The following is a 68,250-nucleotide window of genomic DNA, read 5'->3' as shown; positions in this document are numbered from 1 at the left end:
TTTTCGGTACAACCCTTTTATTCAGCGGGAAAAATTCTACAAAAGTAAAAAAACTATTGCTAAGGAACGAACAAAAAGTTAAATCAAACTTGCCGCAACTTGAATTGAACAGACAATACGAACAGTTAAGGCCGCGAGAAAATACGTTGCCAGAAATATCTTTCAGTTCCGCAAACTTTTAGTAGTTGGGAAAGTTTACGCAAACCGAGCTCGGACTCACAACTAAACGCAGTCTGACAACTAAACTTTCTGGTATGTTAATATAATGGTCAGCGAGGCTACATGGACAAAGAACGGGCGTATCGGCGGCTCCGGTCATTCCATGTAAGGTGCTTCTTCCCGGAAACTAAAATTTACTCCCGACAGGAAATGTGTCCCAAATGAAACTTTAAACATAAATAATGCATCGCATATTTAAATGACCCATATTCCCCATTTACATCTGAAAGGTAACCGACACGGCACTAAACATAATTATATGAATTTTGATATGGTCTAATATGCTTTTGCCATGAAGAATTTGCAAAATGGAGTTTTATTGAGAATGAAGCAAGGCTTTCAAAAATGGTAACTATACCGGTAGTAGAAAATGTTATCGATCAACAAATACGTGCGGCGTGCGATGTAGGATTCCATCCGTTTGTGTCCGTTGACATTGAAATTGATTATAGTAATACGTCTTATCTCTACGGACAGAAAATTTTACAGAATTACGTCCACTTCGCAGATGTAACTTGTTTGGACAAAAATATTTAAAAGATCACATCTACTAGCTCAATATTTCGGCACCAGAATTAAGTCATATTAAGGATTTATATGTTTATTGATTGATTTATGAGTAGTACCAATCACAAAAATATTACTCACCATCTAATTTTGAAACATAAGCCCTGAAGTTGGTTTAGTTCTAGGTGCGAAACGTTGACTTAGTTGGTTTGATTATTTAAATATATTTGTTCAAACAAGCTACTTCTTATTATATTATATAGTACAATTAGGTATGAAGAGGCCATGAGTGATAAACAAATGTTTTAAACTTGTTGCTTAAATTGAATTTGTATTGTCCGACACGCCATAAAGATCCTTGCAATAAAAGGGACGAAAAAAAGGCCACCCCGATTACGCAAATAATTTTAGTAATAATAACCCTAATCTTTAGCCGTATAGGTGAAAAGTTTCAGTCTTTCCTTTATGGTAAAATTTAAGGAAGGTTTTTTCGGTTAGATTTGATTATAGCAGCCATTTCTGAAATATCTTCATCGAAATTTTTACTGGAATATATCGTATTACATGGTCATAAAAATAAAAACGAAAATCCCAACTTATTTTTTTTTTAATCCGGATATTTCTTTTTAAAGTTGGAGAATAAGAATTTTTCTCCAAAAGTTAACACAAGTCTAGCACCGTTTTTTTAGATATATTTATATCAATGGCAATGGTTAAGTTACAAAATAATTATATAAACTATCTCTAAACCTAAGCATTTGTTCCGACTGGTGTCAGGTGTGGGGGTTTCACCAGTTCCGGCAACGACTGAGAAATGGAGAGCGAAAATTTGATTTTAGAAATGTAAATTTTTAGATTTTAGATTGTAGACATCCGCTTTCGGTATGAATTAATCTCAAGACTTTATCGAAATATTAGGAAAGCAGTGACATTTTGAAATCCAATGATGTGCAGCTAAGGTGTAACTAGGACTGTTGGATATTTTTACAACACATTGCATTTATTTTGAATGGTGTCAGGTGTGGGGTAATGGGGGTCTTTAAATGTTTTCATTATCGTTTGTATAAAATTAAGTACCCAATTTTAATTTAAATTTTTTGCATTAAATAGCATGGATCGTTGCTTCTCGCGAGAGTGGCTTATTCGCCAAAATAGTTCTTACACAATATAGCAGTGTATTGAAATTTTTCGACTCAACCTTTATATTAATCACAAACTGGACGTAAGCCTCGAAGTTGGTTCGGTTCTAGGTACGAAACGTTGGCTCAATTGGTGTGATTATTTAACAAGCTATTTTTTCCTATTGCTTTTAACTATATTATAATATTCTGAGGCCAAAATATTGTGACGGCATAAGCTGACTTACCCTAGTCCAAAGCATTTCGGAGATACCGAGTGAGAAAATTTCAATTTTCTTTTAATTTTCACAATTATCGCAAGTATATGCTTAATCTTTAACTATATTTTTAATCTTTCCATCATTGTGAAATTTGGGAAATGATTTGAATGTACCAAGGTATAGTAAGTAAGATTTTTACAGCCATTTTTAAAATAACTTCTTGGAAATTTTTAATTTCTGACGTCACAAAGATAAAACGAGAATCTTGGCTTCAAATATTTTAAATCCAGATAGGCTGAAAACGGCTGCTATCAAGTTACTATTTCAAAAAGTTGTTATTTGATATATTTGTATATGAAGTCATGTATTCATTTTATTAATTTTGTTGCATGAGAAATGATTGTTTGCATGCTCCCAGGACTTTGCGTCTACAATAAGCGGAAGTATGAAATCTGTGTGTATCTCATCTTGAAATGAATTTCCTTTTTGACATAATATCTATATTTTGGTTAGTTTTGGTTACTAGGCTAATGTTTAAGTAAATAATATAATTATATAAACCATCTCAATAAGTATTTGTTGACCTAGTTTGTACGGTCATACAATAGGAACGTCCCGACTGGTGTCAGGTGTCGGGGTTTCGTTAGTTCCGGCAACGACTAGAATCGAAAAACGAAAATTTAATTCCAGGCCGGTCTGTAGAAATACGTTTCCGGTATAAATTAACTTCCAGGCCTTATGGGGATTTAGGGAAGCACTCACCCTTTCAAATCGAATGATGTGCCACTAGGATGTAACAATATAACTAAGAGTCTTGGAATTTATTTTGTTGAAAGTATGTTAGTGTTTTCTTGTTTAATTACATACTAGATTTAATTTCGCAATCTCAAATTTGAGCATAAAATTACTAATTGGTGTCAGGTAACGGGGGTGTTTAAATGTCTTCAATCTTATGATTTGTATATAATAAATTTGTATATAAAAATAAACTGGGCTCTTTTAATTAATTAAATTCGATAGAATGTATGTTTCTCTCCCGCCCGATCAACCCGAAAAATTCTTAGAAAACCTTTAGGTGTCTGCTAATCACATATTTTCCCCAGCAATTATTCTGAAAATAAATATTAATCACAAACTGGAGGTAATAAATTTTCCAAAGAGCTGACTTGTCAGTCCGGTATTCTGTGAAGTTTCTGGCTTCGCTCCCGCCGATTCCACAACTTTCTTCCACGTAAGCGAGTTGTTTTTACTACCGCACGTGGCCCAAATTTTATGCTTTTTGTGCGCCCCAGTTATTCGTGGCTGCAATGTAAAGTATGCCCTTGTTTACTTTCAAGCTAAATTGCTGTTCTGCACCGGCAAATATCAGGAAAACAATTTAATGACGGAAATTTTGTTTTTCTGGGTTTTCTGGATTTGACAATAGGTGCGCGCCCAACATGAAACAAATAATATGGTTATCAGGTTAAAAGGGGAATACGAGCTTAAAAAATGGCTATATAATATGCGTACGACCCTGAGATAATTTTTTTAAAGCTTATGAGACTACCATGAGAAAAACGACTTTTTCTCAAAAAATTAATAGTGATAACAATTTTTTTTTACACTGCAATAAGTACCGTAATATTTTTGAAAACGTATTTCGTATATGCTAAATATCATCTAAAATAGAATTCAAAAGAAAGATTGGTAAACTAGTTTAGATAGTAAATACATCAGTTACTAGACGGCTTCAGTTTGAAATAGGGTGCGAGCGATTGTTGAACAATTTTCAATTTCAATATTGAATTGTTTACTTGTTAAATAAAACGCTAAAGCATGGAATTATTTTTCATTTTATTTTATTTATATTGTATGTTAAAAAAACTCCAACAAAATAGTTTTAGTCCAAACCGTTGTTAATTTAAGTAAATTGAAGCAATCAAAATTTTGAATAGAATTAGTGGAAAATTGAACTTGTGTATTGGTATTGTATTGGATATATTTTTATGATCGAACGCCTTCTGATAAGGGTGGTGAAGTTACCGAATATTTAATTATTTAAATCACTGTATTTTCGCAACTACTTATCCGTTGCCAGCAAACGCAGTCTTGTTGTGTTTTTAAATATCATATCCACTGGTACGTTAATTTCTAATAACATTACTGGATGGCGCATTTCGTTTTAACAGTTTTTTAATATCGTTATCGAAAACTGGTTTTAAATTTACATTTGCATTTTCTTTCTCTGTATATTATTGAAATACGAAACGTTCAAATCTACAATATGAAAAAAACTAAGTATAACTGGTTTCAAAATAAAAATACAGAACCTATTAAAATTTTTAATAAGTCATATTGTTAAGGAAAGTTGTATGCTTGCCCTTACCCTTTTTAAAGCGTAGCTCGACCTAAACCCTACAAGGCTGTCTTTCAAAACCAGAACGAATTCTCTACCGAAAAATAAACAGAAGGGATAAACGAAAAGCAAACATTTTCCGGAGGTAGATTGATATACAACGAATCGACAGAAACCATTTACGATATAGGAATATAAAATCTCTAGCGCATCTTCATAATTTCAGTTCTTGACTGTATATTTATATATGCTATTTTAGCATTAATCTGATTTTTTTTTTCATTGGCATTAAGAATATGAAAAAGTATTAATTTATTGTATATTACACTAAACCTGTCCTATCTAAGGCAATAAATGTTTTAACACGTAATTAATCGAAAAATTCCAGGCCTATTTTATGGCGAATTTTTGATAAATCTATCCAATTGTTGCCAAACACGTATTACGTTTTAATAAAATTTTAAAAATTAAATAAATGAAAGATGGCAGTATTGAGAAAGGATTGACATACCTCTTAGATATTTTCTATATTACTAAAAAACACTGAAAAATGCTTTGTTCTTACCTTTTAATTAATTTTGTTTAATACTCATGTCGTTACTTAATTAGGTAAAAAAAAATAATTAAATTAAATAAAAAAAATAATTAAGTTTATTCAAAGTAATGTGTTATTATTATTATTTTGGGAATTATTATTTTTACATAAATTTATGCTTTAAGTGTAATATAATGTTTATACACTATTCTATAAAATAAATAAATAAAAAACAATTAAAAATCTCTTTTGAACCCAACGAAAATATTTCCTCATCTCTTTAATTTAAATTTTATAATTTATTTGTACCTCTCATAACCTATATGTAATAAACAATATAGGAACTTTAGTAAACTTTAAACAAACGAAACTAGAAGATTCTATTAAGATCACCGTAAACAACTTCTATTATGGCAAAATCTTAATTTCCAAAATTATTACGAATTAAAATAATTAAAATAACATTCTGTTTATTACTTTAGTTATGTGGGTTCTCTATACCCTATTCCAGAAGAGATTGTTTGCTATTTCTGAACACTAGCACCGAAATTTTGTGATAAGCCTGCGTTTTTTATTTAAATAAATTATGTCAGTTTGAAATTAAGTTACCGTATGGACTCGTCTCGATAAAATCCTGTATCAAATTTGAATCATTTTATTAACCGAATTAAAAAGAACGAAAATTTTGTATAAGCAGTCGGCTAAGAAGTTCCACTCAAAAAGCTTTTCCTAAGGCATCGAACAAACTACTTTAGAGGATCAAAGGAATCCATGAATTTAAGCTTCAAAGTTGAATCTCGTGCGATGAAAGCCCAAATGTCTAATAAGCTTTCGAGAACGGGAACCAGAGGGCCGTCAAACTTTTAGAAATTGACATTTTTCCTGATATAGTGTATTATTTCGAAAATAAATATCCTTTGTTTTTAACTTCTTGAAAAACCTCCGAAAAAAACACGCAAAATTTTTGATTTTTTGAAAAAGGTAAAAAATATAAAATTTTCTTTTTAAATTTTTGTGATAACTAAAGGATGCCAAAAAACTGATCCATTTTGTATTTCTCAATAAGTTTTCGTTATTGCAATTGCTACTTTCTGTAGCCATATGCAACATATGCCATATTCACACGAACTAGTCTATCGAACATCGAAGTCGAAAATAATCAAAATATTAGATTGGAATAACTTGATTGACAAATGTCATTCATATATTTGATTGATTGATTTGCATTAACGATATTAGAGTTTACTGCTCATTGAACATGCCTGGATTTTGGATTTGGTTGTTACATTTTTGTCCTATCTGGCGTAGTTACGTTACCAACTGACATTCCGAAAAGTTTGTGAACTCACGTAATTTTGAGAAAACTTGTTTAATATTTGTGGCGATGGAACATCAAACGCAATTTAGAAATGCGATAGGGTCGACGTTTCATTTTATTTTTATGTCCCGAATGCGTTGTGTGTTTTATCTTCATTTTGTTGAAGTAATATTTTGCAGGGTCATATTCTCGTAGCGACTGTTGCTTTTTTTATTACTGTGGCAGATTATTGGTTATGGTTTTATTGGACGAAACACTATTGCGGTAGCAGCTGACTCCAACAGTTCGGTTTCCAGTAGATTTTTTAAATTTAAATTTTAAATTTTATGCAAAAAAAAATTCAACAAGAGATGAATCTTGATGTCACTGATAATATCTTAACGTGGCCGCTTAGTTTCATTGGGATAATCATTTAGGATTTCGACGAATGGTCCAAATTATCATAAATGAACCAACTAGGTTGATAGTAAAACAAACTATTCATTCATTCATTCATTGGGATTGATGCATTGCCTATTAATTTTAGACAAAATATTCTTTCTCGTGTCAATTTTTATAGAATTGGTAGATCTAGTCTGAAAACATTTTATTAATTTAACGAATTTGACAGTACCATTTTGGTTCTTCACCTTTACTATTTTTATTTTAATGGATTCATGATGTTGAATGTTTTAATGTTTTATGGTTCTTGTCAATAACGTTTGGTTAGCTTAGTAAAAGTTATGGAGTCGAGCAGTTTTCGTCATACATTTCATTTTTTTTTTGCTTTCTCAGATTTCATTTATCGATCCGTGTAGATTTGTTAACAAACGAAGTAAAAAGCATTTTTAACTGTTTCCTCATTTTTATTGTGAAATCAATCAATTTTGTTTGCTTACTTCAGATTGAACCAATTGGTAAACAAATGAACAGCCGAGGCTTTTAACTTGGAAACCATTAAAAAACTTTATATATTTTGTTCGATTCCGGAAAGTGGGCAGGGGTTATTTTATGATAAACCCGATGCAATCGAAAGTATTAGCGTTCCTGCAAAATCTCTGTTTGCGAATTTCCATACGAAAAATTGTTGCCTATTTCCAATTTTTACCCTCTAAAAACTCGAACATTCTGAAACCGCATGAATATTTATATTCACTAGTTAGGCAATTTAAAATCAGTCAATAATAGTGGAAAATTTGAAACACATCCTTAATGAATGTCGGTTAATGAGTTTAATAAATGACAGTGGTTCTTTATGGAAATTCTTAGGAGCGATACGAAACAAAACGGAACCAAAGGTAATAATTTAATGAATTGGCAGATAAAAGGGGTTGAATAAGAAATTCTAATGACGAATCATCTAATAATTTTCCTCACTTCTAGGTGATATTTATGTCATTTATATATATTTCATAATAATTTTTTTTCCAACCAGACCACAGTAAAGTTATTTTTTCATACTTTGCCTACTGTTGCAGAATTGGTTCCGATTTTCGAAACAGGTTCTTTTCAAAAATTATGATTTTTGGGTGCTTATTTTATTAAAATTATTGAATAATCAAAAAATCGGCAGAATACACAATAATGATAAATAACACTCAGTTATTTGAAAAAAAAAAAACACGATTTCAGTCTGGTTTTACTGATTATAATTAACATGAACAAATCACCTAATAAATATCTTAAAACAGGGCCATGGAAATTTTACTAGTATCTGTCTATTAGGATTTAATTTTTGCAAAACTACTATGTTGAAATGAATTAAGCATTAAGATGAAAAATAGATAAATTTGTTAAAACTTGTAAAAGTGACAAGTGACAAGCAAGAACAGTCGCAGTGATAAGCGTATAAAATGGATGTTCACATACAGGGGGTCCTGCTCAAATAACTTTTTTAGTTTTCGAAATGTAGACGTTTCAAAACAATTATTGCTATTTCGAATATCTATCAAATTATATCAATAAATAAGCATATAGGTAAATATAGGATACATTATACAAGACTAATAATGAAATTATTGGTTTCACCCGAGTATGCTGCTGAAAAATAAGTATTTTTTCTGTAAATATATATATAAAGGATTTTTCAAAACCGTATTGTGGAATGGACCCAAAAAGTTCGTTTTGTCGTTCGTTTACTACAGTGTCGCTTAGTTTTCGTGTGATGTAATAAAGCGTCGGTCGATAGAAAAGTTTGTGGATTTTTATATATGAATGAAGTGGAAATCAATCAAATGCTATGCTCCGCACATTTACCAGCTGCTTCTGTTGGTCGTCGAAGACTCAAAAGGATGACGACACTGATAATCCCGAGAAAGACGACGTTCGAAACGGTGACGACATATTCAGGATCGAGGACAACATCGCTGAACGTGAATATAGAGGTGGTGAGTATCCTATTTTACCTTTTTTAAGACAAAAGCTGTTTAAATTCACTTATGGTTTTAAAATATTGTATTGTGTATACAAAGTCACTGTGTTTTGTTGTGCTAAATATGATAAAAATATAAAAATTGGTCATTTAGTTATTTATTTTAGAAAATAATATAATAATAAATATTCACACTACAAGGAAATTAACCCCAAGTATATAACAAAGGCAGGGAAATCGATAATAATATTATATGACTTAAAAAGTTTACCAAACGTGTTGCATACTATACTTTTTCTACCACGGTTAGTTTTGGATACACTTTTGCAAAACAACAAGAATTCTGACACTGACCTCCTGACTCACCTTATAAAGTGACGCTTTTCGCACGCTAGATCGGTGTATAATTAGGTATTTTACAGAAGAGGTAGAAAAAATATGGTTTTCTACTCCCTTCTGCCAAATGCCTAATTACACAGCGGTCTAACGTGCGGGAAACGCTAATTAACAATTTTAGTTTCGTTTCCCACGGATCTGAGCCACTTCGGACATTTCTGGGATTTTACCGCACGGGTTTGAGAGCAATCGAATGTTTTCAAAGATATTTCCTACGGCTTGAATTGTGACGTTTGTCAATTCTGACGGTCATGTCAGTGAATGTATTAGTGTTGTTTTGCGAACAATATAGTATGCAACAAGTTCGATACACTTTTTAATTCGCTCGTCTGTTAAACACTCGCTCCGCTTGTGTCAAATAAACTCGTGAGTCAGATGTCGTTTACCGCACTTGTTGCATGATATACTATTTCTTCACTAAAATACCCAATTATGTACTGATCAAGGCTGCCTTTAAGCTTTATATAAGCTTTATACTTCAATGTCTCTAGCCACTTTGAACGTTTATGGTTCTTTAGCCACGGGCCGCGGGTATTTTGACGTTTTTAAATTTCGTTGATCACGTTACGCGTCATTCGGTGAATGTATTCATGCTGTTTTGCAAAAATTATGTAGTATTTTGATCAAATTCTTAAATCACTCCTGCGCTCCCCACCTGCAAAATTAAACTCTAAAATCAAACTAATTGCATACTATTTTGTTGCCTGAAAATTTTTCTTTGCAATTGCAATTTTTCTTTCTTTCTTTGCAAGCATGTGTGTTTCTTCTCGGTTATAATATATGAACATAGTATAAATTAGTAGTAGATAGTCAAGACGCGCTAATGTGAACTCCGCTCTCGTTAAAACTATGAATTGAAAACCGTTCGCCTCACAAAAGGATAGAGCGTATTATACAATGCGCAGAGGATAAACTCAATATTACTAAAAACATTATTATACACTTTTCCGGGATATTACTGTGCGGATTTGATAACAGTCAGATATTTTCGGAGATTTTACCGCACGGCTTGAATTTGACTGACGGTTTTAGAAAAAATATAGTACGCAACACGTTTGGTGATAATATTTTTAAGTCACTCGCTTATTAAACACTCGCTCCGCTTGTGCCAAATAAACTTGTGACTGAAATGCCGTTTGCCACAATGGCTGCATAATATACCATAAATTTAAGAACATATCTGTCAAGGATAATTATAATTTTGTGTGGTATAAAACTAGGCTAGTCTTACTAGCAATCTCTTCGAGTCGGAAAAAATAATATGTCATATTTATCATTTTTTTATATACATCAGAACAGTTTTTTAATCATTGTCAAATACTTCTAAATAAAATGTTTTAAGGAAGTTTAGAAGAATTTTTTCGTTTTTCCGAACCATGTTTTCGGGTATAAACGGGTAGTTTGTAATACGAACCACAAGAATAAAGCTGTATTGTTGGGGTTCAAAAGCAACTAAAACCTTTTCATCATGTTGCAATTCGAATACGTTCAACATATAGGATGCAATTTAAAGCATAGCATTGCGCTCTGTATACGCACATACAGATTGTGCCAGCATATACAGGGCGGTTTAAATTTTGCTAGAAGTATAGCCTGGTGCTTGAGTGCTTTTGGTTTGTTTGTACATAAAATCCAAGATAACTTCAATGTTTCAAGGGAACGCTGGATAGATAAGTGATACAATTCTCTTAATTAAGCCATCAAATTGATATTTCTCTCCTTTTCTGAGTTCCGAGCCTCATCCGAAATAATAATGGAGTTTTTATTTTTGTAATATTAAAATATTGGTAAAAACTTTGTTTATTTTGTACAATATGTTTATATCTTTACTTACTACAAGGAGAACTTGCGTAATTATCATCTTCTCATAACTGGGTATCGACTATTTTGATGTTCTAAAACTAACCAATCACATTCGGATGATAGTTGCCAAAATGCATTGCCCACGCGTTCTATAAAGGCTTCGTTGAATAAATTATAATCATCCCGGCCGTAATTATTTTATACGTGCTCTCGTACGTGATATTCGCTGACCCGATTAAAATTTAAACAATGGCTTCAAATCACAAAGACAATATCTCCGGCCCGAAATAGAATAATCGTTTGGTGGTGTAGAATAATCGAGTTGCGAAAATCTGTTAGCAGGTGGAACGTACGACATGTATTTTCGAAGATTAATTTGATCACCGCTATATAAAATTCGTTGTTTATGGATCAACGAAATAAATCAAAAACCAAATTCTTTGTAGGAAATACCGGGCGCTACGACTATACGCATCATTCGAAATTGGCTTTGTTCGATTTGAAATTACATCGTTCAATCGAAAGTGCTCGGACCCAACGAATTTCCGAATTTTCGCGGACCACATTTTTTGTCAGAAGAGCTTTGATCAGACAATTTCACTTGAGTATTTAATGCTGCGAACATGCCGGTATTTTGTTCACAAAATGCAATTTTAATATCTTTTAGTTTAACAACGAGTACACCTTGTGGGAGTGGTTAGATTTAAAATGTTAAAAAGTTCAGGAAGGCGAAATAAAAAATGAAAAATTTTGAAATGCAAAAGTGTGAATTGTTTGGATAATATATCACTATAATATTTCAAGAAGATTTTTAGTTTTTTCACTCACATATAATTTTTTCAGATTCTCGGACGGAATAATTCCATATTCGGTTTCTAAATTAGTCTATTCTTTGTATTAGTTTCAGCTTTGTCAAAAATAAATATGCAAAAGGATTTTAAAAGAATTTAAAATAAAAAAAAGCAACAAATGTAATCTTAATAAAATAAAGTTAAATGGATATTTGACAGATGTTGTGCTAAAAGAAAATGCAGAAAAACTTGTTTGGTATTGGTTATTAATAATTATAACTTATTATAATACTTAATTGTTTTTGTTTTTGATTTTAAATCTCGTAGGTAATTATTTTTTGCGCGGATTTTGCTTTTGTTCTTCTTCCATAGCTATACTTGCTCGCATATAACATAATATCTAATAAACCTATAATTATTACTGACTTTTTCACAAAAATTAATATTTCTCGTAAACAACAATCCACGTTATGTTAATTTTCAAAAATTTCATCTGAAAAATCTGCCACCACTCGTTACGTCCGAAAATCGATGAAATCGAATTCTTCGAAAGTATCTGTCCTCGTATAGAAATTTTATATCTCGGTAACAGTAGGCCCTATGGGATCGCTGTTGGTACAGGAATGATCACCGTCGAAAAAAATTTTTTTTTTATTGTTGTCCGTTCTGTTTTCTGTTCTCCGTTCTCGTCTTTTGGTTTTTGCTAAATAACTTTCAAACCGTTGGAGCTACAAAGCTATAAGAAATGGCCCTGATCTGACTCCGGTATCTATCATTTCTTCGCGATTTTCGACTGTTTCTTCGACTGGTTTTTTGCTATGAAACACGATAAGTGTTCGATATTTGAAGCAATCGACTTCATATTTGGCACATATATGCAGCTTTGCCCCGTCACGGAACCTATTGAAAATAGGGGGGCTGGGTGTCGGAAAGTATTCTAAAAAAATAAAAAAACGAACGTGTAAGAGTAAGAGTACAAAAAACATCATTTTTCAAAAACTGTTTACGAGACCAAAAAAATTCTTGAACCAGAAGAAGCAGAAGATACGGCTCTATAAACTTTTGATCGTAACGATTTTTCAAAAATATACAGGGTGCGCCGCAAATTTAGAAAAACTGAAAAATGGATCCCCCTATTACTGAAAATTGGTTATAACTGAAAGACTATGATTCAGATCTCAGTTTCTTTTATATTGCGATATAGCCCGCATAGACAGCAAAAACTTTTGTATTTAAGGTTTTCACCTATTGTACAGTATGTACAGTATTGAAATGTATTTAGTGTCCTAAATTTGCAGATATCAACTTCAAGTTTTGCAGGGAAGTAAAAGTCCATGTCCATATTTAAACGGTAGAAATTGGGTGCAGTCAAATTTTACCAAGTATTTTTTAAATATGCTTGAAAAAATTTTTTTTCCTCCAAGACCCTTCATCCGATCGGCAAAATTCTTTAACCGGCAGATGCAGAAGATCCAATACAATAACATTTATTCCGGACATTTATTCGATTTTATACAGGGTTTTCAAATTATAGGCAAAAATCTAAAAGACCTAGAAAATTGTTCTTTTACAGAGTAAATTATTAGCCGCAAACCAAAAGTCGTAAAAAAAATATGGCTAGTTGGTTCAAACGGTGTCATAGGCCGCATCAAGAGCTACAATTTTTGTATTTGCGGTTTTCGTCTATCACATACGCTGCTCCGGATATTCGAAAAAATCCATATTGAAATCGTTATTTCGGGGGCTGTCAAGACGCGATGAGGTCATCGATTATTACGGCGCACTGCATGGTTTCAGAAAAAAATTATTTTCTCGAAAACCAATTACTATTTTCAAAAAATTCTTGAACCAGGACGCGTGAAAAATCCAGGGCTATAACCTCTACTTCGAACAATGTTTGAATCATATACAGGGTGTGTCGTTTATGGGCAAAAAATCTAAAATATCCTAAAAATTTCCGTTTTTGTGGGTAAATTATTGGCGATAAATGAAAAACCGTTAAAGGTGAGATAATTTTTTTGAACAGTATCGTAAGCCGTGTCGTGAGAGAGTTTCAGGACAACGCTATTTTTGGTGCAAATTTTAATATTTGAATAAATTTGATGTTCGACGACATGTGAAGGACATTTTATGCAGGGTGCATGCACAATTAAATTACATCTATTTTGCGAAAGTTCCATAGTGGTCCGCAGGAGCACGATAGAAAAGCAATGCGTCTTTTTACCACACGGAACCGCGAAGTTCTTTCCTTTTATAATAAAAAGCTGCTTCGCGCTACGCGCTACGAATTTGCCCCGCCCAGTGACGATTTTTCGAAAGCAATCTTGTTATACCTGCAAGTTGAATATTTTTTATTGCAATGTTGATATTCAGCACAAAATTAATCAAGGTTTTTAATATTCGCCTGACCATCTAATTGACCTTTTTAAATGTGTTTTAAATCAAAGTTCAACATGTCTGTCCGAAGATTCAAGATTTTATTTCCTATAAAATAACTGTGGGAAGTTTTAGTAAGTAGCAAGAAACTTCACATTTACAAAAATTATTATATTATAGTCAAATTATATTTGCAATAAGTACAATCAGAACCAATTTCAAGAAATGTAATACTGAAAGAACGACACCAGAGCCTATCATTGAAATCCACTCAGGACCGGAAATCCTCCCAGTCGAAGTTCCTTCAACCATTCAACAAATGCAAAACGGGAAAGCATCAGGTCTAGATAAAGAGCTGCTTATGCTATATGAGAAGGATGAAATCAAAGCAGTTACAAGAATTTTTAACTCCATTTATTCAACAGGAGTAATACCGGTGGAATGGATAAAATCTGAACTTCTAACTTTCCCAAAGAAGCTCGGCGGCGCGAAGATCTGTGGCAACTACTGTACTATTAGCTTATGAGTCATTCATAATAGCATGTAAAGCATATGCGAAGAATAAATGGCACCAAATCAGTTTGGATTTGTGAACGCCGGAGGCACAAGCGAGGCCTTATTCAGTGTGCAAGTTTCAATATTATATATATATATATATATATATATATATATATATATATATATATATATATATATATATATATATATATATATATATATATATATATATATATATATATATATATATATATATATATATATATATATATATATATATATATATATATATATATATATATATATATATATATATATATATATATATATATATATATAATATATATATATATATTATATATATATATATATAATATATATATATATATATATATATATATATATATATATATATATATATATATATATATATATATATATATATATATATATATATATATATATATATATATATATATATATATATATATATATATATATATATATATATATATATATATATATATATATATATATATATATATATATATATATATATATATATATATATATATATATATATATATATATATATATATATATATATATATATATATATATAATTCTAAAGCTATCTGCCCTAAAGTATCAGGCTAACTTTCAATATTAAGAGACTATAAAAATACGTTTGACCGTGTTAAACATGACCAGATGGTAGATATATGGACGGAAAAGATCTGAAAAACATAGCTAGTCTCTACTGGAACCAGTCCGCAGTCCTCAGTGTCCTGGTGAGCATAGTGACCAGGTCGACATTTTGCGAGGTGTTAGACAGGGATGTATCATTTCGTATCCGTTTTCTGAGCGTACCTTTACAGAAGCACTAAAAGATATGGATGAAGGTGTCTCCATAAATGATCGCAAACTTATCAATCTGCGATGCGCAGATGATACAAGAGTGTTCGCGGATATAATAGAAGTCTTGCAAAAGCTAATAGACAAAGTTAATAATAAGTAAACAAGTAAATAATATGGACTTGGTATAAACACCAGTAAACACCATCAATGGAGCAGATCTGAACATAAACCAAACAATAATCCAAAGAGTCTCACAATTTAATTACCTGGAATCCGATGCAGAATTGGAAATACTAAAAGTGCTTTCTTAGCATCAAGCTTTCAAACGCAACAACCTCTCATTATAAAAAAAGAAAAGACTCCTAAAGTGTCACGTGTACTCGGTTCTTCTTTATGGTGTGAAGACATGGATCTTAAAACAGGAAACCGTGTCCAAACTCCAGGCCTGTGAATGCTGGCTGCACAGGAGGATCTTGAAGATACCATGGACCGAAATGCTGCAACAAAGGAGGATATGCATTACTCCAGTGTATCCTTCAGAGAAAAATTCCATTAAGAGGAGCGCCGGGACGCAGGAGACTCTTTTGGCTAGCCAATGTTCCAGCATGGTTCCACACAACTGTTCCGGATTGCAACCAACAAAATTATCACAGCCAGAATGATCGCCAGCGTTCATAGCAGACAGGCACCTTGAGAGGAAGATAGTCAGTATAAAAATGAACCTACATTGAAAAGACAAATAACATAGAAACACAAATCTGTGTTTCAAGAAAAAAGCAATTTTTTATTCACCTCATGAGTAACCTTGGAAAAATCGATGATATTTTCCTGGTTTACTTCATTTGCTTTCGTTCAAAACATTCTTGAAATTGATTATCAACCACCTATTTCAATATCCATTAGTTATCGATCAGTGTCATCCGACTACGGTGTGCTTTATTTTACGGAGCACGATTAAGGATTCACATGAAAAATAAATTAAATCCATTTGGCGGCCACCGAAAATGAAAATATCCAAACATGTCGGACTTGCCAGAAACGCTTAAACGACCAGTAATTGTGTTGATATTGTCAATGTTTATCGCGACGTGGAAATTATATTGTTATCGATTTTACCCTGGCCGTGGTTTTACTAATGCGACCGTTTTTTTACGTTTAATTTTTTTCAAATTTTACCTTGTAGTAATAACAGCACTCACCCTGACCGCTTAAAGTTTTTAACATTTCATTTCGAAAGTTGAAATGAAATTTTTGATATTTCCTTCCAGCTGGGGAAATGTTTCTCATGAAACGGCGAAAACTTTGTCGCCCATTCAATCCTCATTATACGAAGGATCCCCTCTGGAAGAAAGGTTTTTGGTCTAATCAGTCTAATTTAGTGTAATCAATTTTGAATCATATCCTGGCACTGAATATGCACGCAGGGTTCTTCAAACTCGTTAACCTATTGGAAGCATATAGAGAGCATTTAAAATTTGATTTGCGGCCATAGGAAGCTATCATCTTTATTTCTAAGGTATTTGGGGTAGCTTTGCCGCATGTACTCGAAATATTTTTTAAATCTACGTAATAATATTTTTTTAAACGGCGAACATTTCTAAATCTTTCTACTTTAGAGGTCTTTTGAAGTATTTTGGAGATAAAAAGCATGGATCTTGGGAATTAACTATATTTTGCTGGGATGCTGTATCATTTTATGAAGTTATTACATAAAATGTGTCAAAATAAGTGTGGCATGTTTTAATACTTTTAGATCAATACTGAATTGCTTCTTTTAGTGGCACAGAAACAGAAATTATTACTATTTTTGATAAAATCATAAATGTAATAATAGACATAATAAAAAAGTGAAGTTTGTGTGTGTTTCGAGAGTATTGCTCTTCTGACCAATAGCATATCGCTTTAGTTATTTTATTAAAATTTGGTACACATGTACTACCCGTTACGCGGCATTTTTAAAAAAACCACATTTCTTTTTATTTTCACAGATGTTCGTGAGGAATCTCACATATTTTGTGAGACAGTGGACGCCATTGAATTTTCTAAAAAATAATTTTGAAGTTTTTTTTGCATTATATAAATAACAAAAACTAAGGTCTCTCCTTACTTCTTTTAAAGCTTAGTTTTCCAATCGTGGTGATTTTCTTCTAATAACTTACCATTCACAACAGTAGTGATTAAAATTGCTAAGTTGTAGTAAAAATGTAACTTTTTCTATATATTTTATTTATTTTTCTCAATCATATCGTTGAAATATATGTGCTATAAATTTTCCGAGCAACTTTATTTACGAAAAACGAACAAATCCGTTTAACAAGCTTCCAAGAATTTTTCATTACGATGTATTAAATTTTTGCCAAACCTTCTCATATTTTATTGACGTATGGGAGCTACAGAGTAATTTAAGTGCCTTCAGCGTGATACCTGCTGTGAAAATTTTATGCCCGGTTGCGCGCTTTGTCTGGAATTATTGCAGTCTATGCGTATTTGCAAAAATGCATGCGTTATTAATACGTGTTCGATCTATATATGGGACAGTATTTGGATTTATCGGTGTTGGTGCGACTTGGATTAACGAATGTATAGCTAGTAAAGTATAAATGATTTTTAAAACGTTAATCATTTTGCATTTAGCAATGGGGATATTTATGACTGGTATACTCGTACAAATTTGATAATCGACAGTTTATTTTTTAGGTATATTTTTTGTAAAATATCACCAAAACTTGACCGTTAGATCTTGCAATTAAAATATCATTGTCATTAAAATTAAAGAAATCACGGTCGAATTGCACGGAAAGGTTGCGATAAAGGAATTTTCATTTCCTTATGGAGAATTGCCATTATTTCCTTGCACAAATCACTGGTAAATTGCTATGCCCATCTGGTACTGACAAACAAATCCTATGTTTTAAAAAATTGCAAATCGGGAATATAAAAAAATTATTCGAATCTTAACGCATTCTAAGATCTCTGATGGCTACCCTATAGTTTTATCCTCTCTAAAATGTGCAACGAAAAATAACAACATTCATAAGGAAAAGGTACACACTATAATAGATTCAAAGAACAATTCAACGAATTCAAAGGACACAAAAACATCCCTTCGCTTCCGAACTCATTAAAGTACAAAAAAATAAATTATTAAATTTAAATTTGTGTTTTATTTTTGAACTGTAATAAGATAAAAATAAACTTGTCACTTGCCCAAGTCAAGTATATCGTGAAAACCCTAAAATAGGTCTTATACAGTTATCAGAATTTACGATCGTTTTTATTGGGAAATTGATAAAAACCAAAAATTACAGCTTTGCATGCGAGCCCGGAATCTTTCTGAGTTGGTGTTCGCGTGCAAGGAAAGTTGTTTCCTCACATTATTTCAGCAATATGAAGTGTTAAACACGTCAACGAGGGTCGCAAAACTCAACGTATTGTTCTAAAATTTAACTGCTAATTGAATCTATATTTTCTCTGCTTTGTTTCCATTTCCTATAGTTAACAATGTCTACCATATTCCATAAATGTTTTAAACCATTATTGTACTGTTTAAATGTGTTCAACTTCTTATTATTTTATTCGTTACTGAAAAAATACTTAAATATACCGCCCGTGATGTTAAATAAGTACAGTTAGTTTATATAATATAATATAAGGTATAATTGTTGTAATTCGTATATTATTTGCAACGCTTTAATGGGAGCTGGGTATTTTTCTTATATCCGATTTAAGCCTAAGATATTTTCATTCTTTAAATGTTTGAGAATATTGTCATAATTCAAAACTTCGTAATTATTTAAAAATAAATTAAACTACATTAATGACTTGATATAGTTATTAGGGTTCGCAACATTTTTCTTTCAATTTAGATCCATTTTTCTTTAAAGCGTAACTTAATATTCGACGTCCCTAAATCTAATTTTAAAAATTCGGCTAAGCGAGGGACAAGTATGGCGTGATTTTCCGGATAGGATTTAAATTCGGTTTTGCCTAAGTCTTGTTAACCTGATAAGTATCCTCAAAGGACTTTGATTGATGGAACTTTCCGTCAGAAATAATCTCGCCCTTTTATCAAATGAGAAAAAAAGCATTAAACATTTTCGGAGAACTTGTTCCACTTTGAAATGAAAATTTTAATTCTACAGCTAAGACCGAGTCATTTTGAAATAATGCTCTGAAAGTGGCAGTAACTATTAACTATATAGAATTTCTTATATATGTGACGTGACGTGTAAAATTGAAAAAAAGAGCAGTCCCGAAATAAAGATTTATAAAATTCAATTCTAAGGAACCATATCAAAATAATATATTAAATCTAACAAGAAATACGTTGATGATGATTTTAAGATTTCCATTTCGCTTCACTTCACTTTCATGGAAAAGTATGCTTATGAAAAAAAAAACTTTTCATCTACCAAGGGCATTTTTGTAATTCGATTCGATTTGTGCATTTCGAAGGATATAATCAACAAAAATATATAACCAAAAATAATAATTTGCCAATATATAGCGTTCTTCAGCATTTGAACAATTAAGAATATTAAATGTGTATATTAGGTTAAACTGAATTTGGCTTTGATTAAATTGCGAACTGAGTGTAACACCTATATAACGAACAAGTATTCTACATGCAATCAAAGGGAGTTAAGGCAGAGGAATCGCACACAGAATCATAATCGTCAATTAAAACTTTGAAGAAGAATGAAGACCGGCGTAAGACATCATGACAAATCAAGGATAAGATGGCAACCAACTCATAACTTTCAAAAACATAGTAACGCAGTAAGCATAGTGACGCACATGCCACCTACTGGTGATAAAAATGACCAACGGCATCTCTAGCTTCAAATAAAATGGCGTATACACCAGGTAAAGGAAGAATTTACTCTTTTCATTTTTTCTCTTTTAATAAATAAGTGGAAATCCTTTGAAATGTCGTCTTTGAGAAAAATACTTTAAATATCGAGGGTGGATCTAGTGGATCGACGAATAAAAACACAAGAAACAAAATTAATTGAGGAAAGATCGAAGACACAAGAGGCTTACACGCAAATTCATTGTTTTCTATATAAAAAAATTGTCAGGGGGAGTCCTGAAAATTCCACGAGATGACCCTCATAAAAAAACGCTTTGATAAGTCGTCTTTTTGCTTCGCCACTTAGGGGTCACTGAAATTATAGTCGTTAGATTAATAATTTTTTAACTCTCTTCCAGACGCTAAGTTTCCACCGTTTTATTATTTAGGGAACTGCTCATATATATTCCCAGTGGCTTCTGTTCTGAGCATTAATAATGTATTTTGCTAGGGGGTAGTATGGACAATGAAAATCCGAATTTTCTTTCTTCTTCATTATTGGTTCAATAATAATACTTATTTTATGGGGTTGGTCACTTTTAAACTACACGTGGTTTTCGTAATATTAAGAATTATTATTTTTTCTATTCCTTACTCTAAACTACCCTATCGCTATACGCTATGGCTGGCCACTTCGGACGTTTTCGGTGCTTTAGTCATGGTTTAGGATCGATCGGATATTTTCGGGTTGTTTGAAACACGCGGTATTTTGACGTTTGTCAATTTTTTGTGACCGCACAGCACTCAGTGAATCTAATTGTTGTTTTGTAAAAATGTATTTTACTTATGGGCACAACTATGTAATATATAGTATGCAACATTTTGATAAACTAAAGTGGCTTTTATCAACCTCTTGGATAGTATATTATGAAGTATCGTATTCTGATGGACTATGAGAAAAACCCAGGTAGACTTGATAATGGGTCAAAACAATTTGTTTCCAGTGTCATTCATACTTCAACATCAATTGACATTGAGAATCAATGCATTAGTTTTTCATTCAAAAACAAAATAAGAGTACAGTTCCAATGTGCTAAAATACTGCAATACTTTAAAACAGTGTAAACATTCGACTTTTAGTATGTGTTAAAATTTCAGTAGTAAAGTTCACAGATAGATATACCGTTTTTACAACATCTCATTTTAGCCAACAAGAAGACTGTTGTAATTTAAGTTGTGAAATTTTTTTGGAAGGAAGTGTTCGTTGAATGTTCCAGTTTCTCGGGGAAAACAAGTTGTCGTACCACATGGAGGCTCTGAAGCTGGTTGGGAAGATAACGCTTTGATGTTTTCTGCAAAAGATGACAAAGAAGCAATGATTCAAAGTTCGATGAGACTGATATGGGGACAGCTGAAACCCAGTTTAAGAAGAAACAACACCTCGCCGAAATTTCGTTCTGGGGCAATAGAATTAATTAGATGTGAAGTAGAAAAAATGTCTGCTTCTAGTTGGAAAAATCGAAGTACGGTTCTGGAACATCATTGTGGAATTGCGAATCTATTTATTGAGGGGTACAAAGAGAAACCCAAGCGAGGTAGGCCTGTGATTAAGCCTTGATAAAAATTTACAAAAGTTAAGTACTGGATTATGTTCGAAAAAACGGTGTATTGTGGGCGAACTATAATAAGAACTTTTGTTTCGAAGTTTTAAATACAAGCCTATTTATTTATATAGCATGTATAGCTTGTTATTGAAACAATTGTACCTGAAATCGGTAAAAGTGGGGTTAGATAAAAGAATACTGTATATGTATATGTACCGAACATTATGGGGGACGCATTACAAAATTTCCCGGCCTGAATATGAAAGAAACAAAGTAGAGTAACAATTTTTTATTGTTTTTCAATATAATCCCGCTTAACTTCAATACACTTATTACATCTCTTTATTAACAACTCAATCCCTTTAAAAAAATATTCTTTTGGTTTGTCTGCAAAATGAGCTAAAACAGCCTCTTTTAACTCAACTTCGTCGTTAAACCGCCGTCCACGTAGGTCCTTTGTGTAATATCCAAACAAATAATAGTGGCTGGGGTCATATCTGGACTATAGGGAGGATGATCTATCTGTTGGACCCCACACTCTAAAATGGCAGCTTGTCCAACACCAGCAGTATGGACCGGTGCATTGTCGTGCAAAAGACGCACGCCTCTGGTCAGTTTTCATCGACGTTTTACACGATAGCAGTGTCGCAATTTATGTAATAATGTATGGTAATATTTACCATTGACAGTGGTATTAGTTTCTTTAAAACCTATCAAAAGAATTCCTTCACAATCGCACAAGATCGTGACTATCAACTTTTTTGTTGACTGGCAGGCTCTGAATTTTCTTTGAGGTGCTTCGCCCTAACGACGCCACTCCATTGATTCTTATTTCGATAGAGGGTCATAATAGAGAACCATAGTTTCATCTCCCGTCACAATAGTTTCTATCACAGGCTTCGGTTCCGACTCACAGAGTTCCAAAAAAGACCACGCACACTCGACACGGCGTTGTTTTTGAATAGCCGAAAGGTTTTTAGGAACCCATCTTGCACTAACCTTATGCATACCTAAATGATGATGCAGGATTCGATGAACACTTGTATCAGAAAGCTTAGTAATTTCTGAGATTTCCTTGACCTTTAAACGTGGATCCTCAATACCACCTCTTTCACAATCGCAACAATATCTTCCGTTATGACCTCCACTGGTCGACCAGTTCTTGAATCATCTTCAAGGGACTCCTGCCCCATTCGAAAACGTTTTGCCCATTCTTTCACTACAGAATACGAAGGAGAACTTTGGCTGTGCACACTATCCAGCCTTTCTTTAATAATACTCTATACCCTATACCCAATTCGCGTTATGTGCGATATTTTTTCGGACACATCTTGTTTAAAATGCTGTCAATAAAAAACTATTTGACGCAAGACTTCAATATTTTTTTCGCAGCTTACTAAGATATATATTTAAAAGAAGACAAAGTTTTATCGTGATACTGGAGCTGCATCTATGTCAGGCCCGGAAATTTTACGCTAACCTTGTATATATTTTACATATTTCCGAATATGATTTACGTTAGCGCCAACTTAGAAATTGCATAAATTTTCTGGGCTGCTTAGTATTAAATGTAATTATTAATCAACGCAATTCTGCAGCCGTAGCCCGAAAATTGAAAACGGAATATTAAATTGGGGAAAGTTATGTGGTTTAAAAATACCGTACTCATTTTAGAGGCGTTTGCGTCTTAAGTGAATTTATATGTTGGGACTTTCGATATATTCAGAGTGAATACATTTTAGTCAATCCATAAACTTAAAAAAAAAACCTCTAATATGTTTCCGTAAATGTTATCAAAGCGAAAAACTCAATGTGTTTTAAAAAAAAATGTTTTATCAAAATGTATTTATTTATTTATCAAAAGTAATTGTTTTTTCCTTCCAAGTACTTAATTCCCCTAGATATAATACACTTGTGCCAACGTTTTTTTCCAATCCTCGAAGCTCTTCTGGCAAGCACTTGAGTTCTTATAGCGTTTTTTTCTTTATTTCTTGAATTTTGGAAACACGAAAAAGTCTCGGAGGGTCTTATCCAGCGAACATGGTGGCTAAGGCATGATTGTGGTTTTGTTTTTGGCCAAAAAGTTAGACACAATCAACGACGAATGAGCAGGTGCATTATCGTGATACAAAATCCATGATTTGTTTCTTTATTGACAGTACGACCTTGTGGTAAGAACTCTCCCACGCCACGAATAATCAAAGAAAAGAGTTAGGAAAACCTTGACATTTGATCCAACTTGATGTGTTTTTTGGGTCTTGGCGATTCTGGGTTCTTCCATTGGTACAACTGTTCTTTGATTTTGACGTCATAACCATATAACCATGATTCCTCACCAGCTATGACCTTTTTGAGTATATCCTTCGACGGTTCTTTTTTTCAAAATTTAGCAGTTTCGGAATAAATTTTGCTGCTACACATTTGATGCCCAAAACTTCGGAAAATTTGCATGGCATGAGCCAATAGAGATGCTGACGTCTTCATACACTTCTCTAATAGTGATTCGACGATTTTTTAACAAGACTTCTTTCACTTCTTCAACGCTTTCATCAGTTATTGACTTGTTGTTCACATACTGGGGCGTCCAGAGCAAGGTTCGTCATCAGCGTCTTTTCGGCCATCTTGGAACAGCTTGTACCACTTATAAACATTTTTTTATGCTCAACATAGATTCACCATATGCGGTCGTCAGCATTTCAAGTGTTTTGCACCACTGCGTTCCATTCTCACAAAAAAAAGTAAACGCGCAAACTATCTGAATGGCGAATGTAAGTATCCCTCCCAATCACAAGAGTCACCTTACTTATTGAACACACGTCGTCTAGTTAACCTGGTGCGAGGCGCTGATTTTTCAACAACTCTTTTGTGTTTTATTAACCTTTTTTTCAATTAACAAGAATTATTTCGGGGAATGTTTGTGATGCAAGTTCCAAAGCGCTTGTTAAAATTCTTAAACTGTTTCTGTAATAGTTTATTTCAAAAGACGAAATTGTTGAAGGAAAGTAAGTTTATCTATATTCACTGGTATGCCAACTGGTAATGATTCCCAGCGGCACCAATTAATAATAAGGTGATGTTTGCAAATAAATTCTTGATTTTGGTTTCGGTTAAAAGTCATTAAGATCGAATTTAAACGGAAACTGGAAAGGCGTTTCCGCCCAACACCTGCAACATCATCCGATATACCTAACGAAGTAAGTATTGATTACTTGATCAAGCTATATCTATCGACTTGGTTGGTATTTCGTCGGGTTAGTCGCAAAATTCAGGGCAAATATTAAATTAAGTTTGTAACGGTCCCAGTTCCCATCTCTCATGCAAATCTGGGCAAAATTGCATTTCCGTTGCGCCTTGCCCTGGATAATTAGTAGCCTTTGTGACATCGGGATTTCGAACTGCGAAATCAATTTTCAATAATGCTTATTTCGCGGACCGACGTAAATGAATTTAAAAAAAAGGAAGAGAAAAGTGTTGTATCGTGTCTCTCTATTCTGTGATGCGTCGGGATTTTGTAAGCGAGGTAAATGATTCAATTATTTGTCGTGAGCGTTTTGTGTCCAAGGTTTTCAACATTTAGAGAGAATCTGAAGCTGAAAAATTGCCAATTACTAGCGCCGTTCGGTGTCAGATGTTCTAGAACTTTTAATTTAGTTCTTCAATTATTTAATTATTAATTAAGTTCGGTTCTATTAGTATCGATCCTATTTTCTTCACACTTTTCCTGATATCTAGTGGTGAAAAATTATTTAAATATAAAGCACAATGGAGCAGAGAATAGAAAAGAGGTATTTTCCAAATTCTCAATTTTTGTATTATGGTTATTGGTTACCATTATTATTAGACCATTATAATAATAAAATATTCTTGAATATTTAATTCACTGGTAGTGGATCAAATATGTTGTATATGAATTTAAAAGCTCTTTATTGAATATTGTAACTTAATATTCAATTATATATTCCTTAAAACTGATTTTCCATGATTAAGGTATTAGTAGCATCTCAACCAGAAAGATTAACACTACAACAAATTTTACATTTCTACAAACAACCCATTATATGATACAAACGAACACGCTTTTAATCTTTAAAATTTCAAGTAAACTAAGTGAATTTGAAAGAACGAGGATAGCGGAAATGAAACGCTGGAACGGAAACAGAAATAGCCCAAATGCTACAAAGAAACTAGGCTGGGCAGATCAATCACCCAGTGAGAATTGTGTAGGACTACCCTCACAATTGGTGCCTTGGCCGCTTCAGCACAACCAGCATCGTCTCGCATGGGTGAAGCGTAGCTAGATGCGGACAGCAGCTACGTCTGCTATGTTTTCGTTTTGTGGGCTCACGATGATATTAACTTGTTGTTATGGTTTAGGGTGCCAAGACAGTTGGAAGCACCTCTAGTTTTTTGTAGCACACATATGAACGCTCTGCCCTCAGCAACTGCAGGCAAAACTCGCGCCGACAGTCTAATCTAACTCTTCTTCTTTGGTCGGCAAGATCACTAGACTTCTTACCTATTAGACATGTCTAGGTTATGAAACGAGGAAGGATAAGTGTGTTGCCACCAATATTTGTCAACGCACTAGGCTCCCTACGCACCGAGTAACTGGTAAGGAGTATTGAAGGTGCGGGCAGAGGTAATATTTCAATTGGTGACCCTGGATGAAATCTTGGCTGTTTGTCGCCTTAGGACCAGAAAAATTTTGCCTACTATTTATTATTCAAAAATAAAAGAAGAAGAATCTTGTTAATCGACAGGCACACAAGATAAAAATGATTATTTTCACACTTACCTGTAAGATAAATAGAGTACAGGTACTTACCCTTACCCTTTCAACTATCCAGTGAACACAGCCTCCCAGGATCAAAGCTCGAGAATCGGGTACATAAAAACCTACTTATTGGAAGGATCACATTCAAATACTCCGTAATATATACTAACATATAAGAGCGATATATACTTATTCGAAAATACCTCGCACCATCAATGCTTAATTAAATTTAAAACGGCCCATTTGCGTTTCAAATAAATATTTCAAGTTTCTACAAATATTCGTTACGGTCCATCTCAGGCAAGACTTAGGTAATAAACATCTGTTGATATGGGTTTTACGACGGTGCTACTAAGATCTGCGGTTAAACGCCAAAGCAATAAATGCACTATATTTTTGGTCGTACAATAGATAAATTTTCCGTTATTTGTCGTATTTACATTTTGAAAAGTCGTTTTGGGGTGAAAATGTATTTCTCAAGAAATAATTGTTAGTTAAGTAGTAGTAGAAACGGCGTGTAAAGTCTGTTCATAGATATAAGAAAGTGACTAACTGATACGAATTAAGGAAAGACCCGGACAAGCTGTAAGAATGAAATATGGCTGAACAGGTCCATACTTTGCTTAAAATTTAATTATTTGGGATTTTGTTAGGAAAGATACTAAACAATATTTATTTGTTTATTTATTTTTTTATTTATGTTTAAATCTAAAATAAAATTACAAATTATTTTTATAACCTACTTAAATTACTTAAAATTAGTCACATAATATATCAGTATCGCTATCGTTATCATCGCCCATTATTATTTGTTTTATATTATTTGCAATATGGATATACGATTGTTCTGCTTTTTCTATATGTTTAACAGAATTTGCCCAACTTTGTGGAGGGATGTTAAACACTTCGGTTTCTATAAGTATGGGGACATTGGAGTTAACACGGGGAAAAACATTGTTACGATGACTGGCAGATTTCAGTTGTTGCCAAACATGTTCAATGGGATTAAATATACAGTGGTAAGGTGGAAGCCTTAAAACTGTATGCCCTAGATTATTTGCATAATTATCACAGACGTATTCCTTTGGTAGGTTCAAGCTTTGTAGAGCCTCAATTATTTGGTTTTTGGTATAATCTTCATGAAAATAAATGTCGTTATTATACATGTAGTTTTGGATTGTTGCTTTTGTATCACATGAGGAAGGGGTTCTAGTCAACTGTCTACTGTGATAACTTGCATTGTCCATTACAATGACGCTATTAGGAGGAATGTTTGGAACTTGTTTGTTTTTAAACCAACTTTCAAATAAATCAGCGGTGGTGTCTTCAAGGTAATCCACAGAAGAATCTTTAATATTTTTCGCAGACATAGAACGTCCATTTGGAATCCAACCATCTTTAGAGCCAGCATGCAAAATAGTTATTCTTTCACCTCTTTTTGATGGCGCGTTTGTTTTACACTCATCAGTTGAGTCAACCCAACCCTTTTCCTCGGTATCATAAGTGTCGAACCAGGTTTCATCCAAGTAAATAATTGGCCTTTGTTGTTCTTTGCAAATCCTAATTTTTTCTAGATATTCCAGTGGCCATTTCCGAATTCTATAATATTCCATTAAAACTTGCCTTTTGTCATTTTTTTAAAATCTAAAACCCATGTGTTGAATACCTTCCATAAAGTAGTTCTGCCACATTGAACACCGGTTTCATCTTTTTAAAACCTCCTAATTAAGATATCTAATGTAGGCACGCTTTGTTTCTCGTATAACTGGTAACGCCGTATTATCTATATTATATTCATCTACACTGGAGAAAAATGTCAGCATCGCTTCTTTTTTTCCTAGCTGAAATGGGATTATTCACAATTTTCCATACAGTTGATGTTGAAATTTTCTTAAACTAAGTAGTATTCCAAACCAAAGAATATTAAACACAAGTAGGTATAAAATTATTTTCTATTACGGACCACAATGTTACCTGAATTTAAATTCCGCCTAACATGCAATGTACATTGCTGTTTGCAGCAGCAGCAGAATGAAGGCATTAAAATCTAAAGATAAAGAAATTTAGCAAATTTGGATTCAGAGGTGTAGGAGAAATGATGGTAAATGGATAGTGCAAAATGTCATTTACATGTTATAGAACAATATTTTGAACACAAGGAGACAAACTTAATTTCAGAAATTGTGAAAAATTTAGAAATTCAGTCAGTCAAAAATGGGTCCCAAAATAACACAAAAGTTATTAAAAGTTTATTCATAAGAATTAAGTATTGAAACGAAAGGTCTGAAAAAACAATAAACCGATAAAAGAGACTTCGTAGTAATTCTGATGTGCACAAGAACTTGTTTAAAAAATGAAAAAAAAGTGTCGTTATAAATATATATTTAATAAATAGGGATGTTATCTATAATCAAAACATGTTTTTGTTATTTTAGCATGTATTTCTTCATTATTTTGCATAGACAATATATATAACAAAATTAAGTCTGCATATATATATATATATATATATATATATATATATATATATATATATATATATATATATATATATATATATATATATATATATATATATATATATATATATATATATATATATATATATATCTATTTAGTTAAAAAAAACATTAAACCTAGTACTACGTGTTCAGAAAAATAACCGCGATACACGCATAAAAGGGGTTGAAAAGAGAACGTTTGATATGCGCTTTGGAAGTGGTCGCCGACTGACGTCACCCGCGTGTGGGGAAGCGTAAAGCAAACTATTGTGTTTACGGATTCTGAGTTCTGACATTTGGATGCACAACGTTTACATAATGCTGGAAGGTCCTGAGGATCCTCTAATTCGCACATACCACGATCATTAAAAAAAGTGTAATCTTACGCGGATTTGCTACTCTATTTCTTTCAATAAACTTATTTAATAATAATAATAATAATAATAATACATTTATTGTTATAACCATCAAAGTTACATAGAAATAATTACATAACCAAAGTTAAATAAGCGAAATAATGGTCAACAATAGGCCTTGTTAGGGCAGCCATCTAGGAGTTCTAGATACTGTTCAGGCCTCAATTTAATAGCGAAAATATAATAATAAAAAATTTCATAGAATTTATTTGAAAGCGCCAAGCGTAGATACACATAATTCTAAAGAAAAGAAAAGAGAAGAAATGGAGGGGGAAGGAAAGGAAAGGAAAGGGGCACATGTTTTGTAGAAGAGCTTAATATTAGTGCGTACGTAACAACTGTTTTTTGAAATTATTCCTAAACGTCGAGTTGGACTGATTAATATCAAAATTAGTAATAGAGTTATTCATATCTATCCCGACTACATTTGCTGGGCGTTACAATTTCTATGTAAATCAGCTTTTATGTCCCAAAATACGCCTTTTTATTCCTGGAAATAAATTTTTATCGTCTAGGCTTTATTTATTCATTATCCGCACAGAACGGTACCCAAGACTTACTTTTTATAGTCTACATCAGACTTCGTTCTCGAGTGTTACCCGCGTTGAATTCAAAGTGCCATTTAAGCTCCTAACAAAAAAAAGCCGTTTGTTTTTATTAGGGAGACGTTTGGTGTTTCGCCTAACGGTAATATTGTCTTAAGGAAAGGAAAACTCCGCCTTTGTGATTTTTGCGACGTCCTTGTAGATTATTTAGTAAACGCACATAAAATTCAATATCACAAAAAAATTATAAATTATGTTTGGTATTTGTAAACCCAAAACATTTAAATGAATATAATGCATGAAATAAAAGTGGTTAGAAATAATTAGCACCAAACGTATATAACAGAAAAGCGACAGGAAACTGCGGGATGCGATGGTAAGGGTGGAACTATAAACAGCATTACTCCAAAGAAAACTTAAATTGTTTCGCTAGAAAATCTTGCAAGGTTGGAACTTCGTGATGGCGTCACTTGAGGCTCGAGATATTTAAAACTTTACGGAGGCATCCAACTTTATGAATATGAAAACATTGACAAATTATTGGTGCCGGAAAGCATTTTATCGGACCTATTTCTGTGTGCGATCAAACTTCGGGAGGTGATTATTTTAGTGACCTTGAGTTAAAATAGGGTATTTTATAAACGAGTTTTACAAAAGGCACTCGATCGACGAGTTTGTCTATGCACGAGCTGAGTGCGTGTTTGATAAACGAGTGTGATGAAGATTTTGCGTACTAAACTTTTTCTACGAGCAAAACATCACCTGCAGAACGGACCAAAATACCATCAGTGGCTAAACCCTAAATGAAACATCCTATCGATCGTAATCCATGACTAGCTTTTAATGTAGCTGACGTTTAAAAGTGACACTTTGCGCAAGAAAGTAAGCACAAATATTTTTGGCCTGAAAAATAAGCGATTTTTATTTATATATTTGATTTTGATTTTGCGGCTAGCAAGTTTTTGTTTCCTATGCTATTTAGTATCTAACTTAGTTTTCGATATAAAAATGGAAAAATTGGTCAACAAAACTACACTTGGTATTCATTTCATGTAAAAAACGAAGACAGAATTTGACTAGTCCTAATAAAATAAAATCAAAATGTCCGTGGTCGTATTTTTTAAAATTAAAATGTCTCCTCGCATGGCAATAAAATGATCATTTTAATTTAATTGGTGCTACATACTGTCAAGTTTAATCAACGTTTAATCAAAAAGGCGAGTTTTTTTAAACTATCCTGAAAGCTATGCCTTTCGGAACACATCTTTCGTAGAGACCAACATTCTGTCTTAAAATTACGCAAGGAGTCGTCGTCGTTCTTTAATTCTGAAAATTTCCCGCAGTTGTTGTCTATAATGACCCTTAACAGTTGGTAACGGTTGAGTGGTTCTTATTATTATACGAGGTGTGTTCAAAAAGTAAATTTACTTAAGATTTATCAAAAAGTACTTATTCATCAAAATTAATGTCCTCTTCAAAGTAATCCCCCAGATATAATGCACTTGTATCAACGCTTTTTCCAGTCCTGGAAGCACTTCTGGTAATCACTTTCTGGTATAGCCTTGAGTTCTTCCAACGATGTTTTCTTTACCTCCTCAATCATTCCAAACCTTTCATGGGTTTCTTGAGTTTCGGGAACAGGAAAAAGTCGCAGGAGGCCATATTCGTTGAATATGGTGGCCGAGGCATGATTCTGGTTTTGTTTTTGGCCAAAAAGTTAGACACAGGATTCTGAATATTTTCTTCATATTGCTTCTCGCAAATTGCGCATAACTTCAATGTTATTGATCTTACGACCTTGTGGTAAGAACTCTTAATGTACTATGCCACGATAATCAAAGAAATGAACCTTGCCATTTGGTCGAACTTAACGTGCTTTTTTCAGTATTGGCGATTCTGGATTCCTCCATTGTAGCTTTGGTTTCGACGTCGTAACCGTATACTCATGATTCGTCAGCAGTTATGACCTTTTTGAGCATATCAGGATCATCACTGACATCGTTTAACAACTCTTGAGCGATGCTCCTTCGACGATGCTTTTTCCTTTCAAAATTAAGCAGTCTCGAATAAATTTTGCAGCTACACGTTTCATGGACAAAACTTTGGAAAAAATTGCATGGCACGAACTGGTAGAGATGCCGGCGTCTTCATCCACTTCTCTAATAGTGATTCAACACCATTTGATTCACTTCTTCAACCTTTTCATCAGTTATTGACCTGTTGGGGTGTCCAGAGCGAGGTTCGTCATCGGCGTCTTCTCAGCCATCTTGGAACAGCTTGTACCACTTATAAACTTTTTTTTTGCTCAAATTGTCAACATTTCAACTGTTTTGGAGCTCTGTATTCCATTTTTTACACAAAATTTTATTCGAAATCTTTGTTCTATTTTTTTTGACAGCAGAAAATTGCCGAGCACACAGAACACGTCTAACAAAAAAAATATCCAAGATCGAATGTAAGTAGCTCGCCCAATTATAAAAGTCACCTTATTTTTTGAACACACACCGTATATGTGTCAGTTTTCTTTATTAAAACATATATTTTATGAAAGTGGACGTACATTATCGATTTTTATTATAAACATTATTCCTTCACATGAAAAATGTTTGTGTTAGGGATAGCAATTTTTTATATATGCGAAATTAACCTATTTATCAAAATAGTTTAACTATATATTGCATTGGTTCATTTTCAGTGTTTACAGATGACTTCTACCGGCCAAACGGTTGCAGATAACATTGAAACCAGTGAGTTTAACATAAAATTCGAGTCTCCGAAATGAGTATTGAAAATGTCTTCAAATAAGATATATTCCCATATGATAACAAGTTGATTGGCCAACAACATACCTTCTTTATTCGGTGTCTAAAATATATAACTATACCATATAGCGACTAGAACCTGTAATGGAATATGTAATTTGTTTATAATCACCACAAATCCATATGATAATGCCAAGGTTTATAGCGATTTTAGAATTATTATTCAATGAAACGTGATTTATTAGGCCAATGTTACCCCATCTTCATAGAAGAGTTGGTTGTGTTGGTTGGTGTACCATTTTTCCTTGTCGAGACGAATTGTTAACTAATTTGATATCTGAATTTATTTGACTTTTATTTGACTTTCATTTTAGTCACGTTTACTTTTATTCAGATATAATGATTTACTAAATAATGCTAATTATTTGTCTTGTAAAATGGTAATCTTAACGCGCCCATGGTAATGAATGAATTGATATCGGGAACGAACGTGCTCGAGATCGTATTTTAAATTCATTTTCAGTGTACGTTGACAAAATGGCGTTGGCGGATGATTTATCGACGTTTTCAGTATGTGTCACTATAAATATTTCATGGCTGCGACATGCAAGAAAATAAACCATGCTGCTGGAAATATAGGAGGACGACAAGGATAACGACAAAAGACGTATTATGCTAATCCTAATTTATCTGCCATCTATTTCCAGCGGTAGTAGGAGCTGAAAGACAAATTTTGATGTATGATGTTTGTGTTTGCTCCTAGTTGAACAACGATAAACAGTTTTTTATACGATGCTGCAGTTGATATTATACGGGATGCCACAATAGCGTTGCAAATAAATAATAAACTGCTTTCTATAATTTACAACAATTCTTTTGTGGAGATTAGTGTTGTGGTGATTTATACTTGCGGTGTTTGAAAATAATGAAGAGTAACCACAACTCAGCAAAACTAACAAAACTAAAAAAACAAAAAATCTGTATAAATAGGTACGTTAATTTTGCCAGGCATTCTATATTTTTAAATTATGAACCATTTGCGCCCAATAATTTGGGTTTTAGTTAAACCACAATATTAGTCACAAGATTTAGTCACAAGTTTCAAATAACAAAGTTGTCGGGAAACGATGCGGTTTACGATTTCCGATATCATTGTTCACCATGAAAGAATGTTATTTATTAATTTATTTATTGTAACAGGTAATTAATATTTCAGTACAGATGTAACTGGGGTAACTATGTCTGCAAAGTCCTGTACACTTGTGTGTACGCATAGGGACTCATAACTAATGGAAGAATTTAGATTTGCAATATAATATATTTATTTAGTTTTAGTTTATCTAAGAAATCAGTTTAAGTTGCCTATGTGCGTTTCTCAGAATTGTCACAAGTACAATTATCTAGTAAATAATATTAAAATTTTTATATTCTATATATTTTATATATGTTTTCAGTTCTTTTTTAATTTTAATTAGGTTGAAGCTATTTTTTCTATTTAGTAATTTAGTGCGGGCACTTAGTGTGTTAAATATTTTTGATCCTTGAATATAATCAGAGTTTTGAATGCGTAGAAGGAATTCGTACTCATAGTTCTAGGTTTCATTATGGATTAACCAAGTCTTTAAGGTGATTACAAACTAATACACTCAAGGATATCTTATCGTTATTATAACGAAATAATTTGTGAGTGTGATAAAGCCTGTGTTTGAAGTTAATAACTCTAACAAAAGCTTGGTGATTAGTTTTTTAGTGTATTTAAGGGCGTTTTTCCAGAATTCCCTCACATAAAAATTTCGCACGAAAGTACCGAGCGAGCCAACGCAAAGTACAAGAATCTTAATATTTTTTATTTAACAGTTTTGACGCATATTTAGTTTTTGATAAAAAGATTTTGCGCACTTCAGGAATCTGGTTTTTCTAATTCAAGTCAAGTCATCACTCATAAGCACATACTTTCTGTTTTGTGCTGTATAATTTGATAGTCACGGTAAGAAATACTACATTCAGGTTTGTGAATTCTTATAGGCTGGGTAAAGCATTTCGTGAACTCAAATTTATATACATAGTCTTTTCTGTGTTAAGAAGCATTCTGTTGAGTGAGTGAGTTCTTCATAAACTAAGTCGCTGCTGACACTTCCATAATACTTTTCTCCTAGTTACGCACATATGGGAGTGCTGCCCCATCAGCATATCATTAATGTAAATATTTAACAGGAGGAATTTCCCCCTGCACTGAGTTAGTTACGAAATTTCACCGATTGTCATCTTCCTGACAGGTTCAAACTTATCCATATTATGTACGGAATTCATGGTTTGACACTGTCCCCGGAAATGTCACACAATTTTGACGTCCAACTTTTTCGAAATGCCGTACACGATTACCGAGAAAGTGGTCTACCACAACCCTGCGAGTGAGAAGAGATACCACATCCCTACCCAAGCCGACCAGCCTTTAAAGGCCGAAGATCTTTCCACTGCTTTAAATTATGTTCTGGCAGTGTCCATACCTTTTCTCTTCGTTATGGTCGGATATTACATATTTTGTATTGTCAAGTAATATTTTGCATTGTAATATAAGTTAATATAATACAATTCCATTTCAAATATAAAAATTTCTTTTTCAGTGGGTTGATTCGCTTACTTTTTTCTTTGCCTCGATATCCGATACCCCAGCTCTCCGCTCTGATTATATATGACTGTAGCCATAATACAAATGGATTCATCTTTATGCGTCATCTAAATCACATTTAATGCCGCCGCAATAAAGTAACCGAAATTATTTGTCAACGTTTGTGAATCACCGCAATACCAAAAGACCAATAGTGTTCATACAATGTAATATAAAATATTTTACTAGATCTACTCGCCGAAGAGAAATTCCATTGAACCATAAATAAAAGAGCCAAGTTTCCGTCGCTAACAATTTTTTAAAAATTGTATTTTTACTTTCACGAGTGTGACAGATAATAAGTGATGCGACACTAGAAATAAAGGTCGTGGTGCGGTTTCTTCTTGAGAAAACGTGCTTATGATCGAAGTCCGAACAAATTTTGTGAAAGGTAACAAATTACTTTTAGTTAAGTTTTATGGCTCCACTATTATTTTTTTTAAACAGTTTATGATGGCGATTTGAAATTGCGGATGCTCAATATAGGAAATATTTCTAGTTTTTCAATTATATGCAGCAGTTGAGTTCAACCGACCGAAACATTTGAATTTTATATGACACAACCCGGTATTTTGTTAAATTTTTGTATATAACAAATTATTATATGCGAGATAAAACCATTTTCTCATATTTTTTAATTATGTTTTTTTATTCAATTTTGTAAATTGTATTTGGGAACCGACAAAAATATTTTTCATAAGGCGTTTAAGATGAGATTTCTTTACCTATCTGGCGAAAAATTAACTCCAGGATCACGAACTAAAACCTTTTTAAGCCATCGTTATGATCGCAGTTGTCTCAATAAAATTTTCAAAGTTAAATAACATGGGGGAGACGGTGTAAAATAATCGTTTGAAATGTTCAGTTGTTTTTATTAGTATGATCAAGATCACTCCCGAAATATTCGCGATATTGATTTGGATCCGACTTAAGCGCTTCACCCTTTATATAAATATGTAGTAACAATAATAATAACTGTTATTATTATCTTCTTCTTCTTCACCTCAAGTTTTAGGGACTTTGCCGATAAAATCTGACTTTGGCTGGTATCTCCTTCTCGTACATCCGACCTACGGGTTTGGCTAACTTTTTTTTTCTTTATTTTCTCGTTTATATTAAAGATGTTTAATTCCGTTTCTATGTCTTTATTAATTTTTGCTATATGTGTGTCTGTTAATATTCTACTGATGGTTCCTCAGATATTTCTTCTATCTCTTTGCTTCGGACGTACGATACATCGCAACCTAAATATTCAAAGTACTTCACCTGTTCAAATATCATATCATTTAAGTATCATTGTCTTATTATTATTATTATATCATAAAGAAGGTTCCCATTACGGTAGACCTAGGTTCTATACTGTGAAAAAATTAATAGTTCCTTAAAGCCATAGATGATTTAGTAATTCTATTCAGGAAAAAAACTATTTGCTTCATGTTTTACCATTTCAAAACAACAAACATTATCAATTGACAACGAAAATTATTTTTGAAAAATATGATTCAAAAGGCACACTTAAGATTTAGATAAATTATAATCACCCTGCGTTCAGATCTTTGCCAAAATGACCTTTAAAGGAAGAGGTTTAGATAAGCTTTTCGATTATTGGAATAAACTTGAGTTATTCTAAAATTACCTGCCTGGAAGCCTGTCTCCGATCAAGTTCCTATAATTGGCATTTGTCGACAAAATTGAGCGGCAAATTCTTAAAACTTTCGCCGTTACTTTTATTAAATTTTAATTGAAACTTTGCTTCGAGCGTTCCAGCTTCGCACCAATTTGTATCGTAAAATTTAAATGGTTTGGGAAGAGTTTTTGGCCGAAGGGAAATGACAGTCTTGATAGTAGGATACGACAAAGTAAATTTTGTAGACTTTTCAATCGAAATCCTCTCTGTTGCATTGCGGCAGTTCTATTTAAATTGCCTGCCAGCATTTTAACCAGAACTATTTCCCAGATGTCCAGACTGCGCATCTTATCTTCCACAGTTGATATATAAGTTTGTATAAAAGCATGGAAGCTTGTTTGCCTCCGTTTATCGGAAATTTTCTTTTACATAAAGCGCCTTTGTAAAACAAGGCTGCACAAAAAATTTGGTTAGAAGGACCACTCAATTTACTATTGAATGATTTTGTTTTGTCCGTAGAAGATATATTGATATTTAATAATTTTGCGTTGAATAATATATTTAAGTAATAAATGGACTAATTTTTTATTTTGTATTATTTTCATGTTCTTTATTTTGTATTTTGGCGTACCTTAGTTACCGCTGATACTTTTATTATTTAATTATAGTAATATTGTTTTTATTTTTTTATGAGATAAAGTATATTAGCGACAGTTTAAAAATTGCAATATTAACAAATTGCCGCCTTTTCATATAACCACCTCATAATAATAAAAAATTAAAAGAAAGCTCTAACTCAATGGAAAAACAAATTGCGAGACGAACGACAACGAGTTATGACAACATTTTAACTAAAAGACCGATATAGTTCTTTATTACAAACTGGTTTCAAAAAGACTTTCTCTTTGCTCTATTAAAAATTGGTTTCAAAGTTGAGGAAGAAAACTGATTTAAGAAGTCTTAGATATTATAAAGAATACAAAGGCGTAAAATATAGCCTTGGGCAATACCAACAATATGTTAAGCAATATTGGGGTAATTTTTCAAAAAAATTTCCACAGAGTTTTTACAAAACTTCTGGATTCCTCTTGCGTCGGTTTTTTCTGAGTCGAACTTGCAAACGTTTCGCCAATCATCCTGTTGACTTCTTCAGAGCTTGACTGAAACTGGCTCGCATTTGACTCTGTACCCGCTTGTATATTGTTTGAGGGGGGCGGAGCTAAATGAAGGGCATAAACACCTTCTTGGATGACTGATTTCCATATTGGTGACAGGTATTATTTGCCGCATATGCATGATTGATTGATTGATTCATTTATTGACTACGTTTCGTACAAAAGGGACGTACAATTGTAGCAAGTCAGAAGTGATATTCAAGTGCAATAAAATCAAATTAATAAATAACATAAAAACACACATCTAATACAAACAAAATTAGACAGTACTATACAGTTTTATAGCGCATCGATACCAGTGACAGTGTCAATGTATGCTCGCAGGGAGTAAAAACAATGACGTTGTAGGAATTCTTTAATAGTATGTTTAAATTTTCTATTGCTCATCTTTTTCACGGTACCTGGCAAAACATTATACAATTTCAGGTTCAATGAGCTGCTCTCAGACTTCCTCAGTCTAAACCTAGGCCGTCTAAGGAGATCCCCGAACGAGTTGGATAGGCATGGCAATGGGAATTAGCGCTAAAATTTCCTTTCGTTCTTTGTATCTCTAATAACTGGTAGTAGATATAGATGCAAGGAAGAGGCATCACTTTGAATTTTTTAAAATAAGGTTGACAATAGTCCCTATATTCTATATTAGCAACGACTCGAAAGGCCCTTTTCTGCATTCTAAAAATCTCCACAGCAGCTGAGGAATCACATCACAGCACCGTGCTATAGCATAAGTGTGAATGCAACAAACAAAAATAGACCATAAGCAGAGTCCTTGTTCCTATCAGGCCTCTCAGTCATCGAAGAACGAATATGTTGCTGGACAATCTACTTTTCAGGTCTGAGATATGTTGTTTTCGATTTAGACTATCATCGATCCTAATGCCAAGCAACTTGACGGACTGTCCACTATTTACCAAGCAATTGGAGGAAAACACAATACTCTGGGTCTTGTCTAAATTTAATTTAAGATAATTATTTTCGAACCAGACATTAGCCCTGTCCCCCAACATGCCAACCCTAACGACCAACCCCAACCCCAACTCCTCGATACTCTTAGCAGATGTAGTGAAGGATGTATCGTCGGCAAACATCGCGCACTGATTGGGGGCCAAGAAATGATATAGGTCATTTATGTAGATTGTAAATAGTAGCGGGCCCAGGACGGAACGCTGGGGCACCCCGCTTATTACTGATTCAAGTGATGAACGGTCATCCTGGTATTCTACAAACTGCTGTCGGCCCTGCAAGTAGGACGCTATAAGATCTAAGGGCAGACCTCGTATATCATATCTATATAGCTTTTTAATAAGAAGCTGGTGAGAAACACAGTCGACGGCCCTGGAGAGATCACACAAGGGCAAACCAACTAATTCACCCTTCTCGAGGCCCTCAACTATCCCACTCACAACTTTAGACACTGCTTGGATCGTCGAACACCCTCCCCTAAATCCAAACTGACCAGCACAAACACATTCGATCTTATAATATAAGAAGTTAGGTGATCTTTTAGTAAGATCTCAAAAATTTTTCCGAACAAAGGCACGATTGAAATCGGCCTGTAGTTGTTAGCATCATTTATATCACCTGCCTTATGGATTGGAACTACTCTCGAAATCTTAAACAGCGATGGAAATACACCTGTGTCAATACATTTATTAAATAAAATGGTTAATGGCAGTGTAATGTACTCAACCAGTCCCTTCACCAAGACACTGTTGATATCATAAGTATCGCTAGAATAAGATTTTTTTAATCTTAATATGGCTCCGTACGTATCCTCACAAGTTATCGGATGCAAAAAAAGTAGTTTCCTCCAGTGGAATCCCTTCAACACATGCACTCTGTAGATTGTGATTCACCGTTAGGATCTTTATAATATAACTCGAGACAGAACCAAAAGAACTGTTAAGATCGTTTGCTGATAAATCAGATTCTTTACCACATCTCCCAAGACAATTTCTTTCATGGTTAGCGATTTTCCAGACATCTTTGTTGTTATTGGTTGATTTTTCGATAAAGCCATCAAAAGCAGCTTTTTTGGTTTGTTGAATTTTTTGTTTATATTCCTTATTTAGCGATTTATATAGTATAGTATATAGAGGATTCTGTGAGACTTTACTGAGTGTTTTAACAGCTGACACTCTGTTTCTAAGAGCTACTAGATCTTTATCAAACCAGTTGACCGGTGACTTTTTATGAGGAACATTTTTAACAGAACAATTTTATTTGATCAAGTCTTGAACTTTGTGCAGTATAAATGAAGACATAAAGTTGACATCGTTAGAACCAAGGCAAATATTCCAATCCACAGCCTCCAAGGACTTCCTAATATTCACAATACCTGATTTGGCAATAGTTCTAATTTCTTTAGTTCTGATTCTATCCGCCCTACCTATGCTAAGTTTAATAAACTGGCCTCTGTGGTCTGACATGCCAGGGTCAAGAACTCCCACCTCATGAATGTCTTCATTCAAGTTTGTTATTATATTATCAGTGCAAGTAGCAGAAGAGCGCGCAATTCTAGTGTTTTCGGAAATAGTTAACCGCAATCCAAAACTATTTATAATACTTAAAAATTCGGAGACAGCGTTAGATGAAACATTCACATTTATATTGAAGTCACCACAATAACCACTCTGGTGTTAAACGAGAGAAAACGGTTCAACAATAGCTCCAGCTGCTCAAAGAATATCGCAATATTGCCATTACAAGATCTGTAGTAACAAACAACCAATAATTTCGCCGAAGCAACCCGAAGAGCACAGAACTCCGCGTCAATCTCACTGCAGTAACTCGATACGTCAATTTTCAAGCAGTCCAGACCCCTACGAGCATACAGACACACTCCACCGTGAATGCGAGTAGACCTAGAAAAGAACGAAATCAAATTGTAATTCACTACCCAATGTTCACTTAAGCAGATTAAGTCGAAACAATTACTATTCACGTACAATGACAAGTCATCAATCTTATTTGCAAATCCTTGTGTGTTTAGGTGAAAAAAATTTACACTCTTTGTCATCCGACCACTGTCCTTGGGGTTTATCTCTCGATCCGGTTGGTTCTCCTTAAATTAAAAAAATTGTTGATTCTAGTACCCACGTCCCATCTTGCTGGATCAAGGAGCTCTTTTGCGTTTGATTCGTAGACTCCTACTTTGAACGAAGAATACTCTTCTGGATGTTTGGATTCAAGGATCATGCACGCAACTTCAAGAAACCTTGGCTGGAGATATTTAATAACATCTTTCTCTGTTGTTCCAGGATCAAGTCGGTATAAATGGTAAAATGAGAGTGCAGGGGCAGCCTTTAGCATTATTTTGTCGGCCCTAGCCGAAGCACCAGTGCCAACAACCGTAAAATTGACGTTCGGCCTCCTTTTGTGTTGCACGGTTTTGTATCCGTCGGTTTTTGGATCCGTCGAATCTTCGGTACCGAGAGAAATAGCGCTCTCTAGTACCTGTCTCGTATTAATGTCTCCGATCGCGACTGCGACGTCCCCGCGGGTTATTTCAGGCTGTGTATTATTTGCCTGTATCTTTGTGGTGGGGTTTTGAATTCGGGTACGATTGACTGGCCGTTGATTATTTGCAGAATACTGCATATTACTATATGAAACAGTTTCCTGCGCTATTTGTTTTTGTCTATTATCTCTGCTGTCCAGTTTTAAATAGTCTTTGCTAGATGGCGGCAGGATGTTAGTACCATCACCATTTATAGTTTTATTTTCTTTGTTTACAAGAATATTTAATAGGTTATTTTGGCTCAACAATGAATTTATAGCAATACTTTGGTAATTATGTCATTCAGATAATTTACCTTTGTATCGAACCCAACAACCGTGTTTACACTGTCGCCTGAAGCACTGTCTTGTTTAGTTCATCTGCTCCTTGGCAATTTACACAATTGTTATATTTTTTCTCACTAAAGTCCTTGGCGAAAGCAATCAGCAACTCACTAGATACACTTTCGGGTAGAGATTGAAATACTAATAAATCAATAATTTCACTTTTCTTCAGTTTGTTTAGCTCGGCTGTGAGAGCCGTAGTGTCAGTCGCCGCCATGTTTTTTCGATTGGAATGCTGTAAACTACTGGCCTCTCAAATAGAATTTTATCTTTGACGGAGAGATTTTTTTACAAGCTTAAATCTGGTTCGGCCGTTATATTTCTTTAGAACTTTTGATATGTGGTCAGTGATGTTTTGAATGTTAGGAAGAACCACAGTGGCAAGTGTAGGACTGCTTTCGGAAGGTTTTGGTGAATTATATTTTGTGATGGAACGCTTAATATCTTTAATGTGGAAATTACTAGAGAGAAGAGCGGAAGTAAGGTGTTTTAATTTTGGATTCAGTGACTCGGGCTGAGATAGTTTTTACGACTCTGTAAACAAGAGATTTTCGGGCCCGATGGTGATGTGACCATACATTAAGGTATCGCAGTGTGTGCGTAGGTTTTCTGTAAACACAATGACCCAATGTTAGGTCTGATTTTCTAAGGTTATTATTAGTTTGCAACTCATTGGTAAAACGTATGTTAGGGTGTATAGAATTTAAATTTCTAAAATAATGTACTAGGGATTCTTGAGTATGAGGCCAAATAACAAAATATCAACTACGTAGCGTATCCATAATTTTGATTTTAGATGAAAGGTGTCGAGAGCGTTCTTCTCAAAGGCTTCCATAAATATATTTAGGATGACTGATGATAGGGGAGAACCCATAGCTGTTCGCGACGTTTGTTCAAAAATTTGACCGTTATAAGAAAAATATGTTCCAGACAAGCATTTTTCAATTAAGGTGAGAAGGTTTGGTTCCTGATTCTCGGATTTTAATACATCTGAAATTAAGCTGAGTGTTTCAGAAATAGGAACTTTAATAAAGAGGGATTCTACATCGAAACTAACCAGAATATCTTGTGTATCTAATGTAATGATTTATAATTTTTCAATGACGTGAAAGGAATTGAGTACGAGACTATCAGCTTTCCCTGTAAAGGGCTTTAATGAGTAAACTAGATAGTTTGCTTTGTTGTTTACAATGCCATAAAACTATCTCAGCCCCAGTCCCTGAACCCAGAAGTAAAACACCTTACTTCCGCTCTTCTCTCTAATAATTTCCACATTAAAGATATTAAGCGTTCCATCACTAAATACACTTCACCCCAACCTTCCAGTAGCAATGACGCCGAAAGCAATCCTACACTTGCCATTGTGGTCCTTCCTTACATTGAAAACATCGCTGACCACAAATTACAAGTTCTAAAGAAGTATAACGTCAAAACCAGTGGTCAGGTACAGAGTAAAATGCGAGGCAGTTTCAGTCAAGCTCTGAAGAAGCCAACAGGATGATTAACGAAACGTCAGCAAGTTCGACTCAACAAAAACCGACGCAGGCGGAATCTAGAAGTTTTGTGAAAAGCAATATTGGCGTAAACTTTGTGTCTCCTACTTATGAAATAATATTTTATAACTACCCATATTATCCTGACCGAACCCCAAATATTTATATTTTGAATCAAATGTGGAATAAACAGTGGTATCAAAGTCCTTTCTATAGAATGTACATGCTATACTAGTAATTTAAGAATAGTTTGCACCAGATAAAGTATCGCAACGCTGCAGGAGAATTATAAGAATGATGAAACCCTGATTGTATGGATGAAATTATGCTATTATGGTATAAGTGTTCGTTCATTTTTATTCGCTATCTTGGATATTATAGTTTCAGAAGACAGCGGAAATAAAAATGTATATCTGATTGTATATCTGGGAAAAACTAGAAACAATTAACATTAAGTTTTCACGAGCAACACAAGGCTATTGTGGTTAAGTATTACAACCTTTCACGAAATACTTAAAATATTAATCTGTTCATTTCGTTCGAGATTTAGAAGTTACACTTTTTTCCGCTTCTTGAATAAGTTATACTGCTTCTTCCAATATTTTGATATAATGTTGTACTGATAGATCTATATTATTTTTATCTACGTGTTATTTTAAATTGCAGTGTGTACTAAAAAAAATGCATTTTTTAAAAATTGCAAACATTTTAGTCCATGTCTTAGATAAATAATTAGTCATTTAATTAAATTTATAATTTAAATAGTAAAATATATAAACGTCAGCAACCAAAAAATACGGATCAACATAAAAAACATCAAAATAAGACAGCAATCTCTCTTAATGCCAACGATAGGTTGGTGAGTTTTTATAAAACTTCTGGATTCCTCCTGCGTCGGTTTTTGTTGACTCGAACTTGCTAACAACAAAAACCGACGCAGGAGGAATCCGGAAGTTTTATAAAAAGTATTACAGTAGCTTGTGGAAGAAGAAAAAAAAAGATAAGTTGGTTGATCATAGAAATAGAGAGCTTTTCATAAATACGAATTAAAAATACCATGGTTTTTCATTTCACCTGTAAATAACCCAAAAGTGCGCAAAACTCCTACTCTCTTACTTTCCTGACATTTGTACACTGCAAAGTCATTGAAAATTTGGCGCACTCTACATTTTCGGTACTTTATCTTCTAAATCTTAATGTACCCTGTTTATTATTTTATAAATTAAAATGTGTATTTTTTTAAGCACGTGAGTTTTGCGCAACCCATTTGTCACTTGAAGCTACAAACGACACCTGCGATGATTTGGAACGCAGAATTTAGTAACTAAATATATGAATAAAAAGGCGTTTAGTTCAATTATTCAATAACAAATATCTCATATCATATATAAATCAGTTGACTCTGTAGCCATCCAATTGGTAAAAATTAAAATGGACTTAATCGTTAATTAACCATTCACTATTTCCTAAAACAGAAAATTTTTAATTCAAAAAGATTGGAAGCAAAATACACTTACTGGCTGTTTTAAAAAAATATGGCTATATATTTTATTGAATTACACTTTTTTTAAAATGACTTTATAACCAACAAAAAACCTTTGGGATCATTGAATTACCTCTACGAACTTCCCACATAAATTTTGCAAACAAGAGAATTCGGGGTCTTCCAAAAAGGAGTAAAATACAGCGTCGTTTTCTGCGTTATCTGTTCGTTCGCTAGATCAACGTTATCCAGGCCATTATTATCTGAATAATTATCAGTGCAAAAAAAGAATGTTTGGGTTTGCTTTTCTTTAATACGATCGTCAACAAACCCTGCTATTTGTTGCGGTTGTTTTTTCCGCCTCGGATACAGTCATCGACCAATCTCTTGTGAATCGCTCATTAGAACGATCAGTGTAATTTGTTTTTCTCATCTTTGGGCCAAAACCTATTCTAACCAAAACAAAATTCTCTTATAAAATGATATTAATGAGAAATCCTGAACCTTTATTAACCAAAAGTTACAAACGACGCATTACAAATTAGTTGTCTGGTTTAAATTGGACTCTTCCGGAAACACTAACTGGGTCAAATTGAGACATCCGCTATCTTAATTAATTAATAAAATTTACGCTTTTTTTAATTTATTTATTATCATTTCAAATCTACGAACTATACTTTGATTCATTGACATTTTTTTTCTTTCACTTTCGCTGACAAAAATCTGCGCTACGAAAATAGTTGTCTTTTCTTTTGTCTGTTCCAATGATATCGGATCCAAGTTCATATTGGCTGTAAACCCGAATTTGAAAAAACATATAGAAACAAGTTTTACACAAAACTTTTAATGCGTTTTTTCCTGTTGCAGGTAACCCCCGTAATAAATGTGCCCTTCAGCCAGGCCATTCCCTTATGGATTGGATTAGGTTGGGGTCATCGGGCAAGGACCTCACGGGGTTGGGTCCCAATGCGGGGACTCTTTCGGTAAGAAACAAAAGAGGAGATTTTATTTTTAAGGTGGTTGTGTTTCGTGCGGATGCCATCGCAAACATAAAAATATTGACACAATTATAAATATTGAATTATTTTCAATATTGCAGGGTATTCATTTTCACTCATCGCGTCGTTGTCAAATTTCTTTCTTTTTTTTTCTTATTCTTTGATAGATTTAGGTTCTACATAGTGCGGAGTTAGATCTTCGTAATGTTTTATAGTTTTCTCCAAGTAGCTGCTAAATCGATAGTTGATATTACAGAAACTTTTGAAGTGTAGCAATGTAATTTTAATTTTTATACTCCGTGAATGTTGTCGTCGTTCGGCGGGCATGACTACCGTTGCAACAAAAATAAAGTTTCAAACATAAGAAAACCCGCTTTTATCCTAGCCATCTCATTACGAAGCCAAAACCCAAATTAAAATTGAGAAGGATCACTTAATATGTGTATGAAGGTTGTCTAATGGTGTTTTCCCAGTTACTAGAGCATAAAAAGAGAACCTATCCACATTCGGAATATGAACTAGAATCAGCTGATTGATTTTTAGAACTGATTTTAATTGTCTCAAAACATAACTTTGCAAGTTTACTTTTGATATTCACACTGTGTTTTCCAAAAGTTAAGGTTTTTCTCAATATATAGACCAAAAAATTTTGTATTGTAGCTAAAGGGGATCTTTTTGTTGTCCAATTCAGATTTTTAATTTATATACATTTTTTTCTGCATGGTTTAGGAACAAGCTGTGAATAGGTTAGTGAATAAGAAAAAGAATTTCGGATCCCGGAACGAACCCGGGATACCTCGGTTGAAATATTTAATATTTTTTTGAGTGAAATTTTTAATATAAATTTCAAAAGTCAAAATTTTGAACAAAAGCGTAGCCTTTTCCGTTATTTAAAAAAGATTTCGACCCACGAAAAGACCCATCAATAAAACCATATTTTTTTTATAAAATTTAAAAACTCTCCGACACCACTGCTGAGATCACAAGAGGACCCTCCCATATCGATCATGTTTATCAGCCTTTCATAAAAAAAAAGCCTATGGCTGATATTGAAATTTTATGATTTGTAATTTTTGACAATATTTTATTATTTTTAAAATGATATTCGAAACTTCGATATAACGGACAGCACATTTGGAACTAGTTTACCAATTTTCAATCTTTTTGGAAAATCATCATAACAGAATCAGAGTTTCACAAGATACGTAAGTGATTTTATAATGTAAGTTTGGAAAGTTATAAAGAGCTTCTGTTTGCTTGCCTTTTGCTTTTAAAATTCATTGTCCTGTAATCCTACACAAGGGCGCGCATATTCCCACGCACGCACGCACGATCCACTCTATCCTCTAGACATTCTGGGCGAACCATACCCCTCCCCCCAGTAATATCACGAGATGACTCTTGGTCACATTGGCATATTTCCTGCAGAGCAGAGTTCCTTCATTTATTTACAGACTCTCCATTATGACATTAAAATGAAATGAAATTTATAAATTATGTGTAAATAGTAATCTAAATACAAAATCTGCATCTGCAATAGCAAAGGTATAACAGATACGTAATTTTTTGGTAGAATTTCAGGACAGTAGACGTCACTTAAAATTTATACGGACAATAAATAAATTCATGAAAAAGGCCTTCTATTTACCAATAATTTCTGTCGCCAATAGCACCGCTCCCAAATTAATTTTTCATTTCGTACGGACAAAAGGAAAATCCCTTTCAACATCAAAAGACTAAAAATCGTTTCCTTTCGTGAAAAGGCTTAAGCCCGTCCACTAATTTACCGTTTTAGGTGACGAAGCAGGAACTAGCAAAGCACAACAAGAAAAACGATGCCTGGCTGGCGATCAGGGGTCGGGTGTACAACGTTACCGCTTACCTACCCTTTCATCCGGGGGGCGAAGAGGAGTTAATGAGGGGAGCTGGGATCGACGCCACTCATATTTTTAATGAGGTAGGGCTTTTGCAGTTTTTAATTCGTGTTCCTGTTGGTTTTCCGCTTGTATCCCCTTGGATTTAACTAAACCATTAAGGGCCATTTAAAATTGCACTTTATCAGCTGGTCAAATGGGATAAATTTATTCTAGTTTTTAAAAGGGTAACAAAAATAAAATAAAAGCTTAGGATGCAGCAACTAACCTGTTCAGGATTCACAGCTCTTTCATATTTAGGAATGACTTTTCAATCTCAAAACAAAAGGTCAACCCGTACTAATGAAAACTAAACTAAATAATATAAATTAAGTGAGAGTAGTATCCACATAAATTTTAATGTAATTATTATAATTATTTAATTTAATTTAAAGAATTCATATTCATATTGAATAAATATATATGAACAAAATGCAGCAAATTCAGAAGAGAGCTGCCTAAATAGTTCATTTTATACCTTAGCAAGTAAAATAAATGTGAGTACACGTGTCTGCTGACTTCCAACGTTAGTTTTTATTTATTATTGCGAAATTATATAACCCTAATATTAAATAATTTACTGATGATAGATTTAGGGAAGCTATTTCTATGCTTCCTTTTAGTTGTTAATTAATTAAATTAAATAGTACTCAAGATGGTATGGTTACTGTAGTGGCTGTTGTTTGTTAACGACAATGTATCTGATCGCTATCTGAAGGCAATATGTAGTTTAAGTTCGGAGACTCTGCATCAATTTCGCCTTTTGTAGTTCCTAGAAATAAAGCTTTGTATGATTATTATTATTATTATTATTATTATTATTATTATTATTATTATTATTATTATTATCTGAAATTGTGAAGAGAGAAAACGGCAATAGGAACTTTAACCATTTTTCAGCTTTTATAATAATCAACTGAACCTAGTAAGCTTTAGCAATAGCAAATAAAAGCCCCCAATTTCGTCCAAAAATTAAGTTAAAAAAGTGACGTCTCCGACTCTGCAAATACTCCGAAAAATAAACCAAGTAATGTATTCTGCGAAATTTAGTGCAGTGCAGCCAATACCAAGCGAGTTAAATGCCAACTCTCGTGAATATACAAGAAATATAAAAGCCAGCCAAGTACTTTATTTATTTCTGATCCTAAATCGCAACAAGAAACTGCCTAATTCTGCATCTGCAGAAGTCTTAGCGAACCTCAACCTCAGAAATATGACAACAATCAGCAAAGCCATCAAAAATAAAGTAGTAAAACAGTTCAGACCGACCCAAACAGGAGCTCGGTATTTCAACATCAAATTATCAATAATTAATCTTCGACTTCGACACTACTGTTGTCCTTTGTAAATATAGATAGATATAGATATATGAGTTAGTGTAATAGTGGTGAAAATGTTCTGACTGTTTCTGGCCTCGTAGAAACTGAGATACGTTTATTTACAGTTTTCACATATAAAAAAAAATGTTTTTACAAAACTTGCGGATTCCTCCTGCGTCGGTTTTCGCTGAGTCGAACTTGCTGACGTTTCGCCAATCATCCTGTTGGCTTCTTCAGAGCTTGACTGAAACTGGAGCGCATTTTACTCTGTACCTGTTTATATATTGTTTTAGTGGGGCGGAGCTAAATGAGGGGCATAAACACCGTCTCGGATGACTGATTCCCATATTATTAGGTTGTTTATAGATTTCTATAGACTCTCGGATTTTTCGTTGGTAGAAGAACTGATTACATGCAAGAATTTTAGTTTTATCGAATAAAATTTTATGTCCGGTTTCATGAGCAACAGCTGATGAGTTTATTTGTCTTAGTCGTAAGGCTCTTTCGTGTTCTTTGAGTCTAGTTGATATTTTTCGTCCGGTCTCTCCAATGTATTCTATGCCGCATATGTGTGGAATGCTGTAAACTTCCAGGAGTTTTGTCTTCGACGGACCGAAGATGTTGAGAGGTTTTTGGACAAGTGGTAAATCTGGTTTTGACGTTATACTTCTTTAGAACTTTTGATATGTGGTCAGTGATGTTTTGATGTAAGGAAGAACCACAGTGGCAAGTGTAGGATTGCTTTCGGTCTCATTGCTATTGGAAGGTTGTGGTGAAGTGTATTTTTTGATGGAACGCTTAATATCTTTAATGTCGAAATTATTAGAGAGAAGAGCAGAGGTAAAGTGTCCTAATTCTGGGTTTAGTGACTCGGGCTGAGATAGTTTTACGGCTCTGTAAACAAGAGAGTTGATAACAGATGATTTTTGAGCCGGATGGTGGTGTGACCATGCATTAAGGTATCGGTCTGTGTGCGTAGGTTTTCTGTAAAGACAATGACCCAATGTTAGGTCTGATTTTCTATTGATAAGAATATCTAAGACTGGAAGGTTATTACTAGTTGCCAACTCAATGGCAAACCATATGTTAGGGAATATAGAGTTTAAATGTCTAAGAAAATCCACTAGGGTTTCTTGACCATGAGGCCAAATAACAAAAGTATCATCGACGTAGCGTTTCCATAATTTTGGTTTTGGATGAAAGGTGTCGAGAGTTTTCTTCTCAAATAAATATATTCGCGATGACTGGTGATAGTGGAGAACCCATAGCTGTTCCCGACGTTTGTTCAAAAATTTGACCTTTATAAGAAAAATCTGTTCCCGACAAGCATTTTTCAATTAAGGTGAGAAGGTTTGGTTCCAGATTCTCGGACTTTAATATATCTGAAATGATGTCTAGAGTTTCAGGAATAGGAACTTTGGTGAAGAGGGATTCTACGTCGAAACTAACTAGAATATGTTCTGTATCTAATGTAATGCTTTTTAATTGTTCAATGAAGTGAAAGGAATGTCCAAAAATCTCTCAACATCTTCATATGCGGCAAAGAATTCATTGGAGAGACCGGACGAAAAATATCAACAAGGCTCAAAGAACACGAAAGAGCCTTACGACTAAAACAAATAAACTCATCAGCTGTTGCCGAACACGCTCATGAAACCGGCCATAAAATTTTATTCGATAAAACTAAATTCTTGCATGTAATCAGTTCTTCTACCAACGAAAAATACGAGAGTATATAGAAATCTATAAACAATCTAACACCAATATATAAGCAGGTACAAAGTAAAATACGAGCCAGTTTCAGTCAAGCTCTGAAGAAGCCAACAGGATGATTGGCGAAACGTCAGCAAGTTCGACTCAACAAAAACCGACGCAGGAGGAATCCAGAAGTTTTGTAAAAAGTATTACAGTAGCCTGTGGAAGTTTATTTGAAAAATTAATGAAAAAATATATTTAAATTTTAACAAAATTAAAACTAACGAGAATTTTGAAAAATTAGCTGACTTGTTTGCAATGTCTGCTATCTATGCCCTAATATATAAGTGAGGTTTTCATAATTGCTGCTACTAAACGTATTTTATTGCTAGATTACAACTTAGAGGAGAGGCAGACATAGACTGTAAAGCTTTGGACGAAAGTTGTTCCAGTAAGGTTTTTAGCATTCGTTCTGAATTATATAAATCAATCAAAGCATTTGCCCTACTAATACTAAATTCGATAGAAAGAAATAATATAGTCATAATGACAATTAACCCAATGGAGAAAAAAGTTACAATAAATACTTAAATAAAATAATATAACAGGGCAAATGGTCGTGATTGGAGTTGCTGTTACAGCTTTAAAAAAATAAGAACAATTATACTTCAACTTATACTACGATAAAAATATGATATAAACTTGCGTGCATAGAAATTGGCCCATTGTGAACTTTTTACTTGAATTTTACAATTTACAATTTAATATGATTTAATACGAGTTTAAATTGATTGAAATTTTTTTATTATTCTCTTTTTTATTACCAAAAATAAATAGGGTTATTGACAATTAGCAACCCAACACTTCAATAATGGGTATGACCCCTTCTTGCCCTAATAACATCACTTACTTGATTAGGCATAGATCTAATCAAGTTCGCTATTGAATCCTACGGAATGTTAAGCCACTCTTCCTCTACTGCAACAAGCTCTGGGATCGAGGTTGGGATACGAAGTCTAGCTGCAATTTTCCGTTTTAGCTCATCGACTTCTGTAATATAATCTTGCACGATCTTTGCCGTGTGCATTAAAATGAATTCTTCTCCAATCTATATATGGTACCGTGTGATCTGATAAAATATCCTCGATGTATCTGTATCTGCAAATTGTTCTCCGGGTCTTCGGTACACCTTTTTCATCGGTCACTACCAAAAAGGCATATTCTGGTCTCATCTGATAACAGAACAGAACCCCATTGGTCCAATGTCCAATTCAGATGATCTCGTGCAAAACGTAGGCGTGTTTGTCGATGAGCTGGAGTAAGTTTTGGACCAATTGCAGTTGTTTTTGGGGTCAGGTTATTTTCCTTGAGCCTTCTTCTCACTGTCAACTGACTAATAACGACTCTTAGAAATTAATGGAGCTATTGTTGCACTTAAACAGCATTAAGGTGACGATTTTTGTTGATACAATAAAGTGATCATTACGAGCAGTTGTAACTTGGCTTCTACTTGTTCCAGGGCCCCTAGTAAATGATCCAATCTTTTCATACCGTTGGCAACTGCTGCGCGTGTCACACCCAGTTGTCCAGCATCAGCTAGCTGGCAAAGTCCAATTTCGATTAAAGGGATAACTTGAGTGCCTTTTTGCGGTGTAGTATGGCAAGCAAGCCAGATAACACAATTAAACGCTATCCAAGTGGTAAAAACGAATAATGGGAAAACTACTGTTGCAATGGCGATTAATTAACAAGTTTGTTACTATCACTATAACTACTGCATGAACACGTTTTATTTCTTTGACCGTAGCTGCGCATATAAACGATCAGCACTTTTGACAAATTTTAACTCATACTAAACCATATTGAATTATCTTCCAAACAGCATGTTTATTTTTTGGGTCACATGAATACTGAGCCAAGTTCTATGCACGCACGTTTATATAAATACGTGTAGATAATTGTATATGTCAGCGGTAGTGTGCATATAAATATGCATAAGGGAGGGACGAAAAACAAAGAAAAAAGGATATGAATGAGGAAATGTACACTATAAAATATGCTGTCGAATTCGTGATGTTATTGAGTGAAACAAACGTTCCTTAATCTTAGGTATAAATGTGTCCCAAGATTATGTAAATGATAGAATTACGTTTATGTACCTCGGACAGATAAATATTAAGGCAAATTGGGACCTTAACTTTATGCCTACGAAGGCCAAAAATCAACCTCCGAGACGCCTTTTATCAGAGTTTTAAATCCATATACGCAATAATTTAGTGATACCATTTTTTGGTGCCCTAATTTAGATAATCCCTTGGCGAGTACAGCATTTTCCTCGCTGGATACGCCATCTTTAATTTTAATCCAATGCGTGCCTTAAATCTCAATTTATGATTTTAAGGTTTTTAAATGGCATAATATCCTGACTTAATTTAAGAGAAATGTTGTCGAGTATGTCGTTTTAGATGGAGACCCATTTATTCGGATTAATTTTTAGAAGATGCTTTTCTGAATAATAAATAATAATAAATTATAAATCTCGGTATCATCTCCATACATATCATAGTAAAAGGCGTAAAATACTACCCTGTGAATCACCAAAGTTTACTACAAGAGGTTGTGACACATTTTCATCCACCGCTACTTTTTATTTCCTTTCAGAAAAATATGAAGAAGGTAAATATATAAGAAAATGTTTGCTTGTACGGCTGTGAAGGTCGATGTCATGCCAATAAGGGCGCGTTTATCGATTTTGAACCGATAAGCGCATTTTTTCGGCTTTTACATTGATGTGTTGTTCAATTATTCAATTATTCCCAACTTATTAGTAATAATATTTTTAATCATCTTATGGTAATTTAAGATTAGCAAAACTTACTGTTACAGGTCGCAATTTTTGTATTAGACTTTTGCACGCAACTTCCTAAATTTTAATGTGCTAATGCATTTCTTTAGGTACATCCCTGGGTAAACTACGAGCAAATTCTTCAGAAGTGTGTAGTCGGCAAATTGGTGTCTATGGATCCATCTATAGACGCAGGGGCCTTATTTTTCGGAGAACGAAAATCAACAGCGTCGCCGAATCAACTCATTGTGTCGCCGACAATCCCCAAAAACAACTCGCCACCTAAGAAAATCGATGTGGATTCAAGGCCGGAGGAAACTTTGGATCAAATCTTGTCTTTGCCTAGATTTGACTGGATCCAGAAACTCGACTACATCACCATTATATTTTATACGAAAGCATTTTCTAACCCCCTCGTGGAAATTCAACCTCCGTTAGAAGACAAAAACGTTGCTATCTCAATTACGTACGACGACACGCTCTTTAAGAACGAAGTGAGTTTCTACGATAAAGTGACGTGGCCTTGCGATGTAAACGTCGCTATAGAAACCGGAAAAGTGGAATTGGTTTTCAAGAAATTTGTGGGCAATATTTGGGATCACTACGGGGTACTGAAGCAGCAGAGTAAAGCTACGAGTAGCATGTCGGCGAGTCAAATCAAGTACTCGTACGCATTGACAAAGAAATTGCAGGTGAACTACAACACGTTGCTGTTGAAATTCGAGAAGACTGACAATGGGAAACTGATAGTGCCACTTGGAAAGCACATTAGAGTGTTTGGAGATATAAATGGTGAGTTGATCCATTAAGTTAAGGATTAACAGAGAGCAGAGTAATAGTTAATGATCATCAGACTGAAGTTTTACTTTGATTTTCCCAAAAGTTGAGTTGTGTTGTCAACTTTATTGTAGCATGTTTATGAGGTAAAATGAGGAGTACATTAATTTAATATACTATATACAGGGTTTTTCACTTAAAACTCCGCACGCCAATAAGTCCAAAACGAAAAGAAATATTTAATTTATGTAAAAAGTAATCAAAGTGTGGGGTCAAGTAGATATTTCCTAAAGTTTAAAAAATTCGACGCCTGCAAAGAGCTGGGCGTCGCGATGCGTCGAAAAATTATCCGATTGCAGAGACTTTGGAAATACGCGCATACAAAAGTACATATTATTTAAAAACTTTTGTTATTTACTCAAACTTATTTACTTTACCCGTTTCTAATTTCTGATTAACGCTTATTTTTACAAGTATGCAATGAATGTGAGTTACTATGGCAACCATTGTTATCGCAGTTGTCTTAAGTGCAATTACAAACAATAGATTTCAACTATTTTAGTATGATTTTATTTATTACTTTTTATCGATTTAGTTCTGATAACATGATAAATAAATGAAAAAACAGTAAAATACCTACAAGTTAGTAACCAAAATTATTATTGCAATTAACTACATAATAAGACATTTCAAAAATTTTTTTCAAAATTATGTCCATCTGCTCGAACACAACTATCAAAAACTTTTAACAGATGAGCTTGGGTCACTTGTAGGACAGTCCTTCTTGTGATAGCGGCACACGCTGCACTAATTTTGTTAATGAGATCAGCCATATCTTCGATAGGTTCTTCATAGATAACGTTTTTTAGGTAGCCCAAAGAAAATAATCTGGTGGTGTAATGTCCGGGGACCTCGCCGGCCACCTTACCGGTCCATTAGTCCCAAACCATCTATTGGGATATTCTCGGTTCAAATACCTCGTTACTATTTGGGCATTATGTGCAGGCGCTCCATCCTGCTGTAGCCACATATTCATTCTAGTGTCAAGAGGCACTTCTTCTAATAGTTCCGGAAGTGTAGTTTGAAGAAATCTTAAATAGCGATCTGCATTTAAAGTTCCTTCGTAAAAGTAAGGTCCAATCCATTTAGTATGCCGCACCAAACATTGATACTAAAAATTCGTTGGTTACCTCTTTCTGTAATCCAACGAGGATGGTTTTCGGACCAAAAACGACAGTTGTGTCTATTAACGATTCCATTATTTTGAAATCGACTTTGGTCGCTCCATAAAATTTTCGAGAGAAAATTTGCATCTTGGCTATACAAATCGGACAATGTCGCTAAGAAATACATTCTTCTAGCATAATCGCCTGGTTCTAGTTTATGAACTAGTTTACTTTTGTACGGGTGAAAAGAGTTTCTATGTAGAATTCTCCACGAAGAACTTATGGTAACACCGGTATTTTCTTTTATCTCTGATAGGGATATCTTGGGGTTATTATCAACCTGCTGAATTACAGCAGCAGTATTTTCATCATTTGTAGCCGTTCTGTTCCTATCTTTTTTAGGTTTTATGAAGCTGCCATATTCTCTTATGTTTTTACATAAACTTGAAAAGGTTTTTGCATCGGGGTCTCTTCTATGCAGATAACGCCGTGCGTAAACTCTTTTTGCTTCTCTACAATTGCATCTGCATTCTCCAAACACCAGTAACATGTCTACTTTTTCCTCATTGCTAAATTGCACCATTTTCACATAATAATTCTTAGTTTTTTTTAAACCGAACAAATTTGGATATTTCTTGTGACAAAATGTGACAATTTTTTGATACAGCAATAACAACTTACGTTTGTAATTGCACTTAAAACAACTGCGATAACAATGGTTGCCATAGTAACTAACATTCATGCCATACTTGTAAAAATAAGCGTTAATCACATGTTTTATTAATCAAGAAATGTTTACTTTAAATCGGTATAACTTAGAAACGGGTAAAGTAAATAAGTTTGAGTAAATAACAAAAAAGTTTTTAAATAATATGTACATTTGTATGCGCGTATTTCCAAAGTCTCTACAATCGAATAATTTTTCGACGCGTCGCGACGCCCAGCTCTTTGCAGGCGTCGAATTTTTTAAACTTTAGGAAATATCTACTTGACCCCACACTTTGACTACTTTTTACATAAATTAAATATTTCTTTTCGTTTTGGACTTATTGGCATGCGGAGTTTTAAGTGAAAAACCCTGTATATTAATTTCTTCTTTTTTTTTCAAGTAAAAATTTATGCCCTTAAAACAATTTCAATAATGACTGAGAAAAGGTAACTAATAGTAACATTAACAAAAACCACGACGTTACCATGAAATTTCGGGCAACATAGTTTGGAAGATGTTTTTTTTTCAAACTTAAAATTTTTGTTTTAATAAATTACAATTTATTTATTGTAACTTAAAAAATGGGGGATGCTGTATAATTTGGACAAATAAGTTGCAAAGCCAATTCCAACCGAAATTTTCAGTTAGATTAGATTTAGATAAGAATTGGTGGTTCCATTCTAAATATACATATTCCAAAAAGTAAGCAGTCAGGTCTGATATAGTCAAAAGAAGAACAAAATCGAATTTGGGAATAGTAACTACCAATTATCGAAATTGTAACTCTTTGGACGTCGATGTACAGCACGTAGAATTGTTTGAACTTGATACTGAGAGGAAGAGATAATTTTTAGCGTTTTTTTTTTTGAAAATTCTGTATAAGTAAAAAGTAACTTTCTTAAAAGCAAGAAACTTTTGAAGTGGTTATAAAAAGTTGATACTGAAAACAAAAGTAGACCTTTCTTTCGTAATTTGGTTTGATTGCTGATATCTAATAATGAAATAAAATTTTTGTAAGATTGTAATTTATTTAATTATTACAATATTTGTTGCAATAAATCACCCCTAGCATTTTCTACCAAATTTTTGCAGCTATTTTTTTTTCTAATACTACAAAACAAAAAAATATAAAAAAACAGAAATAGGACTATCTGGTAACATCGAGTAAAAAATGTCGTTTCCAACGTAGGCTCACATTATCCATGTTTTTCACATATTCTCCACCGACAACACTCTTGGGAACGTATTTTTAATAGAGATGAAATGGTATCCGAAACTACATGATCCAAAATACTAATGAATGAAGGAGATACAACTGTCTTGCTATGTTAAATAATATAATATTACTCCATATATTTCTGCATTAATGCAAATAACCGAAAATATAATTCCACCAATCAATCAAAGAAAAGAAACACAAAACAATATTTGTCTAACATCAAAGGTTTACAGTGATTTTGATATTTTGGGGACCATTTTTTAAAAAACGCATTTTTTTCTTTTGTACATCATTTTTTATAGCGCTCTAAATTTAAAAAATGTTATTTTATTAATATACATACCTATGACATGTTTGTTGCATGTTACGGATGATTTTTAATTGAATTGATTCCCCATGGCCCAGATGTACCGATACCTACCACCCCAAAGAACTAGAAAACGTCATATCATTAGAATTAGAGGAATCTAATTCCGATCCAGATGAGCGAATTAAATGATTTAATTAGAGATTTGTACCTTCCAAAAGATGCATCCGAATTGTTAGCGTCTAGACTTCGTGACCAGCATTTGTTGGCACCTGGCGCCACATCAAGCTTTTAATGGGATCGCGAAACAGAGTTATGTCATTATTTTACTCAGAAAGGACCGCTATAGTATTGCAACAATGTTTCGGACTTAGTTTCAAAATTAGGAAATGTGCCGCATACAGAAAAAGAATGGCGCCTGTTTATTGACTCAAGTCAGCGTATTTTAAATGGCGTTTTATTCCATAATGATAACATTCGGTACATTTAAAAGAAACGTATCAAAATTTAGGACTCCTTTTGAAGAAAATAAACTACCAAGAACATCAGTGGATGCATTGTGGTTACCTTAAAGTGTTGTACATGTTCCTAGAACAACAGGGGTGTTCTACAAAATTTCCATGCTTTATTTATGAATGGGATAGTCGGGCAATAGATTGGACTCAAATAGAATGACCCTTTAGAACAAGCCTTACACTTGGTAGCAAAAATGTTTTAAGAGATATCTTAGTTGACCCCAAAAATTGTTACTGCCTCCTCTTCATATCAAACTTAGCCCTAGACAAAAATGGATGGTGTTTCAAATATTTGTGCGAGAAATTTCCAGCCAAGACAAAAACAGTTTTGGTTGTTGGGCGGCAGATAAGAACATTATGCAAAGACACGTATTTTCAAAACACAATGACCAATGTCGAGAAAAACGCCTGGGTTTCATTTAAAGAAGTAATTGAACACTGAACTCAAATAGAATATCCCTCTAGAACAAGCCTCACACCACACAAAATGTATTAAAATGTATTAAGAGATAGCTTAGTTGACCCCAACAAAGTTTTACTGCCTCCGCTTCATATCAAACCTGAAATTCTGAGTATAGTTTTTTCAGAACTTTTTTTTAAAACTAAAATTCCACTTTTTTACTGAATAAAAAAATAAATCACTTCAGAAATTTCGTTTTTTTTTTCTTTAATATTTGAGATACAATGCATACTCGTGATACAAATGCATAGAATCTAACTAACCAAAACAAAAACATGTGTTAAAAAGTTTAATTTTGTAGAACTGTGTAACCATAAACCCGCAATCTTTTTTGATCGCGTCAACTTGAAATTATTACATTTGCTCCTCCTTGTATCGATTTGTTGTTAATGTGCCGCTAATTTGGACGAGACTAATAAATAAAAAAACAAGTTATCGTCGAAAAAGATGTTTTAGTTAAGCTGTATATTTCGAAATAAATAAGAAGGTTTTGCATTTTCCAAAATAACATATACTGGACATTTTGTTGTTTGTTTTGTTTTTTTAAGATATTCATAAAGACACTAAGCTTCCACATTTAATTTTTTATATGACTTTAAGACAATTTTACCGCTCAACATTTTTCAGGTAATGAAATTTCTAGAAGTTACACGCCGGTCCCGGACTGTTTATTCGACAGACTCATTCCCCACAAAACCACCAAGGAAACTATATGCCTGTTAGTGAAGAGATATATGGAAGGAAACATAAGCAGATTCGTAACAGATAGACAAATTGATGATATAGTCCAATTCAGTAGACCTCTAGGAAATTTTCAGCTTAAGCACGTAGAAAAAAAAGAAACGTTCCTGTTTCTAGCAGCTGGTACCGGGATCACACCTATGCTATCTTTGATTCTATTTTTGCTAGAAAGAAGAGTTAAAAAATGGTAAGCAACACTGTAGGCTTGACGTAACGTAATTTTGTGCAATGTTTTAGTCAATTTATCAGGCTCCTGTTTTTCAATCGATCAGAGAAAGATATTTTACTCAAATCGCATTTTGAAAACCTATCTAAGGAAGACCCCAGGTGAGGTGACGAAAATTAAAGTCGGTCGCCGATTCAAGCATGATATTTCAGATTTAGAATTGAACATGTTTTGTCCGAGCCAAGCAGTAAATGGACTGGGCCGACGGGACATGTCAATCAAGAGTTGGTGGAGAACGCTCTTCAAGAACATCTGCAGGACACAGGCTATACGATAAAGGTATGAGTTTGCACCAAATTAAGATTTTTCCGACTGGCAGCTTTGTAATTTTTACCTTAGGATATCTACGCTGTTATTTGTGGTCCATGTGGGTTTAACTCTGCAGCCGTGGACGTGCTCTTACAAATTGGCCTTGAAGTAGGACAAGTGCACAAATTTGAAGGATAGCACGACGCAAAATTTGATTGCGGTGGTTTTTACAGCAACGCCGATCGAAGCAACAGAAATTTCGTAGGAACTCACGCCTTTATAGAAAATTTCGTTTATAAGATTATCTGTTCGGTGGAGAGAAACCATATCGTGGATGGGAGGGGTTTGGTTTTAATTTGATACTAACAGGAAATACAGGGAATACAGGGTGTGATGAAGATTTGAGGAAGGTATAGGATATATTTCGTTTAATAACTCACCAAATGTAGTATAAAACGCAGGCCTAAGAAATACCAGCTAGGTAGATACATTATAATTCTGTTGTAAAGCATATTATTCTAAAATGTTAATTGTAGTTTTAATTATTGTGGAAATTTAGTTAAAATTGTAATTTCCCATAATTTTGGGCCCCTATTGGGTTCTTGAAAAACTGTTATAAATTCAATCCTTTCGCAATTTTAGTCAAGCATAGCAATAAAAGCTGTTATATGTATATATTTGATATCAAAATTTCGGTTACTTTTACACGTACTTGTTCAGTGCGCAATAAAATATTTTCCCAATTTGTTACGTGTACATATATTATAAAAAAAATGAGTATTTGAAATTTATTGCAAAAATTTCAAAAACACTTTGTATATTACACACTATGTGATAGATCTGCTTACTCTGCAAGCCTTGTATATGTTCTTAATGTAGAATATAAATAAATTAATTTTTTTAAAGAATGGGTTTTGTTTAAAGCTTCAGAATTCCTTTCTTTCGTACATACAATGCGGTTGTCTTCAGTTGGTGTTGAGTGTGGGGTTTGGGTTGTTTACAGAATGACTTTCGTATCGAATGGCAGTCGTTCGATCAATGTATTTACGAAAGAGTTAGTTACCTTATACCAGGAAACTGTGAGAAATATTTCCCAGGCCATAGATGGCGCGAGGTTTTCCAAACTTTAGCTAAAAGGGAGATAAAAGATGAATAACAACCATTAGGAATCGGTGCTGATTTGTTTAAGTTTTGAATAAATATTTAGGCTTCTTTTTAGGTTCTTTTGGTGTAAATTTATTTTTGAAACATTTTCTCGCGGCAAATGTATATTTGGATAACAACAAATCAAATTTTCTGTTTACTAAAATTGTAAAAAAAATATTTTTTCTACTCCCGTCTGTAAAATACTAATTACCCATCGATCTAGCGTGCGGGAAGCGTCACTTTACCACGTCAGTTTCGTTTCCTATGATTCCGAGCTACTTCGGACATTTCCGGGATTTTATCGCGCGGATTTGGGAGCAATCGGATGTTTTCGGAGATATTTCCCACGTTTTCAATTTTGACGTTTGTCAATTCTGAGGGTCATGTCAGTGAATGTATTCGTGTTTTGCGAAAATGCACCCAAAAACTAACGGTCCTTGGAAAAAGTATAGTATGCAACACGTTCAGTAAACTTTGTAACTCACTCGTTTATTAAAAATTCGTGAGTCAAATGCACTTGTTGCATAATATACTATTACGAACTAGTTTTGTTAGTTTTTGTTATTCTATTTACAGAAAGTTAATTGATTTTATACTTCGAACGGATATAAAACTAAGGATTTTTGTTACTTTAGCAGATACTCTACGTACAATATTATTTCATATATCTTTGCTTGATTTTGACTAGGTCTTCATTTGGTGTAGGCTAGGAAAAACCGAAATGGAGTCAACCAAATAAAAAATAATCTAATAAAAATTGAATTACTATTAATGAATTAAAATTAAAAAACATTTAAAAGAAAAAAAAACAAATATTGGAGCATCTCGGTAAAAATCATAACTACTTCGTTTTAAAATACTCATTTAATTCAGTTCTACGTCCTAAAAGTCACTTTAAATTAAATGGACTGTTCCAATTATGAATGATTCTTTTATGAATTTAACATTTTATATAACAAGTGGACATCTCCGGATTTAAGTGCCTCTTCTCAAATAGCCGGACAGAATTTGAAATGCTCAAAGTTTACGGGAGAGTTTAAACGTAAACCCGACAATTTACCAAAACTAATTTAATACTGTTGAAAAGATTAACTCAACTGGAAGCGATTTAAACAAACGCTTACATTTTTAATATTACTAGCCATCGAAATGAATCATGGGAAATAAATTCATATCTGCTGCATAATTTGTGCATAATGTACGATTACCTGTCCTCTCGTTCGTAAACAAAAATAAATCCGCATATCCCAAAGGTTTAACTATATAAATCCCTGGCGGTCTCCTTTTTTCCGATTATGTTTCTCGTCTCCATCTCAACGAACGTAACCTAGATTTAAAATAAATTTTAATACGAAACCTGGAGCTTAGTCGTCCTTTATTCAAATAAGTTTTAATTCTGTCAGGAGGACTTTGGCTTGTTGAAATGTATTTATTCCGGGTAAAATAAATCCTGTTTGTTTGGCCCGTAAACACATTTGGAGTTAAAGTAAAGTTGATTTCTTAACTTATTTCGATAATTCGGATATTAAGCGATTTGTTAGCTAGAGTGTGTTATGTGAGTACAAAAGAGTTAACTAATTGTTAAATCGTAAGGGGAAGTTTTGGCTTGATTGGACACACATATTTAAATAAATTAATCAAATAATAAATATTAATTAACTACGCCAGCGTAACTGGATTTTTTATGCAAACTGAAGTTTAAAGATTATTAAAGTTTTGTTTAGTTTTGGTTAGTAAGTGGTACAACTACGTTTTTATCTTACGCAACTGTTATAGTATATTATGCAACAAGTGCGGTAAACAGCAAAACAGCATTTGACCCACGAGTTTATTTGGCATGAGCGGAGGGAGTGCTTAATAAATAACTTTGTAATAACAGATTATCCGATTACTAAATTTCGTATCATTTAAACAAAATATTTACTAGATGTCATTAATAGACAGAGAGAGATGTACTACTGGATATGTCATATATACAACGGAATAAATACAATTTTAAAACGTTATGTTGTTTATTTAACTTTTACAATTGATCATTAAGTCATTTATTTGAAGAAAAAGACTGTAATTGGAATAGAAAAATCATCTAAGGATAAAGCATTTAAGAGGATTAAATATTTAAGATCATATAAGCAAGAAGAAACAGGACCTAACCTTCAATTTTGTTTTGTTTGTACTGATGAGACATGGATATTTGAAAATCGTACAATTGGTCTTGGCAAGATATTAATATAAAAACTGTAAAAACCGCTGAAGTTCATGAGGACGGTATGTAATATTTCTATGAGAAACTGAAATTATAAATGTCACTTTACTCACCCACTAGACCACTAGATTTTAATTGTAGCTTATAGCACGTAATATTTAAGTTGTCTGATATATTGTATAACATTTTTTTGCGTATTAGTTTTTGGGCACATTTTTGCAAAACAATATGAATTCATTCACTGACATGACCATCAGAATTGACAAACGTCAAAATTCAAGGCGTGGGAAATATCTCCGAAAACATCCGATTGCTCCCAAACCAGTGCGGTAAAATCCCGGAAATATCTGAAGTGGCTCGGATCCGTGGGAAACGAAACTGACGTGGTAAAGTGACGCTTCCCGCGCGCTAGATTTGTGTGTAATTAGGTATTTTACATACGTGAGTAGAAAAAATATTTTTTAATATATTTTTGAATATGTACATAGGATCTCATTGGAATGACAACATATAATCTAATAAATGAATATGCACCCCAACCAAAGACGATATTTCTACGACCGCAACCGACTTTGGCATATGATCGGAACATAAATAAACTGCAAAACCTAGTCTAGTTACCTGGTAAATACAGTACATGGTTATGGTACAGAACTATCCAAAACCAATGAATCGTTTTGTTTACAAATGGTGATTTCATTTAATTAGTAACAAGGAGCAGAAATCTTACATGGTTATTAGGTTAGACGGCAAACAAGTAAAGTTTCATAGCTGTACATTTTACACCTCATCCAATGTAATTTTTTAAAGTATCCATTCCAAATATCCCTTGAAAATGTCTGTAATTTCTCACTCTACACCTTACACTATAAACAATAGCAGTGGTAGTTTATTCAATAATAAGAAAACTATGAAATCAGAGTATGCGACACTAGCTCTTTAAATTTAATTTGAGTTTAATAGAAGAATACTAATATAATTAGATAGATTGAAAATCAAAGATTTACAGTTTATAATTTTATTCTTTTGTGAGTGATCTACGTTCTAATCATTAAGGAGTAAAGTGAAAATAGAGACCCACCGCAAAACACCGAAAACTAAGAGTATTCCAGTAAGCTTACGCGCTTGCCCGTGGCACTGATCAAAAAATACCTGTTTAGATACATAGTCAAATTTTACGAGATAATTCACTGGTTAGATTCAACAAACAAACATTTTTTTTTAAATAGTGAATTCTCGAGTGAGTTAGAGATCGTATGTGTAATTTGGGTTCATGAAACTAATGGTGAACTAATGTCGCTAAATTTCTGCAAATGAAAATGTTTGTAACAAAAATTAATAGGAAACCTTTTTGCGTGTGAGTTGGCAAAATATAAAACTTATGATACCGAAATCTTGTTAGCACTTATTCTGAAATGAAAAAGTTTTGGGGCATGAATTTGTGATTAGCAATCTTAATGAACCGGGAACCCCTTGTAGACAAAATAATCAGTCGGCTGAAATAGTTCTTAGAGTTTTTTTTGCAAATGATATAATTTCAATGACACTTGATGTTTAGTTTTGGCTATAGGCCGTCATCACTTGGCTTTTGTTGGACTATTATGATTAATTAGGTATTGGAAATTAAGCGAGTTTAATTTATGAGCAATAAAAATATGTTATCTATATGTCTAGAGTTTGGAATGGCCATTCAATTTAGTTTTTCTTGTTGGCGAGTAATTCCTGACTTTTGCCTAAAAGTTAATTAAATTGGAAATTTTCTAGTTTTAATTCTTGGTATCTCTAACTTTGCTTCCTCGAGTGTATTAAGGACCAAAAATAGATGATCGCGTTCTGTCAATCTATGTTACCTTGCCAGGGTACAAAACTAATCTAAAATATTGAACTTGAACAGTTTTTGAAATAAGAAATGATATATGCTTTGCTTGTTTGTATCACCTATTAAACAAAATCTGTATTGTTAGTTAAGAGTTCGGACTCGATATAAATGTTAAAAAAAGAACAAGTTTATTATATTTAGCCGAAATCTCTGTGAAGACGAACTGCTCGACGGGAACATAATAGAACATCTGAAAAGTAGGAAGCACTTTTTTGTCACGATAATCTTAGCCTTAAATTGCGGTAGTGAGGTGCTTTATTTGGTCAGTTCTTATGTATGGGGTGGAATGCTGGACTTTAAAGCTAAGTGAACTGCTGACCAGCCAGGGTGGGGCGACAAATAATTGTAACTGTCAAATGTTACATAAAAAAAATTACCATCTCCTCCAGCTAATCACGACAGGAGAAACTGAAGGCACGCGGGGTCTTGGTGAATGGAATCTCTGATGATAAAGTATCTCATCTCTGCTGCTTCAATTTTGCTCTTGTCCCTATCTGACAATATCCAAGACTCGGAGCCATATGTAAGGATTGGTCTGTAAATTGTTTTGTAAACTTTCATTTTGTTTCCTTGCAAAATTTTCTAATCTCTAATTTCTCTTTTTCATCTATCCGATCTCAATTATTTAGATTTTTGATTTCGAGGTTCCTGCTGTGATAGTTATATCTTCGGCGAAGGCACATTCCGATATGTTCGTACCCTTTAGTTGTAGGTATCCAATGTAAACGTCTTTTGATCGCTGTTCTGCCATTCTAATTAGATCGTCCATACAAGTGATGAATTAGTTATTAGACAATTTCTTGTTTCGTTGTATAAACATTTGATAACGCTTGTCAGTTTATTGTCAACCTTTCTGGCTTGTAGCCTTTTCGAAATTTTTATTCGCGGTACTTTATCAAACGCTTTTTCCATATGTAAGAATGTATACTGAGTGAATACGCGATCCTGGGTGCTTCTGCCTTTCCGGAACCCACTTTCCGTTTCTGTTAGAGTTGGTTCTACTTTTGATCGTAATCTCTTTTCAACCATTTTCTCAAACAGTTTCAATGGTATACATAGCAGTGATATTCCTCTATAATGGTTGCAGTTCCTGTTATTTCCTTTTTTGTGCAGCGGTAGTATTAAACCCATTTTCCAATCTTCCGGTATCTTTCCTTCTACCCATACCATTTTTTAGCTGTTTTATTGCCGTAATTAATCCTAAATAAGAACTAAAAGTTCAGATTTTCACGACATTATATATTATGACATGACAATTGTTTCGACAACACCGTGTCCTTATCAAATGTGTTGTCGAGACAATTGTCAAGTCATAATATGTAATTTTTGATAAATGGATTTTCATTAAGTAAAAGCCACCTCAGTTCAAGTAATTAATCCTTCTCTCGTTATAAGTTATTCATTTTGTTCTGTCTCTAATTGTTCTACCATTTGTTTACCTTCATATTCTGTCTTTTTGTCATTTGTTTTATTTCCTGAATTGAGCAATTTTATGTTGTGTTTACATTTTAAACTCCGCGAAATATTGTTCCCCCTGTAAATAAAGTCGTAATGATGTGCATCGGATGCACGTTCGCTTGACTCGGAGCTGGAATAGATAAGAGGCAACAAATTTGGGTCGGAAACAACATTTTACTACCTGATAACACGGACACAATTTTGCGTTCGTTGTTGTCACGTAACGTCGTGAGGGGCGAAATGAAATTGCGAAGTAACGTTGCAGACTCGAACCCGGAAAAATAGGTTACCTCCATTCACTACTTTGTTATCATAATAAAGATATCATTCTTATGCGGTTGCATCGGAGACGTAGCGCCTTTCACGCCTCGATTTTGTGTCGTTCGATTCGCTACATAAAGCAGTCCGTTACGGTTCCGTTGAGATAGGGGATGAGATATATTTATCAAATTTTCAGGAATGTACATTACATGTACATGTACACTGTTAGGTTGTCAACTAGCGAATAATACGCACTAATTTTTTATTGAAATTGAGTTTCTTCTTCTTAACATGCCCTACACGTAGTGCTTTGGCGAGTATCTCAAGGGCAAAGTTCTACTTATTTTCACCTGTCCAATGTTTTATATTAAGCAGCCAGGAAATCTGCTTACGACCGACACCTCTCCTGCTGTCGATCTGTCCTTGTAGTCACCTCTGAGTTTTATAATTACTTAAAAAATATCTCTGTCTACGCCAGCTTTTCTAAGAACCTCCTCATTGCGAATACGAACCATGAAATTCGTAGAATTCTCCTTAATGATCACATTTCGAATGCTTCTAGCCTATTGATTGACGATGTTTTTAGGGTCCAGGTTTCCATGCCATAAAGTAATATGGACCATACATAACACTGCATCATTCTATAACGGATCTAAAATGAAAGAGACTGATTATAGAGGAAGGGTTTGAACTTAATAAATGCTTGTAGTGCACATGCAGGTATTCATACAGATTACTGCCTCGTTCTATGCTTTATTCATTTTTGCTGTTTTAAGTGCATTGATGACCTCATCTTTCAACATAGGTGGGACAGATATTCCCTCTGTTGGGAGTTTACAAATTGGTTGGGGTGATTTATCTACTCGTTTTGCTTATTTTGTATTCTAGATTTATGCTGTTTCAGATATAAATGTGATATTTCTTTGCCTTTTTTATGTAAGCCAAACGAGTCCCCTTTGTTCTGTAAGGCTCCAACTTCATTCTTCATTCTTCCATTCACTGTTCTTTTGCTATTCACATGTTAACCCGGATTTCTCGTTGAATTTGGGTATACATAGATTGATCTGATTAGATCTTACACTGCCGCCAGACTTCCGTCAAATTCAGAAACTTGCTAGTCAACCATTCCTGCTTCTTATGCTTTCTGATC

The 68,250-nt window shown here is 33.7% G+C and overlaps 1 protein-coding gene and 1 long non-coding RNA gene across 2 annotated transcripts; both read left to right on the top strand.

The window, feature by feature from the left end:
- Positions 1-8,271: 8,271 nt before the first annotated feature.
- LOC132699267 (cytochrome b5 reductase 4-like) lies at positions 8,272-60,998 on the top strand. Its single transcript, XM_060665900.1, has 8 exons — positions 8,272-8,622; positions 45,879-45,994; positions 47,805-47,966; positions 53,892-54,573; positions 59,562-59,862; positions 59,913-60,002; positions 60,054-60,180; positions 60,241-60,998. Exons 1-8 carry the CDS (start codon positions 8,475-8,477, stop codon positions 60,346-60,348), a joined length of 1,734 nt encoding a protein of 577 aa, XP_060521883.1. The 5' UTR covers positions 8,272-8,474; the 3' UTR covers positions 60,349-60,998.
- Positions 60,999-63,481: 2,483 nt separating this feature from the next.
- LOC132700002 (uncharacterized) lies at positions 63,482-64,925 on the top strand. The gene is made up of 3 exons (XR_009618584.1): positions 63,482-63,564; positions 63,784-63,930; positions 63,991-64,925. It is a non-coding gene; the product is annotated as an uncharacterized LOC132700002 (long non-coding RNA).
- The last annotated feature ends 3,325 nt before the right edge of the window (positions 64,926-68,250 follow it).

This window comes from Cylas formicarius, unplaced genomic scaffold (genome assembly GCF_029955315.1).
Source record: "Cylas formicarius isolate icCylForm1 unplaced genomic scaffold, icCylForm1.1 PGA_scaffold_3__17_contigs__length_32017465, whole genome shotgun sequence".
NCBI lineage: Eukaryota > Metazoa > Arthropoda > Insecta > Coleoptera > Brentidae > Cylas > Cylas formicarius.
This window is presented reverse-complemented; position numbering and strand designations above follow the sequence as displayed.

Coding starts and splice junctions, on each gene's coding strand:
- LOC132699267 (XM_060665900.1), top strand. CDS start 8,475: ATGCTCCGCACATTTACCAGCTGCTTCTGTTGGTCGTCGAAGACTCAA. Junction 47,967..53,891: donor CCACTCATATTTTTAATGAG/GTAGGGCTTTTG, acceptor GCATTTCTTTAG/GTACATCCCTGGGTAAACTA. Junction 54,574..59,561: donor AGTGTTTGGAGATATAAATG/GTGAGTTGATCC, acceptor AACATTTTTCAG/GTAATGAAATTTCTAGAAGT.